Source organism: Penicillium canescens, assembly GCF_028828765.1.
Source record: "Penicillium canescens strain IBT 15451 chromosome Unknown utg000004l_segment0_segment0, whole genome shotgun sequence".
Taxonomy (NCBI): Eukaryota; Fungi; Ascomycota; class Eurotiomycetes; order Eurotiales; family Aspergillaceae; genus Penicillium; species Penicillium canescens.
The window spans coordinates 6,548,001-6,609,425 of NW_026703966.1; the positions used below are offsets into that span (position 1 = coordinate 6,548,001).

The 61,425-nt window shown below is 48.5% G+C and overlaps 5 protein-coding genes across 5 annotated transcripts; 1 reads left to right on the forward strand and 4 right to left on the reverse strand.

Moving 5' to 3' along the window:
- Positions 1-3,109: 3,109 nt before the first annotated feature.
- Positions 3,110-5,950, reverse strand: N7446_007612 (uncharacterized protein; the record flags this gene model as incomplete). The annotated part of the gene is made up of 4 exons (XM_058516357.1): positions 3,110-3,726; positions 3,781-4,558; positions 4,609-5,328; positions 5,387-5,950. The coding sequence occupies 4 exons, from the start codon at positions 5,948-5,950 to the stop codon at positions 3,110-3,112; spliced, it is 2,679 nt and encodes an 892-aa protein (XP_058373535.1).
- Positions 5,951-32,059: 26,109 nt separating this feature from the next.
- On the reverse strand, positions 32,060-32,688 carry N7446_007613 (uncharacterized protein; the record flags this gene model as incomplete). The annotated part of the gene is made up of 3 exons (XM_058516358.1): positions 32,060-32,172; positions 32,232-32,336; positions 32,400-32,688. 3 exons carry the CDS (start codon positions 32,686-32,688, stop codon positions 32,060-32,062), a joined length of 507 nt encoding a protein of 168 aa, XP_058373536.1.
- Positions 32,689-37,704: 5,016 nt separating this feature from the next.
- N7446_007614 (uncharacterized protein) lies at positions 37,705-38,934 on the reverse strand (the record flags this gene model as incomplete). Its single annotated transcript, XM_058516359.1, has 1 exon — positions 37,705-38,934. The coding sequence occupies one exon, from the start codon at positions 38,932-38,934 to the stop codon at positions 37,705-37,707; it is 1,230 nt and encodes a 409-aa protein (XP_058373537.1).
- Positions 38,935-39,291: 357 nt separating this feature from the next.
- Positions 39,292-39,696, forward strand: N7446_007615 (uncharacterized protein; the record flags this gene model as incomplete). The annotated part of the gene is made up of 2 exons (XM_058516360.1): positions 39,292-39,438; positions 39,487-39,696. 2 exons carry the CDS (start codon positions 39,292-39,294, stop codon positions 39,694-39,696), a joined length of 357 nt encoding a protein of 118 aa, XP_058373538.1.
- Positions 39,697-58,689: 18,993 nt separating this feature from the next.
- N7446_007616 (uncharacterized protein) lies at positions 58,690-58,959 on the reverse strand (the record flags this gene model as incomplete). The annotated part of the gene is made up of 1 exon (XM_058516361.1): positions 58,690-58,959. The coding sequence occupies one exon, from the start codon at positions 58,957-58,959 to the stop codon at positions 58,690-58,692; it is 270 nt and encodes an 89-aa protein (XP_058373539.1).
- Between the last annotated feature and the right edge of the window lie 2,466 nt (positions 58,960-61,425).

The following is a 61,425-nucleotide window of genomic DNA, read 5'->3' on the forward strand; positions in this document are numbered from 1 at the left end:
GTTCCCAAATGTTCTGCGCTGATAGTTTGCGGTCCGATAGTCCTTTCGTGTAGTGAAATTGACACCCTTCATTCAGGCGTAGAGCAAACATGTTGGTGAGAATTAGTGAGAGTGTTGATGTGTTGACGTGTCGATGCGTTGATGCGTTGATGTGTTGATGTGTTGATGTTGATGTCTGATGTTGATGTTTGATGTTGATGTTCGATGTTGATGTTGATGTTGATGTTTGATGTTGATGTTTGATGTTGATGTTTGATGTTGATGTTTGATGTTGATGTTTGATGTTGATGTTTGATGTTGATGTTTGATGTTGATGTGGTGAATGGTCGGGCGGTGAAGGGGGTGGCCACCGTCTCACAGAGGCAACGCGGTCTCTTGCCATGTCCCCCACATCATAGAAACTGTAATTGCTTTTTTTTTTTTTTTTGATCCTGCAAAGCAATTTCGATCCCTGTTGGTCACGCCTTGACTACGGCCTCCAACTCAATTGAGATGATCTATTCTAGATTTGTTCAACTATGATCACGCAATATACTGTACACTCAAGATCAGAACTAGGAAGTGTAGAGCCATGTGATGTATTTCGTAAATCCGAATCACGGATTCAATCCAAGATGCTTATGTGATAGGCTCAGTTTCTTGCGTCGCCAAAGAAATTGCTTGAGATGACTATTGCTAGTCACTCGAACCTATTCTACACTAGAATGCCTACATCATAGAGCGATTGCGAGAGTGAGAGTTTCTTTCTCTCGAGGTTAACATGTCATTGGTAGCTTTGGCTTGGGAATATCTGACCCGCTCCTTCTACATGTAGGAGCCGTCGCAACTTTGTGAATAATATCCCGCCAGTAAATCCAACCAATCTCTCGTAGAAGTCCACTACAGCGACGAAGAAACGGTCGTTACCTTCTGTGAGGCTTATTCCCCACTACATGCGATAAATCATGCTCCGCTGCTGATATGGCATGACTGAATTCCGATCGGGGCCCAACAAGCCATCTGGAATCAGAACCGGTAAAGGCACTCTCCACGATCAGCGCTCGGGACCTGGTGTTATTTCTACAGGAGTGTTCTCATCCACGTGTGACCCTAGCAGGCATCCGCTCAAATCCTCCCCCAAGCAAATATAACATGAGCGCTTATTAGGGTAGATATTCAGTACAGGCTGTACGGGACATTCAGAGGTCCTACAACCCGAGGGCTCTTGTGGTGCTGTTACAGACATCAAACCCACCTTCACGGTGAATTGCTCAACAGTGATATGCCAGATACCGTCTTGGGCGCGGAGAAATACATCATAGATGGTCAAAGCACAGTGAGCTCAGAGACGTAGAGGAATCGGTGATTTGCTGGCAAGACGAGCTTGCGCCTCCAATTGCGATATGTTAGACGACGGCTCAATGGACGAAGGATACTGGATAACTTGACTGACCTCCAGCTGCTCTGACATTCAAGGTGTATGGGCTTTGCACGTAGTGCTCGGGCTTGGATAGAAAAACACAGGCTTAGGGATGAAATCGCCAAGCTTCTGTCTAACAGGGAAAAGCAAACAATCCTGATAGCATGCAGCTCCGTGTATGTCCGAGTGGTTCCCGCTCGCTCGTACATGTCCAAAAGCTCAGCAACCCGGAGAGGAAGAGGAATCAAGATGACTCTATCAGACGTAGTTCTTGGGTCATGGGTCCTCTCAATCGTTTGGCCATCCGCGGTCTTGTCCATCGATTCGAAGCTGACATGGCTATTGTTAGTTGATTTGGCTAGGAATGACGGGATTTTTGCCTCACCTTCTCCATGCAAGCAGTCTCGACTAACAACCTCGCGAGTACGAAAATATGGCTCTAGCTAGACAAAGCATTGGCTGCGTTGGCTTCTCCCGGTTTCTTAGGGGTTTTAGGCTCAAAAGACGCTAGACGCCATCCAAGAACAACGATGGCCACCCACTGGACGCCGGGGATCCAAGCCGCAAGTAGGCTATCCCATGTAGGTGTTCAAATGCCGAGAGACAGACACTGCTATGCGCTCTGTGGGGTCTTGCATCAGGTAAGCATACCAACGCGTGATCTGATGAACCAAATCGACTAGAACGTCGAGGGAGAGACTCATCGATGCCACCGGTAGTCATGAGGAAGAAACAGAGCATGCGATGGTGTTGGTGCAGGGTTGAGCAGACAAGACAGTTGATCGCTTCGCATCCGTGTGTGAGAATATGAGGGTGTCTTCTTGAGGTGAGATCCGAGTCAGCAATTGTTGATCCAGTTGGACGAGGTGTCGTGCTTTACGTTGTTCATGAAGAATTCCCCGAGTGTACGGTTGAGACAGATGGTCAATTAGGATCGTCATCATACCAGCTTACCAACAAGATCACTGCCAAATCGGTTCTGCGATACAGTCACCAATATGCCATGTTGTATCCAGGTTCGTCACACTCTCCGGCTGTCGCTTCGAGAAGTCGCGCTGGATGAACCGACAAGTTCACAACACGGCAAAGGTGCATGAGAACCCGCCCATGACAAGAAATTGTACAGTCGTAAAGGGAGACCGCTTCCCATAGGCGGCGAGAGGCTGAGGCACTCAAGTCGTGTGAAAAGGCGGTGAGAAGGGGGAAGACGCGATGGCGCGTCGGCTCCTTGGTCTTATCTGAGTCGGCGGGAATAGGTAACTCGCCACGAAACCTTGCGCGGTTGGCGATGGGCTGCTCCTGCAACGGCATGAAGATGTCAGTAGTGTTCGTGTCTGGGGCACAGACTTGGCACAAATAGGCTGCGGCACTATCCAAATTATCGGCAGATAATCGATTATCGTATCCGTAAATTGCGGATAACGATATAAATTCATTATCGAATTATCCGCAACGATACGATACGATAATTATATTTTCATTTGCGGATATCCGCGGATTATCGTACGATAACAAATATTGCAAACATGCTAAGACTCGTGACCCGAACGAGTTTGCATAAATTATGCATTTTCCCCGGTATTTTTTGGAGTATTCAATGTGTAATTGATTGTATATTTGTCACGCGAATGAGTGGCCTACGATATTTTCTCCAAATTAACCTACTTTGTCTCGCTTTATTGCAACAGCATCCAATTATTCAAGATTATATTACAGGTTATCAAATTCAAATCCATCTGGCTGCTTTGGCTTCTTCCGAATCCTCCCTGATCTCCCCTGCGTGGACCCTTCAGTTGGCATTTCAGGAACCGGGAGGTCATTATCACCATCATCCTGAGGCTCAACGGCACTATGAGGCCGCTTGCGCCGTGGTTGCTTGCCCTGGGCTGTAACCGGTGTAGGAGTCGCCTGCTCAACTGTATGATTATCTCCCAAATCATTTTCTGAATCATCCGATCCATCCTCCGCTTGGTTACTATCTTCTTCGTTTTCACTTATTGGCTCGATATCGTTAAGCGACGGAGTTGGCTTCCATGTCTGATCGAGTATGGCAGCCTCTCCACTAGAGAGATACTCCTTGATCATCTCGAGCTCGGTTTGTTGAAGCTCGAACTTCGATGCGAACAAATGAAGCATTAGAGACCTGATTGTTTCTGGTTTAAGCTGCCCCCGGCGATAGTGACAGACATGACGAGCACAACTGAAGAGCCGCTCAACACCAGCGCCACTAGCAGGTGTTGCCAGATTATCCCGTGCCATCGCTGCAAGCACTGGATATTCATGCTCATGCTCCTTCCAGAACACCCTTGGCTTTCCTTTGGTAAGACCTATTGGATAAATTAGCTGGAAAGCCGTCTAATAAAGCAGGGAAGTATACGAACCCTGTGCAAGATATCGTGTGATCTCATCCTCCGGTCGGTCAATTCCACTTTGTAAAGTAGCGTGCAAATCCATCATAAGATCAAGCTCCTCTTCGTCCACTTCTTGAGAGAATTGGACTTGAGAGGGCTCCTTGTGGCGGGTAATGCGTTGTTGATATTGGTCAAATTCCTTCTGTAGTTTATCCCGATAGATCTCCATCCAATGAATATCTTCTCCCTTCTCGTTTTTCTCTTTCCAATCATCGCCTTCAAAGAACCGAAGCTTCTTCGATGGACACAGAATAGTTGCAATTGCATAAACTTTGCCAAATGATTCACTGTCGGTCGCTCTGTAGTACTTTGAGAGTTTCTGTTTCGCTGCCTGTAGTGCCTGAAGCATTCTCTTTTTCCAAGGGACAGTCTTGCGTTCTAGTAACTCTGCAACATCATCAAGATGGCTAAAGAGCTCCTTATAGATGCTGAAGACCGAATGAACAGTAACATCTTGAGTCTTGGATAAGATCTTGGTGTAATGAAAGAAAGGCTTTGTGACCAAAAGGAGATACTCCACTTGGCGCCATTCATCTTGACCGAGCTGAAACTGAACGTATTGGTGGGTTGAACAGTACTGGTTGAAGACTCGCTGTAGTTTCTTGGCACGTTCGAGCATTAAGAAAGTAGAATTCCAGCGTGTACGAACATCTTGAATCGGTAGAAGCTTGGGCTCTGTTGTTTGAAGCGCCCGGAAAGCCTCTCGGCGCTGAGGACTGGCGGTAATGAATACAGCGAGCTCTCGAATCTATAGTATTTTAGCAATTATGTCCTCGGAATATAACATGATACGTTTACCTTCTTCAAAGTAGCCACGATATTCCCTGAAGCGTGACCCGGAGCGGACTGTAGCGACTTCGTACGTTCATCTGACCACTCTGACTCGGCCTCTGCATTCTTTGGGTTCGCTTTGATCTTTCCAAGGAGGTCTTTTAGGCTAAGTTGTATAACGTGCACAATGCATGGTACTCGGAAAACAGAGGTATTGTGAAGAGCCTGGGACTGAACCATCTCTTGAATGCCTTGAATCATTGTGTTGTTATTTGATGCATTATCAGTTGTGATTGATAATACTCGTTCGGTAATATCATGCTCTTGAAAGATTCGGATAACAGTCTCACTTAGCTGAGTCCCAGTATGTGATCCCTGGATATGCTCAAATCCAAGAAGAACTTCACAGTAATTCCAGTCCTGGTCGAGGAAGTATCCAGTGATTGCCATAAATGCCTGTCCAAACGGAGAGGTCCAGCAATCAAGTGCAATAGAGAGAGAGCTTCCAGGTGGAAGCTTACTGAGCACGCTCTGTTGCTGTTCCTGGACTTCATTATCCAAAAGACGTTTCAAACTGCGGGCGGACGGGATATTGAGCTCTGATTTGGCGAGCCTGGTGTATTTCAGAAGCTCTTTGAACTCTGGGTGCTCAACAGTGCGGAATGGGAGACGGGTGGTCGTGATAAACTTGAGGATCTTCTTCTGGAGGGTTGTCTGGCTGAATTCTGTGCTTGTTGATTGACGCGGCTAGGTAGAGATAAGGAAAATTAGTGTATAATATAGATTAGATCTAGGATAGACTTACCATCTCTCGGAGAAGCTGGTCTATGCTTTGCTTTGTAGTCTTCCGCGGCTGATTGCAGTACGCACTATTAAGATGGTTCTTCATGGGAGAGGGACCAGAACGATTGAACCTTGGGTGAACAACCACACTTTGACAGCGGTTGCACATAACCTTAGGCTCGCCAGTCCGCGCATTTGCAACCTGATCAAATGAGCTCCAAACATCAGACTTTTTGTGTATAGTATCCCATCTAATAGATTTCTGCAGTTCTTTCTTGCTGCCAAACTCAGTCATTAGCCACCATTTCACAAACTGTATCCGAGACGTCTCCATCATTGGATCGGTTTTGTCGCAGTTGTAGAGAATATAAGATGGTTGAAAGAGTTTGCCGACGCGCTGTAGTAAGTCGGGGGCACGAGGATATCGAGGGGGAGGGGGAGTGTCTGAGACAGGAGTCGATTGCGCTATGCTTTGACTGCTTAGAGCGTCTGAGGATTCATCTGACTGTGGAAAGTCTGAATCAATGAATGAGTTGGCGTACCGAGATGCCTCATATTGGCTCCTTGATACTTGGGAATAAGACATGACGAGCAGAAGACCAGGTACCAAGTATAGAACGATCGAGTATACCAGGAATTTAGCAGAAAAATTGGTGCGTAGGCAAACGTGTGCGCCCGCGATGTCGACGTGCTCACGATAATACTCGATGCCTATTGGGTATGTATTAAGCGGATGTGGAGACTCAGACGATAATTGAGGATAATCCGCCGATAATCCGCCGACTATCTTCGGATTATCCAACAATTATCCGCGTGTCACCAACACCAAAAGAAATGCCAAGTCCGCCAGTTCCAAACTTCGAATCTAAATTGCGCCTTACTTTTGTGTGTAAACATGCTGAGTAAAATGAACATATAAATGAACTGCGAACTAGCGAATCTATCCATACTATTCTCAAGGTCAAAACTGTACTATTGGTGGATCTGGATAACTTATCGAATTAAGACTTTACAGGAAAATGTACTACATTCCTTCGGCATCAAACATATATCTCTGCCAAACCACCACCCATTAATTAATATTTTAGAATTACAGGCGAGTACAACTCGCTCGCTTTATAGTTAAAACCAATTTGTATGCAGAAGACAAAGACATTTACTTACGAATACAATACTGTTTCTTATTATTACCCAGGAGAAGTGAAGGAAATAGGGGATGAGTACTGTTATGACCAAACATGTAAAGATTCAGATGTAAGATAGTGTTTGGTCAGCTTCATAAGTATCACCTGATGGTCCAGAATAGGATATATTAGCGAGTTTTATGCTAGTGCGGATAGTTTGCTGATATCCAAACTATCGTATAGATATCCGCGGATATCTGCAACGACGATGATGATAATGATCCATTATCCGCAATCCGCAATTTGCGGATAACGATAACGGGTCATTATCGTTATCGTACGATATGCCGCAGCCTAGCCGTATGAAGCTCACAGATCCTCTCGCGTAAAGCAGGTGTAAGTTCTGAGCGTGGAGCCATAGTAAAAATAGCAGGTTTTGAATGATAGAAAGGTAGGCTTCATGAAATAGTATAAAATAGCTAGAATGGCTAAAATCGCGAGAAATAGCGACGCGTAGCTAGCGTGTCCTACTAGGCGGTGTCGGCTACAAGGGAAAGCGGTATGAAAGTGGGTCTAAGGAGGGTGTCCAAACTTATGGCCAGTCACTGTAGTTACCAGATGGCAGTCAATACGTGTGTGCAGTAGTGGGCATTGGCTTACTCCTGCTGCACTGTTTTGAAGGTACATTCTGCTCCCTAAACTGCTGCACCGGATTTATCTAACTCAAGATCGACTTCACTTCTTGGCATTTTTCAGAACCGAAATAGTCGCATTTAATTTGAAGTTCCCTTATTTCAAGGGCTCGACTGTTTTTGATTAAAGTATAATTTTTTGCGAGATAGGTAGCTGAGAGACGATTAAAGAAGCTCTGATGGCTTGATAACTACGTATTAATAGGAACTGTAATATAACCTACGGCATCAGAAAATCAACTTGGTTTTGAATCATGCTTTAGACTCCATGGTAGCACTTGCAGAGACAGAATTTGTTACACTCATGCGCGAGGAAAAGTTTAGTGCCCCGAGAATTCGAGGAACCCCACTTCCTTGCTGCCTGGCTCCATTCCAGAACAAGTATCCCATACAGGTGACGCCACGTAACTCAACGAGGTCAGCCCCAAGAACTACTTAAGTAATAGTCCAAAAAGCATTATATAACGCTCGCCAGGTCTTTCGCAGCGGCTATCTTCCACTGTGGCCTGTACTACATTAATTTATTTTCAATTCATTTCAGTGATCTTTCAACCACAGAAATGAGACCTATTTACTTCGTCCCTCTTGGCCTACTGGCTCTCCCAGGATGGTGCAGGCCAGTCTCTGACCCCCATTCTAGGACTGTTGATGTAGCTCCAGTCTCTCCAAACTCCCTCACTCCTAAGGGAGATATACCGGGATCAACCACTATGATCCACCATCTTCCGGAGTATGAAAGACATCCTAATTATTATAAAAAATATGAACTGACTCTTATTAGGAACTTGGATGCAACTACACATATTCTTGTATCTCGTGCCAATCATCCAGTGATAATTCCAGGATCTGGAACCTCAACCTCGCAAGTCGGTTCAATGATGATTAAAATCATTGTCACGTCAGCAACCGACATAGCCTTCAAGATTCTCAACGGCGAGGAAGGCGTGCATCGTTTCACTATATATGATGTTTTGGGGAACGTTATCAATAGCATTGATATAGACAGCAACAGTTGGGGAATTGTTCCTAACGCTCGGGGGATGTTTGAGGCAGGGAAGGAGTATATGGTGGGGTGGTTCCAGTCTTAAGAGTCTGAGACTAGACTTTCGGGGTTTTTACCCTACCTAGGGGTATACACTGGGCCAGAAGTATCTCGACACTTCGAAGTCGAGCAGCAAAGCGACTATTTTTAAATTGAATTACTCAACTGGAGCCACTCTCTGGTGCCCAGAAACCGAATATATGATAGTTTCAATGAATACTCAGTGTTCATTTCCCTTGCTTTTGGAACCGCTTCCATCCTGTGTGTAGACCTTGGCATGACCCTCACTTGGGTTCAAGATCTGGAACATGGACCCAATCCGACCCTCAACAGCTACCATGACCCTACCCTGAGTGTCGCTAAAGTCTGTTAAGGGTCACCCGCAGCCGCCCTCTACAACCCTCAAATGCATAATTCTTGGCGACTTTTTCCCAAAAGGACGCATAAAAATGATGATTCATCTCTCCGATTTACTGTTATTTACAGCTGTCCAGGAAACAAATTGTCTTATGTAGTCTCAACGTAACCTACGAAATGAAATCCTCTGAAATTGCGTTGTATTCAACAATCTTGGCCTTAGTAATACCCAATGGTCCAAGATTTGGGTTCTCAGCAGCAAGATATGAGGCTATCTAGCGGTTGCGCTTCAGACATGTTGTGTCTGTCGGCAGAAACAAAAGCAAGCAGACGCTGTGCGACGCTCAGCGGTCGACAGTGCTTCACAGTCAAGTCTTCCAGCCAGGACCTCTGCCCAAAGGAACATCGATAAATGGGTTTCAAACAGTTCAAGAGGCTGACCCTAACCAGCCTGACAACGGTAATATAACAACTCAAACGAACCCTATATCAGGTACGAAACACTTAATCTCCTCATATTACATGCTGACCCTTTGTCACAGACCGCTTGACGCCAGCACCGCTTCCGTGCCGGCCTAAAAGAACACGGTCGTCATCCTGGAGGTGAGACTATGTGCATCGTGTCTGTGCTGCTAGGAAGCTGAGATACCGGCGAACAGAGGGTGCACTTTAGCAGCATCTCATCGGCTGGATCGCTACATTGCGATGTCCAAGGAACAGTGGCCAACTATCTTGATAAACAAGTCCTGGTGCATGTTCCTATATCAAAGGCTGTCATCAGCAACAAAGCATCAGCATGAGGAATATAAGCGTGGTAGTATATCGTTCCATGTATTCGGTAGAGGAAGTAGCAATCGCCCTTCTTTGGAATGACAATAATATAGAGGATGTCCCAAAGTCAAAGGACTCGAGCACGATGGTGGTGCCCTTGGAACAGGCCCGCCTACACATTTTCATTCTTGCCATGCAAAACCAGGAGGATTTCATCGGAGTGTTATGTGGCCCGGTAAGTACTGCGGACAGCGAATAAGGATTCACGATACTATGAGTGTTCCCGTAGGGAGACAGGACATGGTAGCAAGGGGGCTCTGGGAAAATGGAAATACGGCATTCTTGTCGGCTCAAGGTAATACGTCTGCTTGGACTTGATTGGATTGATGGTCGAAAGCAGGGTAATCTTGGGGTGAAGCGTCCGATTTGTTTTGACCTACACCCAAGTCAGGAGGAAATTAGTTTGACAGAGACCGTGGAATCACGAGGGCAGCTGACGATCATTAGCGAAACCGCAAATCATTCGACTGCTTAGTTTGGATGACCCATGGAATCGCCTGCTCGGTGAGAGAATGCGGTCGTCATGAAGGATTCAGGCCCGGGCTGCTGCCCCACTTGCTTTCTAGGTTGCTCGTGATTAAGCGCTACAGCCCAAAAGAGAAGCCCAGAGAATTGGGGCAGAATCACGAGAGTTTCGACCTGTTCATGTATGGGGTATTGGAACAGACCAGCAGTGTACTAGAAAGATTCTCTCTCGCTACCGTCGTAATCAAGATGCGGAGGGTAATTGAGATAAAGTTTAGGGGCCGCCGGCCCACAACCTCAACCCATTTACGGCAGCCAATCGGTTCCTCGGTTTTAGTGCAAAAACCGGAGATATTTTTACATAAGCTCATGAGATCTGTCCATGATTGGCATAGTTTCTACAAGCTATCCGCTAGGGATATGGGACTGACGATTGAGGGGGTTTGTGTCGGATTCAGAGAGTACAATCTCTACGGGAAAGCTTTATGCAGGACAGAAGACAGAGCTTCTAGAACATTCGACAGACCTGATAGACAAGGAGCAACTTGCCACTTGACAGGAGAATTATTCTCCTGTGACAGGAACCAGGAAAGCATAACCACGGATCGGGATTTAGGCTACCATTCTGTTGCCAAAATTCCGCCGATATTCCAAATACCTCACCTGCCTGGACCGTACCTCGGCCGTACCCTCTACGCAACAAAGTCCTTTTCCATCAGACACTGACGGCCGTCAAGTTTGGGCTTGTGGATCGGCCTGGGACCTTTGCAAATCCTTCACTTCTTCTCCGGGCCATAAATAGAACCTCCTTGAACTAGTGTCCCGTGGGTCGTCGCTGGGATCTGCATCGCAGAACCGTACCTGCGTCTGTCTAAATTCGCGCATTGTGTTTGATTGGTCCGTCGGGCGCTATTTGTATCCAGAGTCTCATCAATGTGATAGTAGCGTTGCAATCTTGCGAGGGGGTGGCGATCACGCGAACCTAGCTCGTGGGCCTGGTTGCACATTTCACATGGTTGTCCTAGGCTCGGTTTCCTATGGAAACTTTCCAATAAGCTCTGGACTTTGTTTATGCCCTCCAAAGAAGGACAATCCTCATCCTGAGCTTGAGAGTATGTCAATATCTGTGCGGTAAGGGAGTAGAGATTCTAGTAAAAGCAACATTAGCTGGCTGCGAGTAGACAAGGAAGAAACAACATTCAGCGGCGCGGGGCCAAGGATGAACAGGATTGATTCGAGCGAGACCAAAGGATCCTCCGGCCAACCGCAGGTACAGTCCAGCGTTTCTGTCAACCAGAAATTTTCCAACCTATTATTTTGGCATCTGTAGAAGCACATCAACCTTCATGAAACAGACGGTGACCGTGGCTAAACGGGCAGATGTAGGGTGCCACCGCGTTGAGCGATTTAATTGCAAACTCAACCATATGTAGGAATCACATTTTTGCTGCGTTGCTTTCTTTCAACAGTTGATGAAAGCGGTTCGCCATACTCAACGCAAGATTTGAGAAAAATGATCCCAGGTCGAAACTTGAGTCTGTAGGCCACAAATTCTCCAAACACCATTTCAACGTCGTTCAACGTGCTTCAACGCCAATCAAAGGACAGTGATTCTCGTTACCCTCGGCGCAATGGTTCCATGGTAGAGACTTGACCGAAAAATTATAAAAGGGGCCGGATTCCCAGCCCAAAAAACTCAGGACTTCGGTCCTCACACTTTGGTCCTCACACTTTGATGCATCGTAGTGTCCCTCTCTTGCCTGCGGGCTCGAGAGTTTCCGTGACCACGGCTGTCGCTGCCACGAGCCCAGCGATGTAAGACTGTGCTCCCTCGCTGCCATGAGCCCCGCGAGTGTAGAAAGGTGCTTCGCAGGATAGGTCTGCGTGAACAACAATCCTCGCAGGGAGGTGCTGCGAAAACAAGACTACCTCGCAGGATAGGTCTGCGTCAACAATAATCCTCGCAGGGAGGTGCTGCGAAAACAAGACTACCTCGCAGGATAGGTCTGCGTCAACAATAATCCTCGCAGGGAGGTGCTGCGAAAACAAGACCACCTCGTAGGGGGGCGCTGTGATGACAAGTGAGACCCGCAGGAGACCGCTGCGTTAACAAGTTCTCTGCAGGAGACCGCTGCATTACCAAGTTCTCCGCAGCCTAGGTCCTGCGTCAACAAGTGTGCCTCGCAGGATGGGCTCTGCGTGATCAAGTGTGCTTCGCAGGATGGGCTCTGCGTCAACAAGTGTGCTTCGCAGGATGGGCTCTGCGTCAACAAGTGTGCCTCGCAGGATGGGCTCTGCGTGATCAAGTGTGCTTCGCAGGATGGGCTCTGCGTCAACAAGTGTGCTTCGCAGGATGGGCTCTGCGTCAACAAGTGTGCTTCGCAGGATGGGCTCTGCGTCAACAAGTGTGCCTCGCAGGATGGGCTCTGCGTCAACAAGTGTGCTTCGCAGGATGGGCTCTGCGTCAACAAGTGTGCCTCGCAGGATGGGCTCTGCGTCAACAAGTGTGCCTCGCAGGATGGGCTCTGCGTCAACAAGTGTGCTTCGCAGGATGGGCTCTGCGTCAACAAGTGTGCTTCGCAGGATGGGCTCTGCGTCAACAAGTGTGCCTCGCAGGATGGGCTCTGCGTGATCAAGTGTGCTTCGCAGGATGGGCTCTGCGTCAACAAGTGTGCCTCGCAGGATGGGCTCTGCGTCAACAAGTGTGCTTCGCAGGATGGGCTCTGCGTCAACAAGTGTGCTTCGCAGGATGGGCTCTGCGTCAACAAGTGTGCTTCGCAGGATGGGCTCTGCGTCAACAAGTGTGCTTCGCAGGATGGGCTCTGCGTCAACAAGTGTGCTTCGCAGGATGGGCTCTGCGTCAACAAGTGTGCTTCGCAGGATGGGCTCTGCGTCATCAAGTGTGCTTCGCAGGATGGGCTCTGCGTCAACAAGTGTGCCTCGCAGGATGGGCTCTGCGTGATCAAGTGTGCTTCGCAGGATGGGCTCTGCGAAACAAAGGACTCCAGACCTTCCGTGACCACGGCTGTCGCTGCCACGAGCCCAGCGATGTAAGATTTGCGCTCCCTCGCTGCCCTGAGCCCCGCGAGTGTAAGAGTGTGCTCCCTCGCTGCCCTGAGCCCCGCGAGTGTAAGAGTGTGCTCCCTCGCTGCCCTGAGCCCCGCGAGTGTAAAAATGTGCTCCCTCGCTGCCCTGAGCCCCGCGAGTGTAAGAGTGTGCTCCCTCGCTGCCCTGAGCCCCGCGAGTGTAAAAATGTGCTCCCTCGCTGCCCTGAGCCCCGCGAGTGTAAAAGGTGCTTCGCAGGACGAGCTCTGCGTCAACAAACGTGCTTTGCAGGGGATTGCTGCGTTAACAAGCCCTCTAGCAATGTGCAGGCACCTCTCCGTGGTGTTAGAGACCAGTATTCGATATTCAACAGTATTCGAAGAAGCAAAGACCTGCCCAACCTCCTCATAGTCTGTTTCTTTTTCCGAAGGATCATCATTGGATAGATAGAATGAGCCCTAGATAGATCGTCCCAAATTCAATGGCCAAAATTATACGATAACAACAAAAGTGTCATTTTTATCAAAGGGGAGATTCCCAAATGTTCTGCACTGATGGTTTGCGGTCCGATAGTCCTTTCGCGTAGTGAAATTGACACCCTTCATTCAGGCGTAGGGCAAACATGCTGGTGAGAATTGGTGAGAGTGTTGATGTGTTGTGTTTTGATGTGGTGATGCGCGTTGATGTATTGATGTATTGATGTGTTGATGTGTTGATGTGTTGATATGTTGATGCGTTGTTGTGTTGGTGTGTTGATGTGTTGATGTTGATGTTGATGTTTGATGTTGATGTTTGATGTTGATGTTTGATGTTGATGTTTGATGTTGATGTTTGATGTTGATGTTTGATGTTTGATGTTGATGTTGATGTTGATGTCGATGTGGTGAAATGTGTGTACCGAAACATCACTGTTGTGAACGGTCGGGCGGTGAAGGGAGGGGTGGTCAACGTCTCATGGAGGCAGCGCGGTTTCTTGCCATGTCACCCACATCATAGAAATTTCAATTCCTTTTTTTTTTTGATTCTGCAAAGCAATTTTGATCCCTGTTGGTCACGTCTTGACTACGGCCTCCAACTCAATTGAGATGATCCAATTCAAGAATTGTGCAACTCTGATCACGCAATATACTGTACACTCAAGATCAGAAATACGAAGTGTAGACCCATGCGATGTGTCTAGAAAATCTGATCATGGGTTCAATTCAAGATGCTTATGTGATAGGCTCAGTTTCTTGCGTCGCCAAAGAAATTGCTTGAGATGACTATTGCTAGTCACTCGAACCTATTCTACACTAGAATGCCTACATCATAGAGCGATTGCGAGAGTGAGAGTTTCTTTCTCTCGAGGTTAACATGTCATTGGTAGCTTTGGCTCTGGAATATCTGATCCGCTCCTTCTACATGTAGGAGCCGTCGCAACTCTGTGAATAATATCCCGCCAGTAAATTGAACCAGTCTTTCGTAGAAGTCCACTACAGCGATGAAGAAACGGTCGTTACCTTCTGTGAGGCTTATTCCCCACTACATGCGATAAATCACGCGCCGCTGCTGATATAGCATGATTAAATTCCGATCGGGGTCCAACGAGCTATCTGGAATCAGAACCGGTAAAGACACTCTCCGCGATCACCGCTCAGGACCTGGTGATATCTGTACAGGGGTGTTCTAACCCACGTGTGACCCTAGCAGGCATCCGCTCCAACTGCTCCCCAAGCAAATATAACATGAGCGCTTATTGGGCTAGACAATTCAGTATAGGCTGTACAGGATATTCAGAGGTCCTAGAACCCGAGGGCTCTTGTGATTCTGTTACAGACATCAAACCCACCTTCACGGTGAATTGCTCGAACAGTGATATGCCAGATATCGTCTTGGGCGCGGAGAAATACATCATAGATGGTCAAAGAACAGTGAGCTCAGAGACGTAGAGGAATCGGTGATTTGCTGGCAAGACCTGCTTGCGCCTCCAATTGCGATATGTCAGACGACGGTCTCAATGGACGAAGGATACTGGATAACTTGACTGACCTCCAGCTCCTGTGACATCCAAGGTGTATGGGCTTTGCACGTAGTGCTCGGGCTTGGATAGAAAAACACAGGCTTAGGAAGCTTCTGTCTAACAGGGACGAGACAAACAATCCTGATAGCATGCAGCTCCGTGTATGTCCGAGTGGTTCCCGCTCGCTCGAATATGTCGATAAGCTGAGCAACGAGGAGAGGAAGAGGAATCAGGGGGACTCTATCAGGCGTGGTTCTTGGGTCATGGGTCCTCTCAATCGTTTGGCCATCCTCGGTCTTGTCCATCGATTTGAAGCTGACTGGCTATTGTTAGTTGATTCGGGTAGAAATGACGGGACTTTTGCCTCACCTTCTCCATGCAAGCAGTCCCGACTAACAACCTCGCCAGTACGAAAATATGGCTCTAGCTAGACAAAGCATTGGCGTCTCCCGGTTTCTTAGGGGTTTCAGGCTCGAAAGACGCTAGATGCCATCTGAGGACAACGATGGTCACCCACTGGACGCCAGGGATCCAAGCCGCAAGTAGGCCATTCTACGAGAGGGTTCAAATGCCGGGAGACAGACACTGCTATGCGCTCCATTGGGTCTGCATCAGGTAGGCATACCAACGCATGATCTGATGAACCAAATCGACTGGGAGAAGGTCGAGGTAGCGACTCGTCGATGCCACCAGTAGTCATGTGGAAGAAACAAAGCATAGATGGTATTGATGTAGGGGAGGTCGAGCAGATAAGTGATTTGCTCGCTTTGCATTTGGGTGATGGGAATCTGACGGCGTCTTCCTGTGGTGAGACCCGAGTCAGCAAGTGTTGATTCAGTTGGACAAGGTGTTGTGCTTTACGCCGTTCGTGAAGAATCCGAGTGTATGCTTGAGACAGATAATCAACAATATTCGTGATCATACCTGCTTACCAACTAGATCACTGCCAAATCAGTTCTGCGATGCAGTCACCAATGTGCCATGTTGTATCCAGGTTCGTCACACTCTCCGGCTGTCGCTTCGAGAAGCCGCGCTGGATGAACCGACAAGTTCACAACACGGCAAAGGCGCATGACGAACTCACGTGTGACAAAAAATTGTACAGTTGTATTAGGAGACAGCTTCGTGCAGACAGCGAGAGGTTGAGGCACTCCGCTGTTCATCGTGTGAAGGCGGTGAGGAGGGGAAGACGCGATGGCGCGTTGGGCCCTGGGTCTTATCTGACTCGGCGGGAATAGGTTACTCGCCACAAGAATTGTCGCGGTTGGCGATGGGCTGGCTGCTCCTGCAATGGCATAGAGATGTCAGTGGTGTTTGTGTCTCCGGCACAGAGTTGAGAAAAATCATCGGACCCGGCGCAGCAGGAGGCGTGATATTGCACTCACCTCGTCGTGGACAACGAACGTCTGGAGCTTATGCGTCCTGTTGTTTGCCCGCGGCCTTAGTTGCAGTATTTCACATAGGACATGTTGCATGGTTTGAAGTGATAGGGCCAGAAATGGCGTGTAAGCCATGACCCTGCGCGGAGCACTGACGGAGAGCTGGTTCGGACTCGGTCTGGTGCGCTGTCAACGGTTTCCTGTCCATCGTTAGCTTGTCGATCGGCAAGGCAATGCATGACTCACATGTTCTGAAAGACGACACGGGAAAGGGCACCGTGGCTGGTGTATATTGGATGGAATGCATGGATCTTTGTTTCGCATCGTCTTTGAAGTCAGTCTAGTCTCGGATAGGGTCGCGCTGAGACAGACTTACCTCGACCGCTCTTTTGCATCGATATATTCAGGAGCGGACAGTGGTCGGCTGCTATGGTGGACAGATGTTCGCATAGATACTTTGACTAGCTAACCCAAATCTGCTTCTTGATCGGCTGGCATGAGTGACATAGTGGACCTGGTGGTCGTCGCGTCTCACAAGCACTTTCTAGCTTGTCGGTCAACGATGTAACTATAGATGTCAATACAGTGAAATTCCAGTAGGTCAAAGGGAAGAACTTATCAGGAATCGAAGACCTGCTCGACTCTGCATAGCCAAGTGATGGTAATGGAGAACAAATTGCTGGGGGAAGAGGACGTATTTATAGGTTCTCGGCTCCTGTAGCACGCGGGCTCTACTAGAGAGCAAACGTTGAACACGATGTCTATCTTAAGTGAGGCCTGTTGCAACCCATGCCTTCATTCTACCGCAACTATTAGCAGCGAAATTCGTGGTGCAATCTTAGATGCTCATCGAGAAAACATGCTAAAGTCATGTTGAAAATGAGTCAAAGTGAGTCGGTTAAGAAACGTTGGGTCACCGTTGAATCTACGGTCTTAATATTGAGGCAACGGAAGCTGTGCATTCTTTGATTTTACCAAGAGCGCTCACATTTTCATCTAAGGAAGACGGAAATTTTCTGGCCTCGCTCGAGTGTTGGTTGTCTGAGCTGTCTGTGGTTCTGTTCGTCTAGGCTGCGGAAAGCGTCAGACCACGGTCGTGCGCGGGCGCGGGTACGTACTCGACCCGTCAACCCGTTGAAGCTTGGCCGTCCTTGTTGACGAGAGTCAACTTTTGAACTTGTGATCATGGTTGAGATGGATACCTTGTTTTTTCGATTTTCTTTTTCAATCCTCTAAGTTTTACTCTATTTACTTTTGGAATTTCTGAGCTCTCAAACGAATGTGGAAAATGCGTTGTGATTGAATATATATCTTTTGGACCCTTCATCACCGGAAGCCACTAATATGAGGCACATTCACCAGCCATCAACACCACGAGACTGATCACCAGCACCATCATTAAACGGACTGCTAACAGAGTGCTGAGATTGAAAAGCGATTGAAAAGCTGACTACGCTGATTAACTTTCATGGTGAAATGAGACTGAGTACCTAGCCACCGATGTCTTCTAGTCTATAAAAACCTCCAAGAATTAGTGGACATACTATTGCCCAGATACTCGACTTTCCCCTGCGATCAAGATGGATGCCCTTAACAGCACGCCAGTCCAGGAAAAAGAAGGAGAACAACAGCCCAGTGCATTGCCAATCGTTTCTGAAAAAGAGAATTCGCAGGAGGCTTCTGATTATGTCCCTCCACTGGTAAGTATGGCGGCTCAGCTTCCAATGCTCTTGCTGACCGTCGCAGCTCTCTCCCTCGCAACAGGAAGCAGAAACAAGACATACCTTGGCGACCGAGCCCTTTCAACCTATTTTGAAGGTGCTAGCAGACCTCGAACGCGACGATCCCAAGTTTGCCTTTCCAGCAGGTCGAATTGTCGGACTCTATCGACGCCTATGGGAGTCGTGCGTGTCCAAACACATCGATGGCCAGAAGCTAGAGCAGAGCAATCAGACCTTGAAGGAAGCTAGCAGACACCTGACTAAAGAGAGGGATGGACTTCAGCTGCGCCACGACAAGCAGCTGTCTCGGCTGCGCTTCTTTGAGCAGGCACTGGAATCATCTCGGGGTCGATTGACTAGGATCCTCGATGGCTGGGATCACCCTTGCAGACTCAATCTACCAGGGTTCTTGGACAACGCAAGAGAAGAGTGAAGCATTGCACATTTATATCTGTCCTATGTCTTACTTTAACAACTTGGAGATAATACGACAGAGCCGCAATTGAAAAAGAATTACCGCATGGAAGCATTCTATATTTGGCACGTATTTACAGAAGAAGGGCATGAATAGCCGTCGAGGAATGCGGTAAAGGCTCCATACTAGGCGATAGGGTCATGCGGAGCCTGATGGCTATTGCACCAATCCTATGTCGGGCGACTGTGTCTAGCAACTGCCTGCCTGCGTACCCGACACAGATTTCCCAGGGCCGTTTCAACCCAGGGAAAAAAGAATATATGCTTTCCTATAGTCTCGCCAGATGTCGAACCAAACCAAGCTAGTCGACGCTCTATCTATTGCACCTCTTCGGGGGAAAAAAAGCGAACGTTGACATGTAGAAATTATAGCTAGCCTGAGTAGAAATTAACGGAGAATCTGGACCCGTCCACTTCAAGCCGGAGGGATTGTCGTTATTGGGGTTAAAAAACATTCATTCGAGGGAGACCCCCGGTCCCATATTCTGCAGGGTCGGTTTCATCCTAGATAATATGTCGCGGATCCAGGTCCGTGGCAAGACATGAGGGCGTTGTCGATATACCAGAAGACTTCTGCCAGATGGCGTGAAGGTCAAGATCGAAATCACAGTCACTAACTTTAGCACAAAACACGCATTGAAGAAACATGTACGGACAATACTCGCTCATTTCGTCCATTTCAATTCAGGATCTGCTGGTGGGAAATTACAGAAGTGTATAAAGTAGCGTTTAACGGGTTGGGAGGGACAAGATGCCGAAAGCTGAGCAGAGATCTTATTTATCTTCAATTATAGAAGACCAGGGCACGTTAGGAGGGCTTTACGGCAGATCCTAAGAAAACCAAGCGCTGGAAATATCAACAGCTGTGGAACGTTGACACTTCGTCACAGAACCCAATTAATTTCATCCGCAATTGCATTCGCATTCTCTATAATCAGCGAAAGTAACTGGTACAGAGCACCAATACATAGCAGTAATATCCAAACGTGTCCTTATCCATGAGCCCCAACTGAGACCTTATCAATTCCCATCAACGTGATAGGCTTGAGGATCGCTCGCTTGCAAGGCTGAAATCACACCGTTACAAAGGGCCTGAACTGCTCGTTTCCGATCCCACAATACCAATTTCTGTTCCTCGCAAAGCTGCAGAAGGATGTCACTGTCGCTTGCTAGCCACTCATTCAACTCTTGAAGCTGTCGCTGCTCATCCTCAAGTCGCATCTTCTCAGCAGATTTGACCACGTAGCATTCCCATAGGCAAAAGTACAAGTCGAGCAGTTTCAGGGCTGGCGTAACGAGGGTGTCATTGTATTGTAGAATTTTCATAAACTCCGCCGTCAGGGCACCAGGTGTCACTGCGATCTGCAGAGTATTAGTGTTTCTGTTTATTTCCTGCCGAAGACGTATGACCGACCTTGGGTTCGACGATTGTGCCGTTTGAAGATTCTTGTGTGTGGTCTTCCAACTTGGAATCATCTTCTCCATCTTGGGATACCAGACGCTGTCTCTTGGCTGGCCGGTCAATTGGGGAAGGCGAGGTGGGATGGTCCATCGTGGCTGTGGAAATGAAATGGAGGAAAAGTTCTGCTCGAGAGCCCTTTATATACCGGCAAATTCACACCAAGGCTGCTGTGATTGCACTCATAACCCCTCGGGTCTGGTTTTCAACAGCGTTGAATAATTCAGTAAAGAGTTACCTCAACTGTTGATGCTCGATCTCACCTGTTGTTCACCCAAATACTCAGTTATATGAAGAATTGGACGACAGGTGAAGCCTTACAACATACATTGCAGATGATATCCCTAATGGTGTCCTGCAAGTGTATTCCTGATGCATTAGATTTTAAATCTAGTAGAGTTCGTTGAAGTTAATTGTAACGTTATTGTGACTGCGAACCATCTGAACGACGGTGATGCAGATTTCGATTTCAGGTAGCGCTTCATATCACGAGAAGTTACCTAAATTAAATATCACTCGCTTTTACAGACCACGGCCCATGTGTCTCCCTGGCAACGGCGCCAAAATCGTTTGACCGGAGTTATCGTCTTTTATCCGGTTCCCAATGATCCTTTGGATGTAATAGTCACTTCCCAACTCTAAAGATCTCCTCAAACTACCATATTATCAGTCTTCTACACACTACAAGCGCAAATACAATTGGGACTTATCAAAAAAATGTTAACTTCTTGTTTCCCAAAGCTTAAGCGAAGGGGGACAACTCTTTCTTGGCAAAAACGTTTTCTTGAAATATCTAGCCAATCAGAGGTCTCACAGCCTCGTGAATTAGTTCATCGTAATCGTAACCTCAAGCGCTACGACCTGATACCCTTTTCATAGGGGAGATGGCAGCGATGGTTGGGACGGGTGCGAACGCACAGATTTTGCCCCCTGACAGGAGAGGAACGCCAAAAACCACGGCCCTCGCGGATCCGCCCTGATCCATGGACGACATCGCGGAAGGGGCCCGCAGGGTGCTCAACCACATCGAAAACAATGGCACGGAGGACCGATATGTCACTGGGTATATTCGCGCCGTCCGCCAGTACGCACTCAACGCCCAACGGGGAGACGGCCAGGGGATGGCCAAGGTGCTCGAGGCGTTGACCAAAATCAACATCGACACCGAACGTCTGAACCAGCGAATGGATACCATTGAAAAATCAACGAGCACATTATCGACGGCATTATCTACCCCCGCGGCGAACTCTGCGGCAGCGTGGCGCAACTTCCGGGCCAAAGAATGGCAGCGCGACTTGGCTACGGCTGCGACTCCCATCACCCGGAGCGGCGGCACATCGTCTCCAGGAGTACCGGAAATCGAACTTCGCGAGGACCGAGAGGTCATCGTCAAGGTCGGAATGAACCGCGAGCAAATCCGTGGATTGACACCAAAAGATTTGGTCGAGAGGGCTGAACGACAGAGGGTATCAAATGCCTGTCAGAAGAATTCAGGGGTACTGGCCGGACAGGCTTCATTTGTCGCTGCTCGAAAATTGCCGTCGGGGGATGTGGCAATGATCGCCAACAGTGCTGCGGGGGCAGAGGTCCTCCGCAAACATGCTGCGTGGCTGAGAGCCTTTGGACCAGGCTCGGTGATCCAAGAACCGTCCTGGGGAGTGGTGGCGTACCATATCCCCGTGAAATCGATGAAGGTTACTCCGGAGACGATGGCCGACGTTGCGGCTGAGCTGCTCGCGCAGAACAATTGGGGCGAAGGCGCTAAGATCCAGTATCTAGGATGGCTGACCCGTCCGGGGGAGAGGGCGGAGGGCTCCATCCTGATCGAGTTCACCAGCCCAGTCGTGGCTAATCGCGCGATCATCTCGGGAGACGTGTGGGGGAAGCAAAGTCACAATACATCGCGATTCTGTCGTGAGGGGCGGATAAAGCTATGCAGAAAATGCCAAAAGCCGGGGCATATCCAGTCACACTGTTCCAACTTATTCAAATGCGGTCACTGCGCCAACGGACACCCGACCTGGGAGTGTCCGTCGACGAAGGGGCAAGCGATACCAGTCAAGTGCGCCAACTGTGGTGAAGGGCATCGCCCTACAAGTCGGGAATGTCCGGTGAAGGTTGCAGCGATGAACGAAGCCAAGCAAGCGCTGGCCAACTGCCCTGCATATCACCGCGTTCCTCTGCACCTCCGAGTGACGGCAAGCACTGGCAAAGAAGCAACTTCGACCAGGGCAGACCCCATGGCCACGAATGGACTCGAAGCGTCGATACACGCTCCAGAGGAGCAACGGGGGGAAGAGCCCCGGCGGAACCCCCAGGATGCTGTAATCGACGTGGAGGCTGCAGCAATAGAAGTAGAAACATCACCAGAGGAAAACACTGAGCCTATTCAGCCTACTCAGCTCAAAAGAGGTCCTGGTCGCCCAAAAGGCTCAAGAACGAGGCCAAAGAATCCGAAACCAGCAATGATACCACTAGCATGCCAAGGGTCAACAAGGCTCCAAGCGGCCTCGAAAAGGCGCCGCACAGGCGAGCCGGACGACACCATGGACGAGCAACCAGACGACAATGAATGGCTCAGCATTCAACCCACTCCGGCCGATCTCCCTCAACCTGACACTCCGCAGGATAGCCGGGAACACCGACTTACCCAATTCATTAACGAGTTCACCTCTGTCAACATGGCCGGTAACACGTCCGAGCCTGATGACGAGGACGAACTGGACCCGGAGAGCCCCGAATACCGCAAATTGGTGGTTCTGAAATACAAGCAGCGACAAGCGATACCAATCGGATCTTCTCCGCCGATTTTTACGACGGATGCACCAACAATCGAAGACCCAAATGATGAAGTATGGCACGAGGCCAGCGAACGAAGCGATGACGAACAAACTCATCAATGAAATCGTTTGAGATTCTTCAATACAACGTACACAAATCGTGGCCAGTGATGGCAACGTTCCTCAGAGACAGAAATGTCCTCGCGGCGGACGTCGTCGCGGTGCAGGAGCCATGGAAGAACAAAATGCAACACACAACACACCAACCAGCGACGGCAACATTCCAGCTAATTTACCCACCAAAAGCAGCTGCCGACGGAACAACCCAAGGCCAGGACAATCAAGTCCAAGCCTCGGATCTCTCCCAACCGGGCGTATGCCTGTTTGTGTCTAAAAGGCTTGACCCGAGCACTTGGTCGTGTCAACTCGTCTCACAGGACTACCAGTTACTGAAACTTAGAAAGGCTCATCAGGGCAGAGACTGGACAGATCTCTTCATACACAACATATACAATAGGCCGGGCAGCAATACTCTTAGACATCTGAGAAATGAGCTGTCAAAACGACCTCATGGAGAACACATCATCCTTGGAGATATGAACGCGCATCACCCGAGATGGGGAGGAACAGGGACCAGGCTCGATCAGGAGGCCGAGCAACTCCTAGAAATCGCCAACGAATGGGGACTCGAGTTGACGACCCAACAAGGCAGACCTACCTGGTCTCGAAACGATCAGTCGTCGGTGATTGACCTCACCTTCATCACATCCAACCTTGTCAACAGGCTTATCAATTGCGAGAGGGCGGATGACATCGAACACGCATCCGACCATTTCCCGATCAGGACTGTGCTTGATATTATTACACCCATTGCAGTACAACAGAAGAGAAGAAACTGGAACGCAACCGATGATCAGAAACTCATCCAGAAGATCGAAGGAGGTCTACGGACAGGAGGCCTATACCGGGCAAATCCGCAAAGGATAGAAGCCAAATGCCAGGAGCTGATGGGAGCGATCCAAACAGCAATCGAGGAATCAACCCCATGGGCAAAACCATCCGCGTGGTCGAACCCCGACTTTGACGACGAGTGTAAAGTTGCGGTCAAAGAGGTTCGTCGCCTCCGTCGCAAACATACGAGAACTCAAGACCCCTACGACTGGATGTGCTACTCTGAAGCACGCAACAGAAAAACACGACTCGTCAAGAGAACCTTGTCAAGGGCGCACCGGCGCCGAGTCCAGCAGGTCATTGAAGATGGCCCACAGGGTATGTGGCGATTGGCTAAATGGGCAAGAAACCGAGATGGGGCCTACGAGAAGGGTATCACCCCTTCGCTGAAAATACAGGATCCCCAAATGCCTGGAACTCTCGCAGAAACAGTTGATCAAAAGGCAGAGGCATTCCGGATTGCCTTCTTCCCCAAACCGCCGCCAGCCGATCTATCCGACACGGACTCATTCCAGTACCCACAGCAAATCGAGTTTCCAGCAGTCACCGCTCAAGAGATACAGGAGGCGGTGCGAGGAGCGAAAGCAGGGAAAGCACCCGGAGAAGACGGTATACCAAACTCTCTCTGGCACAAGCTTATCGAGATACCGGTGGTTCTAGCAACAATGGTCCAGTTATTCAACGCATGCATAAACACGGGATACAACCCGTCACATTTCCAGCGCTCAATCACGGTGGTGCTCCGGAAGCAAGGCAAAAGTGACTACCAGCTCGCAAAATCCTACAGACCCGTCGCGTTGCTGAACACGCTCGGAAAGTTTCTGGAGGCAGTTGTCGCGCGACGGATCAGCTACGCAGCAGAAACCAACGGTTTACTCCCACGAACCCATCTAGGCGGACGAAAGGGTATATCCACCGATCATGCTATCCACATTATCATCGACCGAATCAAAACTGCATGGGGAAAGGGCAAGCCAGTGGTATCTCTGCTGATGCTGGACGTGTCCGGAGCGTACGACAATGTCTCCCATGAACGTCTACTACACAACCTCAAGAAACGACGTCTGGGACACTTCGTTCCCTGGGTGAGGGCCTTCTTGACCAACCGAAGCACACGGATCCGCATGCCCGAGGGCACATCTGATCGAATCCCGACACCTACAGGCATCCCTCAAGGATCACCGATCTCACCCATTCTATATCTCATCTACAACGCAGACCTCGTTGAGAACTGCGGTAACGGTGTGACTAGCAACGGGTGGGTCGACGATGTTTGCTTCATGACAAAGGGAGACAGCGAACGCGAAACCATCAAGAAACTCAGAGCGGCATGCCGCAAAGCCGACCAATGGGCCGAGAAACATGCATCAGTTTTTGACCCGAAGAAGTATGCACTCGTGCATTTTGTAAACACCAGGGAAGTCGACCCACAACACACATCGCTTTCTCTACGAGGACACACGGTGACAGCGACGAGGACGGCTGAGCGGTACCTAGGCTATTGGCTGGATCCGGGTCTGGAATTCCACCATCACCGCGAGAAAGCGGTGGCCAAGGCCGGTGTCTCTCTCCACGCACTACGAAGCCTGGCAGGATCAACGTGGGGAGCCTCACTCTATGCAATGCGAAAGATCTACCAAGCGGTGATAATCCCGCAGATGCTCTTTGGGGTTTCCGCGTGGTATCAACCTATGCTCATCAGTCATTCCAAGGCACGCATAATCAGTCGGCCTTTCGTGGCAATCCAGAAGCAGGCAGCATGTCTCATCAGTGGAGCTTTCAGAACTACGGCAGCAGAGGCACTGAATGCAGAGCTTCACCTACCGCCTATTTCTGTTCACATGAATCGACTGGTGAAAGAAACGGCCCTTCGACTACGGACAGGACCAAAGTTCGCTGTCCCGCCAACGATGTTACGTCGACGACCGGCAGATGAGAGAGACTGGGCTGGATGGTCACCGATGGAGGCGCAAGCTTGGAAGGCGGGCGGATGTCTTATGGCTCCCCCGGATACTTTGACGAGGAAATGGGAGAGTCGAAAGGCATTCGTCCTGGCACCATGGCAAGCGCCACCAGAGGTAATCATCGAGGACAGAGAAGCTGCGGTGAACAATCACAACCAGATCCTGATGAAAGACCCAAGAGAAAGACCCTTGATTCTGTACACCGACGGGAGCGGAATTGATGGAAGGATCGGAGCGGCAGCGGTCGTGGACCTTGAGGATCAACATGCTCATAGCCAGATGGGAGATGATAATACGTCCACCGTATATGCGGCAGAGCTTCGAGCCATTGAGATGGCACTTGAAATGGTTCTGGAAAGCACAGAGCCATGGGCTAAGCAGGCGAAAAACGGGGTAGTCATCTTTGTAGACAGCCAAGCAGCGCTGAAGGCGCTGAGACGACCGCGGATGCCGTCAGGACAGGTCTATCTAGCAGGATGCCTCAACCTGATCCGACAACTTGCGGGCAGAAGCATTCGGACAGAACTCAGATGGATTCCTGCGCACCAAGGAGTCATTGGCAACGAGATCGTGGACCAACACGCAAAAGAAGCGGCGCAGGAACAGGACGGGCTGCATAACCCCCTCAACCGAGACATATGTCTCGCAGCCGCAGCGAGACGACGAATTCGCAGAGAAGCGAAGCTGGAGTGGGACAGAACGTGGGCCAAGGAAGCGACCAGTCGTCCGACGAAACGCTTGATTGAAGCACCAACAAAGAAGACGCTGGAATACTGGACGGGCTTGCGCAAAGCGACGACATCGATTCTGATGCAGCTTAGAACTGGGCGAATTGGCCTAGGGGCTTACCTGAATCGTATCAACCGACGCGAAACAGCGCGGTGTGATTGCGATCTTGGCAGCCAAACAGTAACACACGTCCTACTGGAATGCCCCTTGCACCAGGACGAGCGAGACTGGATGAGAAGCGCTCTCTCATACCAGGGAGTCGCTCTCCACCGGGACGAACTCCTCACACGACCGGAGGCCCGCACAGTTGTGGCCGAATTCATGGTCAAGACCGGCCTCCTAGGCCAATTTCAGACAGTCGACCCTACGGCTCTGGGCGAGGAAGGGGACGACAAAGGAGCGGAGACAATGATCCCTTAGACAGTGTGACGGAAGAAGAAGGATGGCGCCCATTAGGAGTGCAGTGCCAGGTCCACTGTACTCCCTTGATCCAAGCGAGCGCGCAAGCGGCAGCCGACAAGACTGGACAGTTGGAGAGAAGAGGGCGTGGGAATGGTGTGTTGAAGCGGGGCCCTGGTCCTACCCGCGACCAGGGGTAAATGACGTTCATTTTGGCTTTGTGTTTATCATGTTTGCATCCGTGCATTTCTTTTGTTAGTCTACGTCTTTCGATTCGAGGGCGATTGATCAGAAATTCGCAAGGCGAGTTCCCTGACGGTCGCCCAGTGGGCTGGCGACCACCTTCCAGCTGTCGGCAGGCCTGACAGCACTCCCGCATAGCAGCATATATATAGAGCGAGCTACATCGGGCAAATGAATACATCATCATCATCATCATCATCAAGCTTAAGCGAAAGCTTCAAAATTCATCCAAAGTCTTTTCTCCCTGTCGATCAAAATATCTCCCAGATATCCCTGCCACCGCTTCTGAATCCGAACGCATGCGGCGATCAGCTGCCCCATCCCCAGAGGTGTCCCCAACAAACATAAAAAACCATGAAAATGAAACGACAGACACCTCGATTGGCTTGCAGTCCGTCACCACAGAGCGTCACAAAACAGAGTCAAGCTCAACTCATCATCTGACTCAGATCCCGCGAGGAGAGTAGCAGGCGGGGCGGGTGGGTTTTGAAAAAGCAAAAGTTTTCGGGTGGCCACTTCCGTGGGAAACATGCGACAGTTGCCAGAGAACGTCAATCAACTTTCTTTATCGGAGAACACCGTGCTTATCACTGGAGGCATGTAACGGATACAGCTCAACTGAAGGGGTTTCTCGTCTTGAGAAGATCCGGACGACGGATTTTCACGGCTCCGGCCAACCTAAGCACCGCTCGATTTGCCTCTTCGGGCAGTCTTTCCTTGTGTTTGAGAATGCTTCATTGGGGAACACGGCCATGTCAACGCTGTAGGGCATGCTGCTTGGCCACGCATGTACCAATAGAGGCGAATCATGGGTTTCCGATTGACCCATGACATCTTTGGCTTGATCTAGGCGAGCATCTAACAAACGCAAAATTCGGTTGGCCCACACCTTTCGTCGAGAGCTATGGCGTCTGCACTCAGAACAAAAAAATTGCTTTGTAGCCAAAGATAATCTCTGCGCTAAAGGATATGCGAAAGAAGAGTTATGGGAGAGCTGAAAGCACAATACTCCATTTATCCGGGAATCAATCGGCACGGTGTTTTGACAGTGATCCCATATGCACCGCTCACGGTGCAGTGGATCGCCCAATGCTTGGCCCAATACCCGTTGGAGATGAGTAGGATTCCAGGCCATGATGAGGAATAGCTGTAAACGCCTCGGGGTGATTGTGAGATCTGGGGTGTAGTCTTCCGCTTGGAGAGTTCTATTCTCGAGTGGTATCTGTGATCAAGTAGGAAGAGTGCAATATATAGATGCTTGAGAAAGCACGTAGTGGGACTTTACATCTCGCTGGGCCCTTACATGCCTGAGCATGAAGTCTGGGCTTATTTGGCGACCGAAATTTCTCGTCTCATTCCTGAAAAACGGTGTTAATTCCTGGGAGCTCTAGTCGCATTGTTCAAGGTTATATATGAAGCATACGCGATGCGTGGAGAAATGATGTGAGGGACATGCATCTGGGCTCCCTTGAACGCGAGGAAGCAGAAGCGGCTTTCTCGCGCTACGTCTTGTACTTAGAGTCAACTATAGTTGTTCCTAATATTGATTATTCACCTCGAGACAATACCAGCCTCTATGTATACGTGAGAATTTCACCCGAACCAAAAGCTATTGGGAGTATCGCTTCATTTCCAGAACGAAACCGAGTCCCAATATAGTTCTAACGCGCTAGTACCTTGTCTGGGGTTTCAGCTAAGTGCAACCTTGTTGAGTGTGAAGACACCCAACTTTGGGGTCGGCGGGATAATCTTTGACAAATCCTCTTGTCAGTTTTGATTGGACTCCGGGAATTAATGCATTGGCCCTGGAAACGCCAACAGCAATCCTAGGAGCTGTGTATTCATTTGTGAGGGTCTCACGTATACATAGAGGTGGAAAGTGTTCCAAGATGAACAATCAGTATTAAGAACAACTATAGTTGACTCTAGATACAAGACGTAGCGCGAGGAAGCAAAAGAAAGGTAGCTTCCTCGCGTTCAGGGGGAACCCATGTGCACCATGTGGGTCCCGCGCAGATCATATCTCAATCCGTCCCGTATGCTGCATGTATATCCTTGACAGAGCCCCAACTTAGCTCTTCGGGCCCTTCATATTCTCGAGGAACCAAAAATTATTCCTGGGGCCTTCAGTACAGTTCCTGAATAAATAAGAAATGGCTTTGGGAACATTTCGGCTGGATCTAGGAGCTCTTGCACTCCTGGGCCCTTGTTTCTGGTTCCTAGAGCTAATTTTCTGTCTCCGAGGGTCAAGTGGAGTCCTCACAAGATCCCCTCGCCAGACCTGCGCACAAATCCGCGCCATTTAATTATTCCCAGAAGGCCAAGCTGTAGTCCCAGGAGTTAGTGAAGCTGTCAACAGGAACAAGACTTTCGATTCCTCGAGGCGGAAGTACAGGACCCCAGAATTTACGTCGTGTTTCCTGGAGGCTACATGGCTCCTAGAAGCTGTTTATATGCTCCCCGAAACCGCACACAAGCCTCTGGGAGCAGGAGAGCTCCCAGGCCCATGATGAGTGCTCCTAGAACTGACAGAGCTGTCAACAGGAACGTGACTGATGATAGTGGGCATGGATAGACCTACAAACTACTGTACGTTTGATTTCCTGGGGCTCTGTGATTCCCGGGCTACTCACATGTTTCCATGGTCAGCTTTTGAAGTCTTTAAAAACAGTAATGCTGGTGAATACTTACCAAAAGGGTGGCCAACTATTATCTGTCTTTTAAATTAAGCCGCTCAGAGCACTGCTCCATGACCGGCCACGATGGACCCGCTAGTCAGATCAAGAGATGAACACGCTTTAATTCCAATTATCAAATCCAATTGCTAAATTATTTTAGCAACTCTGGAGTAAATCTATTCCTTTGCATGACTTTGACCGTCGTATTTCTCTAATATTTTCGAATTCCACATCTTCTTCACTCATCCATCGAAAATTCATCATGACCATTTGCGACAGTATTCATTCGAAATGCTCGCTACCTAGTTCCTTCACAGCCCTACTTGTTGGAGCACTTCGGACCGCCACTTTCACTGTTTTGTCGGCTCAGTGTGCGTATTCAGCTAGAGACCAAACAAGTCACGTACGACAAAACGAACAAGTGACAAGATGACCACTAGAGACCCAAAAGCGGCCTGGCCAACGGCCCCATAATACATAATCTTGTAGTATGGAAAGTGGCCCTCACTGTCAAAAAACTCGAAGGATGTCTGAAACCCATGGACGTGGCTGGCAACATAACCACCTAGGGAGAGAACGGTCAAGCTCACGATGATTTGAACGCAACCGTAGTAAACTCGAGCGTTGCAGTTCTCTTGTAGCCACTTTGGGTAGATCACAAGGACAAACCCAAAGATGGAAAACAAGGCTGAGCTAAGGGCCACAATCACCATGCCCTCGACGACGTTGTCCATGAGGTTTTGGAATGTGGCGTCCAAAATAGAGTCGCTCGGGGTGACGAGGTCGGATTTTGCGCAGTCCCTCAGGACGACTGCAAAGCGTACAATGGCCGAACTGAGACTGGCAAGGGCCAGCCAGGTGGTGGTAAGGAAGAAAATCAGGAGACGTAGCCGTATCACGGCCCCAACAGTATTCAGAGGCATTTTGAGTCCACAAGCGCAGATTTATCGAATGCAAGAAGGTGATGCAGGTGTCGTTTCAAGGGAACAGTTAAACAAAATATGGAGTGAGAGGGAGAAAGATGAAGCAGGTCAATATCTTCGGGCGCCGTGAAGTTTATATGTGCTATGTGCTCTTCACACAAAGGCTGCCTTTTCAAAGAGCAGCACAGCCGATATCGAGCCGCCACAGACGCCTTTTCAATCACCTGCTGCCTTAGTGGCAATCCTTATAGGAATTTACCGGATGAGAATGTTCCGAGTTGGAGCACTCTTACAGTAAAGGTTGACGGCCTTGGAAAACGTGTCCGATCTCTTGGGAGTAACGCGGGTCCTGGAATCATCCCGTGCGTTCCCAGGGTTTACTTTCCTGTAGAACGGGGCAAGAATACTTTCAACATCTCCAAGATTGTGACAGGTTGTACATAGGCCATATCATTTTCGGTGAAATCGTGAGACGAGGAAGCTATGCTTTGCTGTTGGTTGACAAACTCCCGAACCGTTCCTCAGGAAAATGTAGCCACCAATTTTTTGTCTCCTCTGTTGAGCTTGTTTTGCCAACAATGTTAGGATCTGTTTCCAACCGTGCGACAACTGCCACTGTTTGGTGAATCAACGCGGCCGATCAAGAACGAGTTTGCACTGATCAAATTAAACCAAGTCCCACTATCAAAGATGTGAGCAACACGGCTCAGATAGATATCTTCCATGGGCGGAGGATTCACATGTTTTGGTGTTCATTGTTGTTTCATGTTTTAACGTTGATATGGACATGATATGTGACACCATTCACCACCCGTACATCCCAGAGATGCTGGAATGAGAACACTCAACTGATATTTTCATATCGGCACAATAATAGCGGACTGTGAACCAATAAACCTGAAGGCCCCAGCGCTCGTGGAACGGCAAAGAGACTCCGCTGGTTGAATGTTTCTTTTTGTAGCTTTCGGGCACCCAAATCATGACGCAATAACAACCGCCGAGGGACCGGAAATGCAACTCCCTTCCACACGTTCCAATTAATAACCAACTATGATCTGGCGGCCATGCTGCTCCTGGGAATAGTCGCACGAAACCCCGGGGGCAAGATAACTCCTAGGGCAAATATGTGCGTTCCCAAGGCTGATTGAGCCATCAACAGGTACGGGACTCTCAGAACCCGAGATGGAGTCAGTCAAGTTCAACCATAATATGACGCGATGCCTGGCGCGTCACCTTTTATTTCTACTGGTGTGTTTTCCCTTGGTATGCCGATGCTTCACTAGCAGAGTTTGCATAGCACAAAAACAACCCACGTCCAATTTCAAAGGCAATTTGCTATAAATTTCCGCTCAAACTTGCTACCATCTAGTAGAACGTAAGTGATTAAACGATCATTACATGTAGTGCTGTACAAAGCGATCAAATTCAATGCCACCGTGTCTATTTAATATACTCCACCTTCAATTGGATCTTGCTGCAACTGGAGGGGATAGCGGCCTCATGGTCGCGGTTCAAGTAGAACAACTGGGGCACATTGTGATACCAGTCGCAGACTATCGAATGTTAGGACTAGATCGTCTTCTGGAGAAGAGCAATGATGCTGGGGTCTTACCGAGCCATCCACCGAAGCTGCTGGTTTCCGACCACTGAAAGTTGTTGCCCTTGACTGAGAATCCATTACTTCCTTGGCCTGCGTTGATCGAGATCGGATCCCAGGCTTGACAAAGTTCGTTAGTCCGTATTCAAACCATTATGCGACGTTCCAGGGGCGAAGACTCACAGGTATATTTGGTATCGCCGGTGGCGACGACTCCCCAAGGGAATTCAGTGTTGAAATTGAAGAGGGCTTTTGTGCCAGTTAAGAAAACAGAGCTTGCAGTATTCACATCCTTGGTCAGAGCGGCATCATTAAGGCCTGGGCCCGTGTGGTATGCGTAAACATAGAAGTTGTTATGCTCTTGGTTGGTGGCACCTCTGGACTTGAGGTGGAAGTGTTTGGGGAAAGAAATGGCAGTAGGTGTGGCGATCGCAGAGGCAGCCAGTAGGAAAAGGCATGTGAGAGGCTTCATTCGGGAGGTTGGAGGGAGTAAATTGTGGCCTCTAGGTTGGAGTTGGAGAGCGAAGTAGGTAACTGAGCTGTGAAACGGGAGTCCGTAAAGTTCAAAGACCGGTCAAAGGCAGGGAGCAAGCAATATTTATATGCGTTGGTTTCAATGACTTTTTACTGCAAGTATAGTGAAGACACATTACATTATGAACACACGATATTTCTAGCTGAGTGTTTACTTCTCTGCTTTTTTATTAAAAGTAATTGAGTGCGAGCCCCGTTTTCATTCTCCAGTCTGAAATGCGAATTCGCCTTACGGTGAATATGACAAAGGCAAACAGAGTTCCGCAAGAGCATGAACCGCAATTGGTGATGTCGATGGAGCTATTGAACATTGCTCTATACATTTAATAAACACTGCTACTCTCTCACTGACACAGATATGTTCAAGCGCCTCACTAAAGCATATTTAGTTTGACACGAATTTTCATCACCACCGTTCATTCGCCGCGTTTACCCTGGTTCAGTGCAGTCCATCAACCATGTTGCCCATGAGTTTACAAATCGAAATTATGGACAGTTCATCTCATTCTCCGCTAATCTTCGCGTCTAAAACGCTTTTTGTTTCAGTACAACAATCTCAACTTCCACATCATCTTGGTATATAGGGTTCAAAAGGGTTATATTGATGTTCCAACTCATCCGATAATTTCACGGTCAAACATGAAAAATCCGAACAGTTGTGGGATCTGCAACTGTTAGAAGTCTTTTGGCAAAATTTGTAATGCCGTGACTTACAGCTTTTGTCCAACATGTATGTTTCTTCGTATGATTTGACATGAAACATCTCAATGGCAACGACTTTATCCGCCTTGGACCGCTGGATCTCATGCGTGGTCTTGAAAGCAACGTCCAGGCGCTGTGATGTAAGTGACCTGAAAATGTCGGCGAGACGTAAGGCCAGGTTGGCTATACCCATGTCAAAGACCGTATCAGTCTGGATATCAATTTACTTACTTCTTTCAAGTCCTCTCTCCATATTGCAAAGTTGGTGCGGACCAGACAGGGTAGGGATATCAATAGCTTCACCCAAAGAGTCCAATATCTTTGGCAACAACATCGGATTCAAAGCTAGAAATGCCCTTCGGTAATATCCCGCCACTTCTAATTGGCTATCAATTCTCAGGATCCGGGGTTCCATGCTGGAAACACGGATTTCTTCACACTGAAAAGCTCTCTGTAGGCTTAGTATCATAGACTGCAAATGATACATTGAGACCTCGGCACCAAACAGTGGCGATTCTTTGAGCCGGCATGCCATCGTTGACAGAAAGGTTTGGTCACGAGTCCAGATTTCCTTGGATTCATATCCCTCAAGTTCACCAGCCTGTATGCCTTGAAAAACATGACAAATCAATGCGACGCTTGCCCTCACTCCAAACGGCCGGTACGGAGCGTGTTCGGTTTGCAAGGTTTCAGCTAGAAAGCTCGAGTGAGGGGATGCATTTTGCCCGATAAGGAACAATATATACCTTGTTTGGAGTTCTATGTCTTCCAATGTTACTGTGTGCAGCCCGTCGGACTCAGTCAAAGCTTCGCGGGCACCGATTAGCCATCCTTGAAGATGACCATCCAGCAAAACAAAGCTCTCTTCCCAGTCACGGCCGCGGCGACATATGACCTTCCACAGAGCTCCTACATCCATAGGAAGCATTGAGGAAATGAAAAGATAACTTAGAACCAACAAGAGTTGGTGGACTGTGGGTGGACCGTAAATGCTTTTCCCAGCTATGGTAAAATCAAAATTCGGCCGTGGAGGCAAAGAGGTCTGGTTGACAGTCAGTCGTGGGTCTCAAAGCCTCATAAATTGTGATTATCACCGGAGGTGTCATCTGCACAAACGGCTTTGTCGTTTGAGAGGTTGACAAGCTTCGACCCCGTTCCATAATATCTTCAGCAGCTGTAGGGCCATTTGTTTGGGAAAGCGACTCCGCCACCGTAGCCGCAACAATCTTTGGTAGTATCTCGTAAGGCGGATTTTGATCTTGCTTGAAACCCTTCTTCTTCAAGTGCTGAATATGTTCATCATCTGCACACCCTACGACGTGGTGCATAGCCTCAGCTGTACTCGTTCCGTGTTGCAAAGCCTGTTCGGTTGGCGGTTCTTGTACTTTCCATGTAGTTTGGTAATCACCAAGTTCACCCTCTTGTACCTGCTTTTGCTGATTTGGCCGTAGCTCTGAGAGAGCAGGTCTCCGGTCTGTCCCTTTCATTGCATAAACACACAATTTACCACGCCTGACACAAGCTTGACAATGGGGAACTTCACGATTGCATCGAATTTTCAAACTGCGGCATGATTGGCAGGAATGAAGAGGCATTGTGGTTGGACTGGTCAAAATTGCAAGCTACCACGGTTGCATTCCAACTGTTTAAGCAAGACGTGTGATAGCTATAGGACGCGTGGACATAACAATTGGTGATAGACTGTCACTCCCGATGCACTGCAATAGGATATGTCAAACGCTCTTCTCAGCAGGTGCAGAAGCGGAAGGCGCATTGCTGAAAGGCGCTTTCAGCTCAGGGCGAGTGGTACTGCGACGCAGAAGAATCCAGTATGTAGGGGCGATTGTTGTAGCACAACACGGTCAAGGTAACCTGAAGCTATACGGGTAGAAGTGAAACAGTCCATAGAAGAGGAAAACCGGAACTTATAGTGTCTGTTGGTTTCAAAGACTGTATACAGTAACTCAAGATATGTAGCCAGGTTTGATGATTACAGTCCGCTGATTCCGGATAAGTTCCTAGGAAGGGGTTCCTTCGTCCTAGGAGCAACCGGCATTATTGTCAGAGATCGAGCATATATAGTAGCTTGGGTGTTTGGTCGCTGACCAAACATTGTGCCTTTTTGGCCAGATGGCGTAGTGGTAAAACCCAAGCATCCATGAACCGTACAATTATCTAGATGATTGAGCTCTGACAGGAGGAGTTCCTTGGATATTAGGAATTATGAACAGTGCCCTGGGAGCCGCATTGCCTATCCTGGGCTCGGCTTTCTGCTGGAAATTAAAGTTAGAGTCCAAAAGCCTTTTGGTAGGATTGAAAATCATTAAGCAAACTTCAAGCCATTTCTGCACACTTCTTGCACTTACTAGTTCCCCGCTGTTTCCCTCATCATTTTGGGTATACCACCTAGGCCAAATTCCTGGAAGCCATTCGCTGAAGAAAGAGACCCCCTTTCACCATACGTCAGTAGCACATGATAACCTCAAGAAGCCCATGCGCTTTTTCAGTAGGGCAACTTACACACATTCAACTTCAATTTTGCTAAAAGTATTGGGAAATCATTGAAATGGACTGCTCGTCTTTTCGGCAGAGTGATTTCTAAATCTTAGCTGGACAAGGCAAGATAACCCCTTTGCTGCGGCTGTTTTCTTTCTTCTTTCAGTTAGAGGGCAATGTGACTACCTATTGATAAGTGCCTTCTTCCCAAAGGTATTAAATACGCGCTCTACCCGCCTATCAGCGGAAGGAACCTAAGCGCCGGTATCACACCGAAATTCATCTATACTGTAATTCCACTGGTTTGATTTGATGGTCTTATAACTGATTAGGGGGTGTAATCTTTGGAGACACGGTATACCATTGATGCTCTTGCTTGGTACTTAGTCTCAAAGTTCTCCAGATATCGATTCCTTGTGTTACTCTGTACTTAAATTAGAAATTCGTTATTAAATGTCCGCCGACCGTACAATGGGGATTTGAAGACAACATAGATGGCTTCCCTATTTTCTCATGGAAGAGGCTCGCAATTTTTCTCTATATCGCTTTAAAAATTCGGCGATAGATATCGACTTGTCCATTATTATCTATGTAATAGAAGAATCTCTAAAATATGTCCCATGAAAGCAACTGAGGTAGGAATCTCGTATATCTTCTCTTTCTTGATGCTGCAGGTCTCTTAAGGGACGGAGAAACGATGACAATGTCAAGCTTCCTTGCAGTTTATAGTGTGGTGGTCATTGATCGATCAGCCGAGGCGTTGGGTCATTGACGTACAACCGGACTGGCCTGCCCTGAGCCCACCCTGAGCCCACCCTGAGCCAACCCTGAGCCTACCCTGAGCCTACCCTGAGCCTACCCTGAGCCCACCCTGAGCCAACCCTGAGCCAACCCTGAGCCAACCCTGAGCCCACCCTGAGCCTACCCTGAGCCTACCCTGAGCCCACCCTGAACCAACCCTGAGCCGACCCTGAGCCCACCCAGAGCTTACCCTGAGCTTACGTCAACTGAAGTGGGGGAAATTCCGTAGGCTCCCCGCACTGTATTACGGTATTCGCTTATTCAACAACAACCACATTACCGTGTTCTGTATGGTAATTGCGATCATACCGGAAAAATTATGTCGTAACACGCAGTACATAGCTCATTGGATTATTTTACTAATCTAACAGATCTTCGATCAACCATCTTCATTAGCCGACTATATTCGTTACTGGCTGAATCGGTATCCAGCATCCTGAGAATCCTCCTCATTCGAGCAATTGGGTGCAATGAGATTGATTGACTTGGATATTGAATAACGATATCATCCCTTGTGACTGTATTGCCCCAACAGGATGTCAACACTGGGTTGGGTTCTATTTAACAATTTCAAAAGTAATCAAAGACGATGACCAATCCAATTCTAGAGCCCTGATCATCACAATCTTCACTTCCTATGCGTGGCTAGACAGACGATGGGCCTTTTCAGTCTTCGAAGATCCACCTCATGCGCTAAATCAAGTCCATATATGTGGCAATTTCAATAGTCTAAACAATAGTCTAAAAGATTTTATCCAATATGTGAATTATGCCCAGCAATAACAATTGAGCTACTCGAAAGCAAAGCGCTGTGGCAGATCTGCGATCTTGAAAGCTACGCGCACACACGCTGAGACATACCGGCACGTCTGCAATTGTTATCAAAATGACTTGAAGATTTACGATATTTCCAATTTCATAAAAAAAAAAGAGGCAAGACTAGAACATCATGAGATCAATCGAAGGATAAGGGAACGGATGACTGTTTTTTCTTGTGAGTTGTACTCCAGTAGACTTGTATTGACCCCTTGCTCCGCCCGGGGAATTGACGTGAAAATTGCTTGATCACCTCTGACCAAGAGAGTTTCTGCTTTTCTCTTAGCTTCGTCAAAAGGTGATCTTCCTCCCCGGACCACGGCTGTCCTTTTCTCGAAAATGTACCTTGCACTTCAGCCCGTTCAGTGTTTAAGCTTGTGTGATCACAGTCGTAGCTCACATCAAATTGGCCGGGGACCGGTCTTGACGGAGAAGCGGCATCGGGGCTGGAAGGCGAAGAGGCGCAATGAGATAGAGCACCCTCAAACAGCCAGGAAAGGAACTGTAGTCGGTCTTCGACTGAAAGGGCCGAGAATTGAGCACGGACTGTAGGGAAGGAAATGCTTTGACGATGACCAGAACTTTTATTGAACCGGCCGGGGCTCTTGTTTATGTGCCTTTTCCCAGGACTAGAACGTTTTGTGGTTTTCAATTGGCAATCAGCGCCCACCGTCGCCTTTGAGTTCTGTCGTCTGCGTTGGAGGGATGATGCTTTCTCCTGAGAGCGAGTGGACCTCGCGGGACAGTCTTCCCGGATTGTCGCGATACCCTCCGCTGTTTGCGGCTGCTCAGCATCCTGAGAGTCATTGCCGTTCAGGATTGCAGGATCAATGATTTCAATACCTGGTAGCTCTCCATTCTGAGCATCGTCTTCAGAATCGAAAATTTGAGGTTGTTGACCAGCAAAGCCGGTAGGCTCCGAGCCGCCCGATTCCAAACCCAGGGGTTGATGCTCAGCGTCCCAACGAACACCATCAGCAAATATCGCAGGAGCGACGTCATCGGCGCACACTATGTTTTGTGGCTGCAGAATGTTCTCAGAGTCGAAAGACTGGGGTAAATCGACAGTGGAAGGTGTCCGACCTGAGCCCTCCCATTCTCGTCGAGTGGTTTGAGTCTCCGAATGCAAACTATCCAAGCAGACTTCCGTCGGCGGGCGGGCAGGAAGCGGATGTCGCTCAGGTTTGTTGGAATGAAGTTTGTAGCTCTTTGGGTCTTTATCGCTTGAATTGGAGGGTGGCGGGGTCGCAGTGATCGAGACCGGACTTGGATAGCGACAAGCACCGGGGGGATCACGCAGAGGCTGGGCTTTGTCTTGGAAAGGATTCCATGGACGAAATGATTCCAGGCGAAAGTTGGTGTTTGACATGTTGAAAAAGGTAGATGGCTAGAAGAATCCTGAAGGTGTTGCTTTGGGAAGGGAAAAGGAGGGGTTGGAGGTCGAGTGTGTAGCAGGGTTAGGGGGGAGGGAAGGGGGAACTGATGGATTGATTGAGCCATTCGAAGGAGATTGTCATCTCCTTTATACAAGGATTTCCCGTGAGACGGCGCAGAGAATTCACCGCGGCATTCAACTCGAGCCGTTTCACTGTCACATCAAGGCGCGGAGCCACACCGGTTGCACATCAAGGGGTCGAAGGCCATCGGCAAAAGCGTCCGCACACCTCGGTGGCGGCCTATTGTGACCCGGCTCCACAGTGGTCGTCAGCCTAATCTCCAATCGCTCATGTATGCGCGTGGTCGGCAGCCGTCTGTAGAATGGACCGTCGGCCTCGTGATGCAGTACTTGGCATCGATTGAGACCAGGCAAAAATGCGGCAATTTCGCCATTGGTCCGTATCACGGCATGGTCGTCCGAAGTCTCGTCGACTGGGTAACAATGGTCAGGAGAAATAGACAATGACGAAAGTCTTACCCTTAGGCAGTCTCGAACAAGCGGGCCTGCGTGGACGACTGGGGGCTGTACAATGCAACCTCGGACGGTCCACAGCAAATCAGGAGCGTGTGTATTGAGGATTTCCGAGACACTCTTCTCCGGCCGCGCAAAAACAATGCCAGCAAAATGAGCGAGGCGCTCAGCGAAATGGGCTCGCAACAGGAGGAACAGGAGGGTTTCTCGAGAGCTTCATAGTATAACCAACCGGCGGCGGAGATGCTAGCATCGTGTTGCACGATATGTCCGAAGACTTCATGATCTCAATGCATCAACTCGCCAGGGATTAGCCCGCGTTGCAGACGCTGGCCAGAACGGGCTCAACGGTGGATCGAGCAGCATCTCCGGCGGAAATGAAAGGGGCGATGCATCAGGTGGCAAGCCAATGGGTAGAAGTTGGTCGGGGCCGAGAGAAAGGGAGTCGGACAGGAAAAAGAAGAGAAAGTGCGTCGACAAAGCTGCGAGGAGAACGAGCGGTGTTTTATAGATGGAGATGCGGGTTGGGGGCGGTAAAAGCGGCCAGAGGTGGCACTAAACCCGAACGGGGGCGCGGACAACGGCACCAAACCCGAACGGGCAAGGGGATGGCGGAGACGGGCAGGCGGTCGAGGGCGGCAGGACGGCGGTGCAATGGGAGCCGGTTCTGGCCCCCGCTCACCGTGTCCTCGTATACTCACGAATACACTACTAAGGTTCTATTATTTCGTTCGGAAAGATCCTAACGAGAAATACTATCGCCTATCTATCCCGATTTTATATAACTTTCTTAAATAGGCTCTTAATTTACGACGCGGTAAAAATAGAAGAAGACTTCTAGGAATTTCGAAAGGTCCACTTTAAAGAAGATTAGAAATCAGATGAATTATCGGATACGTCGAGTATAAGAGCCTATTTTATCCTTACCTATCTAGCCTAGACCTTCTTCTAAGACTAATCTACTTCCGAATCTAGGTAATCCGACGATTAGCTAAAAAGTATAAGTTATTAATTAAAGGGCGAGATAAACCTCCTATAGATGTTAAGGACCTAGCAAAAGTCGTAGAGACCACTACTAGCATAATAAAGAAAAAGTTCGGACATAGCCGCCACCGTATTAAGCTCGGTCTTTTCTTATAGCTCGTAGGCCTTACGATAAACCGCCTATAAGCTATCCTTATGTTACGCACGACTAACGGGTCGTCGCTATGTTGGAAGATTCCTAGGTTATACTTGCCTAAGGCTTCTCTGCTTCCAACGTCAACGATCTGTCTCTCAACCGAACCGTTGCCTAACAGGCCTTATACGGGCTAAGTCCTTTTGAGGGTATCGAGGAGCGATGCTAGATAGAGCGCCGAACTAACCTATACCGGAGTACGGGTCTATTCGTAGTGTTGTTAAGTTATAATCAAGTTATACGAGTCACTAAAGGTTCTAAATAGTAGATATAAGTAATAATGTATGATTGAATATAAAGAACTAAACTAGATATATAAATAAGTGTCCTTATATATCCTAAGTCCTTCTTAAGTAGAATAGTAGAAAGTAGAATAGTAGAACTGTTCTACCTATCGACTATCGACCTTTCTACTACTTATATAATCACGTGGTGGTCGTCTTATTGGTTATTACGGTATACTATAAGACGGCGAGCGGAGGGCCGAAAGTGGCTTTGTTAGCGCGTAGATCCTGTCCATCATATATAGGCATATATGTATAGGATAAAGTCTGCCGGGTGGGTCCGCTTAGGGTAAATCATGCTTATGCTCACTAAGCATAATCACGTTTCTCTTTTCCTTAGATACTCGGGGTGTCTGGAGTATAAGGTACTACACGTGATCTAATAACAGATAGATCGGTTGGCTCTCGGTGGCCTATCAGTAAGTTGCGGCCCCATAATTGATTGGTGCCTGGTAGGTCCGTAACACGGTTTCTCTCCCCTTGGCTAGATAGAGACGATTACACGAAGGAGCTTTAGTCGAGCTAGGCTGCACTGTAGGAGCTTTCTAGTGCTCGGAAAACAATAGACGGGGGTGAGTGTCTTAGAAATACGGCTTAACGATGTTATATAGAAAGCTAAAACCGATCAATATAGTCTTAGCACAAATCTTAATTATTAAATAACGTCTCCGAAACCATCGTGGTTTAGTGGCTTAACTTTCTAAGAGTAGGGACCACGCCACCCACTAAGAGAAAACATCGACCCGTGACGGCGCTCGAACTTTTGTTCTAACTTAGGGAGCTTTCGGTCTAGAGGCCTCGGTAGGGGATAAGAGCCTAAGATACTAAGATTTACTAACTATCCCTATACCTCTCCGTTATACTAGCAAAGCTAGATCACCCTAGCTAGTTAATTGTAACGGAATCCTCAGAAGCCATGCACAGATCTCTCGCTCTCCCAGAGGATCGACACCATATAGGTGTCGACACGTCAGCGTTGGCTCACCGTAACGCTGATCCCCCATGTTAAATAGTCTGCCCCGGAGAACCCAGCGGTTCTCTAAGAATCAGTCTCTGTATTCCTCCAATATATTGTTCGCTTCTAGGCATCTTTATCTTACCTAGTTGACAGGCTCTATCCTATAAACATGTAACGGAATCCTCAGAAGCCATGCACAGATCTCTCGCACTCCCAGAGGATCGACACCATATAAGTGTCGACACGTCAGCGTTGGCTCACCGTAACGCTGATCCCCCATGTTAAATAGTCTGCCCCGGAGAACCCAGCGGTTCTCCAAGAATCAGTCTCTGTATTCCTCCAATATATTGTTCGCTTCCAGGCATCTTCATCTTACCTAGTTGACAGGCTCTATCCTGTAAACACTAGAACCCTACTTCTTTACAATTCTGATTCTTCTTCTTTAACTACCTAAGATTGAAGATGCCTCCTAAAGCAACAATGACCACCCGATCGTCGGTCGCTCGTGGGTCGCCAGCGAACCCACACCGGACCGACGCCGAGTCTATGATTCCTCCTGCTACCGCCTACGACGAAAGTAGCAGTCTAGAGAATGATTCTTAGGACCGGGCTCCCTAACTTAGCGAGCACCTCGCTAAGGTCGAACGCCTCGAAACCCTTCACGCGTTGCTTACTCGAAAGAAAGAACTCGAGGAAGCGATCGGCTAAATAACGGAGCAATCGACGTCGGACCGCTATCGACGTTCTCCCTCTACGTCATCGGAAAGAGGACGAGCTTCCGGAGAGATCAAAATCGAGGTTCTAATTTTCAAAGCATATTATAGTATACAATAACGTCAAACTTAGCTTAACGACCTCTAAGACATGTTCGCGGGTGCACCCCGTAAATATAGATCGGACGAAAGAAAGATCCTTAGTGCCACTAATAGTATAACCTCTGACTACCGCGAAAGATGGCGACACTACGTTAAAGAAAAAGCGGAACCCCAGCGAACCGCTTACAAAACGACGTGGGACCTATTCGAGAAATAGACTCTTACGTTGCTACACAATTCAGCTACACTATAAGCTAATATCGCTACCTCCTTATAAGAAGCCCGGCAAGGCCCGAATCAAAGTCCGAGCGATTTTAATTCTTACCTTCTTTCGCTCGAGAGACACTTCGAAGCACCGCCGGAGGATTAACGGGCGTTAAACTTCTTCACTAAGTTATAGCTCCGTCTCCGAAATCGTATCTAAAACGCTATGCTTTATCTACCAAAAAATCGAGACGAGATGGTATCGACAGCGATGCACTATTAGAACCTTATCTATACTAAATCGGGCACAAAAAACTACCCCCTCGCTTAACAAACAAAAGACATCACTCCCCTAACCAACAGGGATATCGAAAACGGATTAACTTCAACGGGCTATCCTCTAACTCTGGTCGGGGCCGAGGATAGAACCGTGGAAACTTCCGAGGACGAGGCGGTGATCGAAACCCAAACATTAAACCATATTCAAACCGGCGTGAATTCGGCGCAAAGCCGTATGATCGCTAACGAACCGACGGCGTAACTCCACCAAAACCATATAGCTGTTTCACTTACGGTTCAACCGATCACTAGAAGGACGAATGCCCCTAGAATTCAACTAGGGTCTAGTTAGCACTAGTACACTCGGGAAAAGCCAAAGGGTCGGTGTAGAAGCCGGAACACCGACCCCTCAAGAAACAATTAGGACCGTATGCCGCCTCTATATCCCAATTACCGTACGGGGCGACATCGAAACGTATGCGGATCTCGATAGCGGAGCTAAGGTTGATATCGTCAGTCATCAATTCGCTCAGCAATACGGACTTCGTCGTGCACCGCTCACTAGCGTTATTATCTCAGCTATTAATCGAAGGTTAACACCTACTTACGGGGTGTGGGTAGTCCCTATCCCACGGGGGTGGGTGAACTCTGCCAGAGTTCAGGTTAGGGCTTTGTCTTAACTATGGGACATAAAAAGTGGGCCCCGCCTGAGTTCAGGTTAATTTCCTCGCCAGGGTTCAGAGGTCAAATGAACTCCGATCGTTCTCAAATTTTTATAAGTTATAATAGACTATGTGAAATATCTCCCATTTGCTTCGGAGCATGCACAGCCTACTAGTTATCGAGAAAATGTCGATTAAAAATTAGAGATGTTTTGTTGGGGTGTACCATTACGGTGTACGATTAGCACCTAAGACGCTACCACAGCACTCTAGACGAATAGAACAACCTCGATAATGCTAGTCAATAATGATTAGGAGGGGTAGCCATTAATTTAGGGGGTTTGAAAGCTTCCTAGCTATTGTCTCACTTTTCTTTTATACTATTTCACCCCAAAGTTAGCATTAGACATTCGTCAAATTTCATGCAATTCACTATTGTACGATATATATCTACACCTTTATTATGCAAACCCAATTTTTTCACCAACCTTCGACAGACCCAGTCTTCGTGTGTAAGACATGCGAGCACGTCGTTAGACCGAGAGAGGTCTTTCGACACTTTCAATCTCCGAACCATCGCTTTCCAATGCCGAAAGCACGCCAAATTGCTAAAGCTGTTCAGACCTCCGAGCGCGCGCAAGAATGCGATGAATGGCAAGCTCCGACCGCGGTAAATGACCCAATTGCTAATTTGCCAGTTTTTTCGGATGGCATTTTATGCGAAAAGGGTCAGTTTTGTCAATTTATCGCTAGGAAAGCTAGCACTATACGTAAGCATTGGCGTGAGCAGCATGGTTGGGTCGCACCGGCTCACTATAGCGGCCGTCGGCGGCAGCAAGGTTTATCGGCGGCCGAGCAGCAAATTCAGCAATTTACCCGCGTCGTAAGATGCCAGCGCGCATTTATCCAGGGGCCAGGATCTCATTATATTCGGGTGCGTACGCTCGGGGCGGAGGCCATTGCCGAGACCGATTCAATGCCCGCGACCGAGGTCGGCGACCGGCTTATTGATGAAATCGAACTAGCTTTCAAAGAGGAAAGTGAGCTACCCCAGCTAATTGAAGCTGGCGAGCGCGATGACGCGAATCCATGGCTCCGTCGTACGCGGTGGGCCGTCTACCTCCGTGGAATCGACCCACAGCACCTTATTGACTGCGTCCAACCACCCGAGGTCGATTCATCCGATCCGACGGAAATGGCGGCAAGCGCTATATGGGATGCAATGGCCGCCGTCGCGAGAATTAGCCAGTTGATTTGTACGAAAACTAGCCATACAATTCGCACCGAGGCCGTACGGACGGAGCGTGACCGACTGCCGCACCAGCCATTACAAGCTTACATGGATGCCGATAATATCGAGAGACATACCATACCGTGGCAGCAAATTTTGATGTTTTTCACTCGTACGCAGGCCTCGCACGAATGGGCCAGTCCAAATTACAAATTCACTAGGCGCCAGCGAGCCGCGTGGAACTCGCTTTGGAAACTGGCTCAGCCGGGCGCATCACCTAGCGTAGGCATTGCTAGGTCAGCTAGCCTGGCCACGGCTAGTTCAACCACGGCTAGTTCAGCCACGGCTAGTTCAGGCGATAATAGCGAGCATTCAGAGAGTGACACCGAGGATCATCCCACGCAGCGAATTGCTAGCGAATCGCTAGCGAATCAGCAAAATAGCACCGATTCTCCGTTCCAGCTTGCTGCTATTGATCTAGCGTGTCTCAATTTTTGTATTGAGCTTCTGAATCATCGAATTAAGGTCGAGGACTATGAGAGCGCGCTGATTTGTGCCACGGCAGTGCTCGGTCGCGGTGAGACAGGCTGGCGTACGGCAGAGAGCTATCCTCCGATTTTATCGAAGCTTATTAAAATTGCACGATTCATGGTAGTCCACAAGGCATTAAAATTGGATTCCACGGCTGAGGCAATGCTATATCAGCTAGCGGAGCATCAAATGGCAGGGGATTGGGATACCGAGAGTCCACTCGATACGCCTGAATTTCAGACATCAGATGATCCATTTTTCAATTTCGAAAATGGCCCAGTTCTGCCACCGACGCAGTCATCGCAATTCATTCAATTTACCCAGGCTCGGCAGACCCAGCGATCATTTCGAGAGTGGGTGGCTGAGATGGTAAGCCAATTCATGGTCCGTGGAACTAATAGTCCAATTCAATGGCTATTAGATCTACGGACGTACGGCTTAAAGATCCATTACAATAGCACCACTACGGGCCACGTCGGCTGGATGAATCAGGACCAGCTACTTTACCAGCAATTCAATTTCTCAATAGGTGACTTCCGTGGGTTCATCCACGGGCTTACAACCTCGGCACGCCAAATCCTTCACAATGAGCTATTATTCGTCGAAAATGGGTCCGTTCCAGCTATTCCATGGCAGGCAATTTACGACGATCCCACGGAGACAGCTCACGGGTGGAATTTTTAAATGACACCCGTACGCCATGGCCCGTGGTCGGTGAGCAATGGCTGATCTCTCGGGTCCGGCAGCACGGCCCCGTACGGCAGCGATTTATCGAGAGTAGTGCCGGTCGGCTACGGATGGCAGCAATTGACGTATACCTTCAACGGGTAGCGCATTTCCGTGAGAAGCTTGCTATTGCTATTCACGTGAGTGGTGGCCAGCCGGCTCGAGCGCCAGAGCTATTAAGCATTCGGCATTGCAATACCGATAGCGGGGGCCGTCGCAATATATTTATTGAGGACGGGCTCGTAACCTTCGTCTCACAATACCACAAGGGGTTTTACGCATCTAATGATACGAAGGTGATTCATCGCTATTTACCCCGGGAAGTAGGCGAGCTTGTGGTCCATTATTTATGGCTAGTATTGCCATTTATACGACGATTGGAAGCGTACGTAGCGAAGGTGCGGAGATCGGACGGCGTGGAAGAGATCAAGAGGTGAGTTTTTTCAATTTCTCAATTTCTCAATTTCTCAATTTCTTAATTTCCAATTTCTTAATTTCCAATTTCTCAATTTCCAATTTCTTCAATTTCTTCATGATTTTTACTAATTTTGGCAAGTAGGCAGCGTCAGGCTTACCTCTGGGGTCCGGATCCTGGCACTAGCCGAGCTTGGTCATCTGAGAGACTCCGTGAGGTCTTAAAACGGGAGACCACCATTGGGCTTAATGGGCAAGCGATCAATTTGAATGCTTACCGAGATATTGCTATCGGCATTAGCCGTCGCTTTATGCGGCCATCTAGCGTATTTCCCAATAATACGCAGCAGGATGCAAGGGCCGATGCTTCACAAGAGGATGACGAAGACGGCATGAATGCTGAGCAATGGATGGGGCATATTGCTGACCTCCAGGCGGCCCATTCATCCCACGTGGCCGGCATGATCTACGGCCGTGGCATCACCGAGCAGCCCGGTACGACGGCCCACCGGCGTGAGATGTTTCGGCTTAGTAGCACCGACTGGCATCGATTTTTAGGCTTTATGTCCACGGATGACGGCGGGGCCGAGAGTGCGTTAGGAATGGCCCAGTTTTCACCATGGCAGAAGGAAGCCGAGATCGGCCGTACGGAGCGTCGCTGGCAATTGACGCAGGCAGCTATAGAGCCCGAGATACAGCGAATGCTAGGAAATAGCGAGCTTCAACTCCGAGGGGTGCAGGCACCGGCGTTAGCAGCGATTCAACAAGGCCAGAGCCCGGTGGTGGCCGTCATGCCCACCGGGGGTGGAAAAAGCTTACTTTTCATGCTACCCGCGTGGATCAGCCCCCGTGGGGTGACGGTGGTGGTCGTGCCATTAATTGCATTACGGGGAGACATGGTATATCGATGCCGGCGGCTCGGCATTTCATGCGTGGAGTGGGAGAGCCGTCGGCCGGCAGACCAGGCATCGATTGTACTCGTGACGCCGGAATCAGCTATTACGGAGGATTTCATGACATTTTTGAACCGCCAGCGGCTATGTCATCGGCTAGATCGCATTGTGATCGATGAATGCCACGTGGTATTAAATGATCAGACCCATTTTAGGCCCGCCATGGCTCAATTAGGTCGATTGCTCGTGGCTCAGGCTCAGATGATATATTTGACTGCCACGCTGCCACCGACGGCCGAAAACCAGCTATTTCAACGGCTACGTACGTCGCGAGAGAAGGTCCATTTATTTCGAGCTCGCACCCATCGCATGAATGTCGCTTACCGGCTATGGCAGCCTACGGTGCCGAACCCAAGCCGATACGCTAATAGCTACGATTGGGTAGAGAACCCCGAGATCGTACGATTTATTAGAGATCGTATTACGCGCGCGCGTGCTCAGACCGGCCGGGTGGTCATTTACGGGCCCACCACCAAGACTGTCGAGAAACTAGCCGAGTTAGTCGAATGTGAGGCATATCACAGCCGTACCATCGATCGCAATGGCGTACTAGCCCGTTTTCAGGCCGATATAACCGGGGTAGTGGCAGCTACTAGCGCGCTAGGCATGGGTGTTGATATACCCAATATTCGCAGTATAATTCACATTAGCTTGCCACGCAGCTTATTGGATTATGCGCAAGAGAGCGGCCGTGCTGGCCGAGACGGGCATCGTAGTGAGGCCATTATTATACAACCCGCTAGGTTTTTACGGCCAAAATGGGACCCGATTCATGAAGACCCCGTGAAAGCACAGGCTGAGCAAGCAAGGCTTGACCGATATATGTCTCGAGATAGCTGCCGACGCGTCATACTAGACGAGTATTTAGATGGCTATCCACGGCAATATTGTGGAGAATCCGATGAGACAGAGCAGCGCTGCGATAGGTGTGACGAGCATTGGCAGGCAAATGAAGAGGTAGGAAGTGAGGTAGGAAGTGAGATAGGAAGTGAGAGAAATGGCCGAGTTTCCAATACATCATTTCAGATGTCCGATACCATGGTTTTAACCCATGTTTTGAACCAGCCAGCCGACAGCCCGGTCGATTCAGCCATGGAGGGTATTCAATATAGCCAGGGGCCACCGGAAGTGATTTCCCAGCGAAGTGAGAGTGAATCGGTCGGATTTCGATCCCAGGTCGGATCGATTAGTCCGATTTATCGTCATAGTATTGAGCCACCAGGTAATAGACCACCCCATGGCTTAATTTCAATTTCAATTTCAATGCCAAGGCAACTGACCAATTCATTGCTAGGATCAATTGCTAATTCATTGCCAGCACCAATGGCCAATTCATTGCCAGCACCAATGGCCCATTCAATACCAGCACCAATTGCCAATTCAATGCCAGCACCAATGGCCCATTCATTGCCAGGATCAATGGCCAATTCAATGCCAGCCCCAATGGCCAATTCAATGCCAGCACCAATGGCCAATTCAATGCCAGCCCCAATGGCCAATTCAATGCCAGCCCCAATGGCCAATTCAATGCCAGCCCCAATGGCCAATTCAATGCCAGCCCCAATGGCCAATTCAATGCCAGCCCCAATGGCCAATTCAATGCCAGCCCCAATGGCCAATTCAATGCCAGCCCCAATGGCCAATTCGACGGCACGGCAGCTGACCCATTCATTACCAACGCGCGTGGCCCGTCCATCGATCCCCACGCATGCAATTAGCCAGTTCCAGCGGTTAGACCGTGAGAGAGAGGTCGTCCGAGAGGTAGCTCAGGCAGGACATCAAGAAATTGCCACCGGGGTCGAATTTTTACAACAACAGGCCCAATTATGGATGGGACGATGCTGGTTTTGTACACAGCGTGGATTGGATGACCAGCATGATTTATACCAGTGCGGGGCCCAGACCCAGCACGGCAATGAATCACCGAAAGGCTGGTGGCTACGGGTACGCCGGCAGATCAAATATGACCCATTCGGTGGTTGTTACGGGTGTGGAATGCCGCAGTCCATTTGCAGTCGATTCGTGAATGCCGGTAGCCAGGGGTATTGTACGTATCGAGGGTTGTTATTATCGGGGCTAGCAGTTATGGTATACGGCGAGGGAAGTGAGGTGATAAAGGAGGCGTGGGCTCGGAGATTAGACGGGCTCGGGGTATCAATCGGCAATGAGAGCGAGCTAGTGCGATATTTAGGGTCACGGCATGATGGTGAGACGGTGAAATTGGTACATGAGTATATATGGGTCCGAAGGATGTGGATAGAGCATGGTGAGAGGATGTAATATAGTGAGAGTATTGAATAGCGTCATTAATTGATTAGGTGCTAGGAATAGGTCATTTGACGTGTAATAGATAGGTGAGGTACAATAGATAGGTGAGGTGTAATAGAGAGATAAGGTGTAATAGGTAGGTGAGGTGTAATAGCGAGGTGAGGTGTAATAGGTAGGTGAGGTGTAATAGCGAGGTGAGGTGTAATAGATAGGTTATTATAGGTAAGGTCGGCGGGGGTGTCGTATTATAAGGGAGGGTGGTATAGGCATAAAGCATAAGGGTAGGGGGTGGTATAGCCGAAGAGAGGTGAGGTGGGGGGGTATAATATGGTAGAGGGGGTGGGTATAGGCATGAAGTATAAGGGTGAGGGGGGTAGTATAGCCAAAGAGAGGTGCGGTGCAATAGATAGGTTATTTTAGGTGAGGTAGGGGGGTGCAGCATTGTAGGGGGGGGGTATAGGCATGAATCATAAGGGTGAGGGGGGTAGTATAGCCGAAGAGAGGTGAGGTGTAATAGGTAGGTTGTTATAGGTAAGGTATAGGGGGTAGCATTGTAAGGGGGGTGGTTTAGGCATGAAGCATAAGGGTGAAGGGGGCGGTTTAGGCATGAAGCATACGGGTGAGGGGGGTAGTATAGCTAAAGAGAGGTGAGGTCAAATAGATAGGATATTATAGGTGAGGTGTAATAGATAGGTTATTATAGGTGAGGTATAGGGGGTAGCATTGTAAGGGGGGGTGGTATAGGCATAAAGCATAAGGGTGAGGGGGGGCGGTATAGCCGAAGAGATAGGAGGTGAAATAGAGAGGTGAGGTGTAATTGAGAGGTGAGGTGTAATAGGTAGGTGAGGTGTAATAGATAGGTTATTATAGGTGAGGTGGGGGGTATAGCATTGTAAGGCGGGGGGTGGGTTTAGGCATGAAGCGTAAGGGTGAGGGGGGGGTATAGTTAAAGAGAGGTGAGGTGTAATAGACAGGTTAGTATAGGTGAGGTATAGGGGGTAGCATTGTAAGGGGGGTGGTATAGGCATGAAGCATAAGGGTGAGGGGGTGGTTTAGGCATGAATCATAAGGGTGAGGGGGGCGGTATAGCCGAAGAGAGGTGAGGTGAAATAGGTAGGTTGTTATAGGTAAGGTATAGGGGGTAGCATTGTAAGGGGGGTGGTTTAGGCATGAAGCATAAGGGTGCGGGGGGTAGTATAGAGAGGTGAGGTGTAATAGACAGGTTAGTATAGGTGAGGTATGGGGGGTAGCATTGTAAGGGGGGTGGTATAGGCATGAAGCATAAGGGTGAGGGGGGTGGTTTAGGCATGAAGCATAAGGGTGAGGGGGGTATAGACCAATGTTTAGGTAATCCAACTGGCTAGCCAGATATTTCATTTTTTTAGGATTTTTTAGAAGGTAAAATTTAGATTATAAGGGCTTAGTTAGAAAATATATCATTAAGACATTACACGAAGTTACGATATATATTTTGAAATAGGCATTAGAAAAATTTGAATTATTGACATTTTTAGTAGATATATATATTTAGCATTATTATATCGTATATATCGTATATTTATTATAATAGCGAGTAGGATTCGGCCCGTAGAAGGTTAATATTAGGTTATTTTATGATAGGTGTAATTAGAGTAGGTAGAAATAGCAATAAATTGTGAGGGCCGTAGAAATAGGGTAGGGTACGATAGGTATAATAGGAGTAGGTAGAGAAGCCATGAATTCCGAGGTCCGTTAGAAAGCTAGGGTTAGGGTTATTATATATAGGAAAGGGCCATTTATTCGGACGTAGGTTAGAAAGTATAGGTAGAGAGATAAGATATATTAGCTAGTATTATAGTAATAAAAGGGTGAGGGTTAGTATTAGTGAAAGGGGTAAGGGTTATATTAGTGAGAGCGGTAAGGGTTAGTATTAATAAAAGGGTGAGGGTTATATTAGTGAGAGCGGTAAGGGTTAGTATTAATAAAAGGGTGAGGGTTAGTATTAGTGAAAGGGGTAAGGGTTTTAAATGATATTAGGGGTAGGGTTTTAATAATAAGAGGGTGAAGTTTAATAGATAGGTAGGTGAAGTATAGTGAGAGAGGTGAGGTGTAATAGATAGGTTATTATAGGTAAGTTCGGGGGGCGTAAGGGTGAGGGGGGGTGGTATAGGCATAAAGCGTAGGGGTGAGGGGGGGGGTAGTATAGCCGAAGAGAGGTAAGGTGAAATAGATAGGTTATTATAGGTAAGTTAGGGGGTATAGCATTATAAGGGGGGTGGTTTAGGTATGAAGCATAAGGGTAAGGGGGGTAGTATAGGCATAAAGCATAAGCGTAAGGGGGGGTATAGACCAATATATAGGTAATTTAACTAGCGAGTCAGACATTTCATTTTTTTAGGATTTTTGTAAGGTAAAATATAGATTATAAGGGCTTAGTGAGAAAATATGTCATTAAGACATTAGACGAAGTTACGATATATATTTTGAAATAGGCATTAGGAAAATTTGAATTATTGACATTTTTATTAGATATATATATTTAGTATTATTATATCGTGTATAACGTAGGGTTATTAGCATTAGTAATAGGATTTAGCCCGTAAAGGTTGTTTTCGGCCCGTATAAGGTATATATGCCCCCGTACGGATAGAGGGGTAGGGAGCGATTTACTAGGTTTAAAATAAGGTAATAGGGGTTATATAAGATATACCAAAGTATCAGGATAGCATTAGATAGTTATTATAATATAGAGATATCATAGGTAAGGTGTAATAGATAAAGGGGTAGGGTTCGAGGTTTTCGTTTTAAAATTAGCATTATTAGTGAAAACGAAGGCTAGTATTTTATATTATAGGCCATATAATCGGTAGTAGTAGGACGTGGCTTAATATTATTAGAGGTATTGTATATATCGAAGTATAAGTGAAGCGTAGGGGTCAGGGTTTCAATTATTTCAAGGGGTTAGGGATCGATGTTTTCGGTTTATAGAATTAGCATTATTCATAAAAAATAGGGCGATTTTTCACAATAATTTTTATATAATCGGTAGTAGTAATAGCTAGTCGGAGGAGGTTTTATAATATTATTATAGTATATTATAGACACGTAAGCATAGGGTATAGGAAGGGTCAGGGTTTTAATGATTTATAAGGGTTAGGGCTCGATGTTTCCGGGTTATATTATTAGTAGTCGAGAATAGGGCTGTTTATTACGATATTATTAGACGTATAAGGTTTAGTAGCATAATTTTAGTAGATAATATAGGGTCGTATATTTTAAGGATAGGGGTATTATTTAAGGTATTATATAGGAGAGAGGGTATTAGAGATAGACCGACGTATATAGCTAAGGGTAGGACAGCAATAATAGAGTAGTATAAGGGGGTAATTAGTTATAGTAGGGTATATAAGGTAGTGAATAGTTTACGAAGTAGTGGGTAGTATTACGGTAAGTATAAGAAGGTAGGAAAGGGGTAGGATATAAGGGATATATCAAAAAGAGGCGGGTATATTAGTAGGCATTAAGAGAGATAGTATAGTAGAGTAGAGATATTTAGATCGGGAGAGGTATAAGAAGGTCAATAATAGAGAAGTAGTTGTATAGTAAGAAGGGTTTAGGCTCGGGGGGAAGATTCATAGTAGGAGATAGGTTTAGTGAGTATGATCGGTAATATAATAGGTATAATAGTGCTTAGTATTATAGGAATAGTATAGGATATTATCGTAGAAGGGGTAGGGTCGGTAGTAGGAAAGGGGGTAGGTTTTAGTCGTTAAAGGGGTAAGGATAATAGAGGTAATTTCGGACGGGGGTTCGAAGGTATAGGGAGATAGTATAATAGATATAGGAGTAATATTTTAAGGGTAAGGGTTAGTAGGGATAGGAGGGAAGGTTTTAATTATAGAAGAGGTTAGTTTTAGGAAGAAGGAGAGGAGTAAGGGTTTTAATAGTGAGAGGGGTAAGGGTTCGTAGTAGTATAAGGGGTAAGGGTTTTAATTATCAAAGGGGGTAGGGTTTTAGAGGTAAATAGGTTATTTTTTATTATTATTAGAGGGGTAAGGGCTAGAATCGTAAGAGGGGTAAGGGTTATAGTTATTATAGGAGGGGTGAGGGTTTTAATAGTGAGAGGGGTAAGGGTTTTAGTATTATAAAAAGCTTAGGAGGGTAGTATTAAGGGTTTTAGACCATAATTATAGGGGCCAAAGACCAGAATTAGGAGATGGACATGCCCGTATATTTAGTTATTAGGTTTTAGGTTGGCTATGTTAGGCTATCCCATGGGGTGAACTGTAATGAGGCTCGTTACAGTTTAGTCAGCATTTTTTTATATAGGGTTAGGGTTTCCCGAGGGGGCAGATTACAGTTAGTTTCAGGGTGCCATTACAGTTACGTTCCCGTGGTTTTTTTCCGTTCAAATTTTTACCAATTCCAATTGAACAGTCAATTGTTTATTATCCCGAGTTACCAGGCAAAGCAACGTTTTGGAGAGGTTGTTACAGGGATTCAAAGTTGGGGAATTATTTTGATGGGGTACGGTCGGCCGCGCCATCACCAATATCATGAAACCCCAACACCCATCACCGCGCGATTCATCACACACGCATTATTGGTTCGATTCGTTTGAAAACCCAGTCGAGGATTTCAGGGGTTCCGATCAGTTCCCAGTTTCAATTTTATCAACATCCGAGCAGTTCCCAGCGTTAGGGTTTCACCAGCATACATTCAGTGGACAATCCGCATTGTGAGATATATATCCATGGTTAGTATGAGTGAACCGGCAGAACCCACCATTGCCGACCGGTATTTTATTTGCAATAAGCAGTGGGGAGTTGCCATTTGTCGCCAGTGCGAGCATGGAGTGAAGCCCAAGGAGATAGTCCGTCATTTGACCAACCCCAAGGGCAAGCACCGCGTCCGCAAAGGTGTTGCAGAACAGGTAGTGGATATTATCCGACATGCCGATGAATGGGATAGCGTCAAGGAAGAGACCAGTTGGTTCCCCACGAGCGTAAACCGTCCCGTTCCGGTATTGCCCATTTACCAAGATGGGTTACAGTGCCAATTTTGCCAGCAGATTTACCGCAGTCGCGACAGTTTGCGAGTGCATTGGTCGAGGGAGCATCGGTTTTCCGCGTACGGCCATGGGGGCAAGCCACGACCATCCGAGGTCGCCGCAGGCAAGCAGAACCAAGAGGAGCGAGCCAAGCGAGTCGTGTGCCAGCGGTTTTTTCCCCGTGGGTTAGGGTCGCATTATATCCACATACGCCATCCCGGTCCCCAGTACGAGCCCGAAGCACCGCCACCCCAGGCCACGCAAGTCGCCGAAGCCGTGGAGCGGTTACGCGAGGTGTTTACACGGAAAATGCAGTTAGAAAGCGAGATCCAGCCCGGCGCCATCGACGAAGCCAATCCATGGTTGGACCGAACGGGATGGGCGGTATATTTACGCGGGCGTAACCCCAGGGAATTACGGATATGCATTGAAAGCCCGACGGAAGATGCGGAGGGTGACGAGGGTACCACACGGGTGATTTGGGATACCATATTACGTGTTGCCAGCAAAAGCCAGAGTATCACCAAACGGACAGGACATTTGTTACGGATCGAAGCCGCCCGTACCGACATAGAGAAGATCCCATCGAAGCCATTGCAGGTATATATGAATACGGACGATGAGTTGGAGCGCCATGTCGACCCATGGCGCCGCATTTTGATGTTTTTCGCCCGCACCCAAGTTCAGCATGATTGGAACAGTCCGGTGTACCGGTTCAGTAAACGGCAACGCAAGGCGTGGGACGCATTATGGCATTCCGCCGAGTGTTATAAGGACCGGGCCGAGCCGATCCCCACCGACGGTACCGACCCGAACCCGGACGTATTACAACCCGTGGAAGCCGATTGTATGGAATTTATGATTGAATTGTTAAACCAGCGCATTCGATCGACCGAGTACGAGTTAGCGTTGGTGTGTGCATTGGCCGTGTTAGGTGTGAGTGACCATGACACCGGTCGACCATGGAAGGATCCCCACAGTTACCCCCAGATTTTGTCCAGCGTAATCAAGGTGTCCCGGTTCGTCGTTGTGCATCAGTCGTTTTTGTTAGACCCGGATGCGCGTGAGTTATTACAGGTTGGGGAGAATAAGTTAGTGGGGGAGTGGGATGACCCCAGTCCAGTCGATTATATATTTTCACATCAACGGGATAGCCGCAGTCCGCCCCAGACCCGAGCCACAACGCCCGAAGTATCCAGTTCGCCCGCATTTGGTAGTTTGCCCAACAGTTCCCCACCACCCGTTGCATTCACCCAGCAGGCACGAGAAGGCACCAAGACATGGCGCGAATGGATTCGTATCATGGTCACCGGGTTTATGGTGCACGGTACCGCCGGTCCGATGGAATGGATGATGGATTTACGCCGATATGGGTTAAAGGTCCATTACAATACCCCGTCCGTCGGGCATATCGGTTGGGGCAACGGGGACGAATTGTCGTACAAAACGATGCGGTTCACCATGGGGGCATTCCGCGGGTTCATTCATGGGTTGACGGCCAGCGCACGACAATTGATGGTCAACCAGATTTTGCGGTGCCCACCCGACCAGATTCCCGTCATCCCATGGGATCGTATAGCCGACGATTTCAACCAACCCAAGGCCGGGTGGAGTTTTTTGCAGGACGAGCGTACGCCGTGGCCCGTCGATGGATCCCGGTGGATGGTGGACCGGGTACGGGAGGAGCATCCATTGCAGCAGTGGTTTATGGAAGCCAGGACCAATCGGTTCAGTATTGATGCGATTCAACGGTTTTTCGGGTTCGTCAATGAGTTCAAGGAGAAGTTAGCCATTGTTTCGCATTTCACCAGTGGGCAGCCCCCGCGTGGCCCCGAGTTATTGAGTATCCGTCACCGCAACAGTGCCGCCGGTGGACACCGCAATGTGTTTATTGAAGATGGATTGGTGGCATTTATCACCCGGTACCACAAGGGGTTTTACGCCAGCGGGGATGCCAAGGTGATTCATCGGTACGTGCCCCGCGAAGTGGGCGAGTTGGTGGTGTGGTATTTATGGTTAGTGTTGCCATTTGTCGAGATGTTGCAGGCATACCATGAAGAGGCATGCCATTTAGACGCCGTTCCCGACACGCATGCCACCAAGATGTGGGGGGTGGATGCCGGTAGTGGACGGGAGTGGACGCCGGCGCGGGTAACGGATGTGATGGTCCGGGAAAGTAAGATACGGTTACACCATGGATTGACGTTGGCCGCATACCGGGACATTGCCATTGCCATTAGCCGGCGGTATTTCAGCAATGCCAAACCGTTCCCACACAACGTCCGCGAGGATGGAACCGAGGTTATAGCCGACGACGAGGAGAACGAGGATGCCATGGACGACGAGCAATGGATCCGACATATTGCCGATTTACAAGCCGCGCACACGACCCACGTAGCGGAGATGGTGTATGGACGCATGATGAGCCAGCAGCAGGGGACCACAGCGGGTCGGCAGGCCGGGTTTCGGACGAGCAGCGTGCATTGGCATGATTTTTTAGGGTTTAACATCAAGGATATCCCGAGCCACGTATTGGGTAAGCGGCCACAGCCCCGGTGGAAGGACGAGGGGGTTATAATGCGGGACGAGCGTCAGCATTTGGTGGAGCAGACCAATATGACCGAGGCGTTGCAGCGGATGACCGGACAGCCCACGATACAGTTCCGCGGGGTGCAGGGGGCCGCCATCCGGTCGATTCAAGCGGGCCATTCCCGGGTGGTCGTGGTAATGCCCACGGGCGGTGGGAAAAGTATGTTGTTTATGTTGCCCGCGTGGGTGGCCCAGCGCGGCGGATTGACCGTTGTAGTAGTGCCATTGACGGCATTACGGGCGGATTTGCAACAGCGATGCCAGGCCGCCGGCATTCCATGTGTCGAGTGGGCCAGCCATCGACATCCCGATCATGCGGCCATTGTGTTCGTCACGCCCGAGTCCGTGTTCACGGACGGGTTCCAGTCGTTTTTGAACCGCCAGCGCGAGTTGATGCGGTTGGACCGGATTGTTATCGATGAATGCCATATGATGTTGAGCGAGTCCACGACGTTTCGCCCACGGTTACAGCAATTAGGTCGATTGCATCAGTGTGGCGTGCAGATGGTGTTTTTGACCGCGACATTGCCCCCATGCGAGGAGACCCGGTTGTTCAAGCGAATGCAAGTGGAGCGGGAGGACATCAGTATCCACCGCGAGCGAACCAGCCGTCACCATGTGGCATACCGGGTGTACCGGCCCGTGATTGCATCGGCATTTCGATCCCAGACGCAATGGATCGAGCAGCCCAGTATCCAACAGTTCATTCGTGACCGCGTACGGCGCGCGCGGCCCGGACGAGTGATTGTGTACGGCAGCACCCGGAATATTGTGACGCAGGCGGCCCAGATATTAGGATGTGCCGCATATTACAGCGACCAGGACAGTAAGTTAGGGATATTGGAACAGTTCCGACGTACGGCGAATGGGGTGATTGCAGCCACGAGTGCATTAGGGATGGGCGTGGATATTCCCGATATTCGATGCATCATTCACATCGGGTTTCCCCGGTCGTTGTTGGATTACGCACAAGAAAGTGGCCGTGCCGGACGGGATCAATTCCCCAGTGAAGCCATTATCATCCAGCCGGAAGGGTTTGACGAGGTCCCGGCATGGTTTGACCAGAACACGCCCCGCGAGCAAAGCGGGTTCGAGTTAGTCCGGCAGTACATGGCCAGTGATCATCAGTGTCGTCGAGCGGTGTTGGATGGTTATTTGGATGGGGAGATCGATGGAGATACCCGCGAGCAGTGCGGCGACCACGACCGGCAGTTCGGGTTCGTCGAGCAACGGTGTGATCAATGTGACCCCGATTGGGAGGCGGCCGAGACCGATGATAGGGACAGTGATACCGAGATGGATGATCCCCATACGAGCATCCCGAGCAGCGCGTCGGACGCCGGGGTCCCCATTGAGGCGCAGCATCGGTACCATCAGCAGGAGATGGTGCAGACGGCGATTTCGGAGCGAGTGCGGACGTTGCAAGCGCAGCAGTTATCGGACGAGGAGTTTTTAGCGCAGGAGGCACGGCAGTGGAACCACCGATGTTGGTTATGCGTGCAGGCGCAGCGGGATGATGTCCAGCATGATTTGTGGAGTTGCCCCGCGGGCGAGAGTGCAGAGTGTCGACGATGGGTGCGGGCGATTCGGGATTCGATACAGTATATAGCAGGAGGATTTTATTGTTGTTATTCGTGTGGTATGCCGCAGTCGATTTGTCCCGGTTGGGAGGCCGGGCAGCAATGTGAATACCGGCAGTTTTTGTATCCGATGATGGCGATGTTAATCCATTGGCAATGGGCCGATGGGCGACAGGGAGGGTACGAATGGTGGCGCCAGCGGATGAAGAGTGCCAATATCCGCGTGACGGATTTAGACGCCGTACGAGCATATTTAGCGCAGTCCGTGGACACCAGGCATTCCCGGTTAGCGCATGAGTATGTTTGGTTGCGTCGGATGTATCAAGAGTATGGGTTTTCGTGAGATTGCAAAGATATGGCAGGTATATATATAGGTAGATCGGTTAGGATTGGAGATGTATATTTCAGTACGAGATTTCCCGAGGAGACCAAAGAGATAGAATTTACATATCGTGGTTAGGGTTATCGATATTAGAGTTTCCGATAATATGGAGTTTAGGCGAGAGGGTAGTGATAAATTTAAGGGGTCAGGGTTATAGCGGCGTAAGGGGGTAGGGTTCCATGTTTCCGGGGTATGTTATTAGTATTAAGAATAAGGATATATATATAGATATATAAACGGAGGAGTATAATAAGGTAGGAAGTAAATAGATATTCGATAAATATAAATAGGATAGGAGGTAGAATAGTAGTAGCGAACAGGAGGAGGTTATTAGTTAAATCGAGGGGTAAGGGTTTTAATAGAGAGGGAGAGAGAGGGGGTAGGGATATTGTAGTATAAGGGGTTAGGATTATAACGGGGTAAGAGGGTAGGGTTATATTAAGATGTAGTAAGATATCGGCGTAGGGTAGAGTAGGATAATAAAATAAATATTTGGAAAGGGCAGTAGGGGAAGATATATAAGTGAACAGAGATCGGAGAGAAAGGGATATATATTAGGAGGAGGATTAAATTCGAAGGTATATGGATGGAGATATATATACAAGGGTAATAGGGATAGGACGATATATAAGAATTTCAAATGGGGAAGAAGGTTCAGAGTAGGATAAATAGGTCGGTAGAGTTTAAGATAGTGGAGTAGTGAAATTAGAAGGATAGTAGGTAAGGAGGTTAGATAGATAAGTCGGATAGAGAAAATAAGTAGGAGGTACGGGATATAATAGTAAAATAGTAGGAAAGGGGATTAGTATAGGAAGGAGGGTATTAATTATAATGTAAGAGGATGGTAGTAAGGATTATAGGAAGAATTAAAGTTATAAGGATTTATAGAGGAAGGGATATTATTAGACATAAGGACAGAAGTAAAATGGGATAGGAATAATAAGAGGAAAAGGATATAAAGGTAGTAGTGAAGTAGGTAAAAGAGGGAAGGAATAGTTAAGGGATATGGGTACAGGATATAGTTATAGTAAAGGGGTGAGGGTTTTATTAGCGAGAGGGTAAGGGTTTTATTAGCGAGAGGGTAAGGGTTTTATTAGCGAGAGGGTGAGGGGTTTCGTAGCGAGAGGGTGAAGGGTTTAGTAGTGAGAGGGGAAGGGTTTAGTAGTGAGAGGGGAAGGGATTTAATAGTGAGAGGGGAAGGGATTTAATAGTGAGAGGGTAAGGGTTTTATTAGCGAGAGGGCAAGGGTTATCGCAGCGAGAGGGTGAGGGGTTTAGTAGCGAGAGGGTGAGGGGTTTAGTAGTGAGAGGGGAAGGGATTTAATAGTGAGAAGGGTGAGGGATTTAATAGTGAGAAGGGTGAGGGGTTTAGTAGTGAGAGGGGAAGGGATTTAATAGTGAGAAGGGTGAGGGATTTAATAGTGAGAGGGGTAAGGGGTTTAGCATGATTAGAAGGGTTAGGGTTATAGCATGATAAGAGGGGTGAGGGTTTTAGCATGATGAGAGGGGTAAGGGTTTTAGCATGATGAGAGGGGTAAGGGTTTTAGCATGATTAGAAGGGTGAGGGTTATAGCATGATAAGAGGGGGGAGGGTTTTAGTAGTAAGGTAATTAAGAGAGGTCAGGGTTTTAGTAGTAATATAGGTAATAGTTAGTAGTAGTGAGAAGTAAGGGTTTTAGGTATAGAAGACGGTAGGAGAGGTGAAAGGGGGGATGGAAGTTTAGGAGAGGAGATGGATGTTTATTTAGGAGAGATGAAGTTAGGTGAATTAGGCGGGGTTAGGGTTAGGGTTAGGGTTAGGGTTAGGGTTAGGGTTAGGGTTAGGGTTAGGGTTAGGGTTAGGGTTAGGGTTAGGGTTAGGGTTAGGTTA